This window comes from Protopterus annectens, chromosome 1.part2 (assembly GCF_019279795.1).
Source record: "Protopterus annectens isolate FY-2018-M chromosome 1.part2, PAN1.0, whole genome shotgun sequence".
NCBI classification, from domain to species: domain Eukaryota; kingdom Metazoa; phylum Chordata; order Ceratodontiformes; family Protopteridae; genus Protopterus; species Protopterus annectens.
Window position 1 is genome coordinate 218,598,362 of NC_056727.1, and position 72,089 is coordinate 218,670,450.

The window sequence follows — 72,089 nt, forward strand, 5'->3', positions numbered from 1 at the left end:
ATATATATATATATATATATATATATATATATATATATATATAGCTAGATAGATAAGGATATATATATATATATATATATATATATATATATGTATATATATATATATATATATATATATATATATATATATGGGTCTACCTTTTATCATCGAAATGACACTTCACTGAATTGCAGATAACCAAATCCACTTACCTGAAACCTTACTGTACTGAAACTACACCTCTCCAAATAACACATCTTCGAAATCGCAATAACGGAACATATCACAAAAAACACATAACCTCTAATATTTTTGCAGGGGAGCAAGCCCCCCTGCACCCCCTGCACATTATATATACCAATTCTGCGATCACTCTACAGTGGCAACACAGGTAGATTCCCCAATCTGTACTGTAATGTGATCTGCATTTGATACCTACAACCGCTGCAAATAGAAGCTACCATACACAGAAAAAGAAAAAGAAGATTGATTACACTACCCTGTATTCTGTCAGGCTTCACAATATTTATGGAATACAGGAAAAAAACAATCAGCAGCACACTAAGTAGGTCAGTGAAACAGACTTCAGAAAAGTGCAGTTTTACACAAGTGGGATTTCGGGTAAGTGGAATAGCTTATCTGCGATTTGAAAAGTGTAATTTCGATTAAAAACAGTAGACCCATATATATATATATATATATATATATATATATATATATATATATATATATATATATAAGCTCCTTGTATTGAGAAGATCCATATTAATGTGCTTCAATTTGGAATTTCCTTGAGTATGTGGACTCTACCTACAAAATGATACTGTAGGACAGCACATTCTTTAGCCAGAATGTGAAATCCTCGTAAGAGGGTTTCAGACCATCCTTGGCAAAGCAGTAGGGTCTGTCAGACCCTTGTCCCAGACAAACACATATAGGATCCTCTGAGAATTACACTAGCTGCTAAGCCAGTTATTGAAGCCAGATATCTTGTACTCAATTTTTTTGCATTATTCTATGCGATGGAAAGACATCACTCAAAACTGATGCCTTTTCTGCCTCTGCCACATGCATAGCATAGTCAGTCATATCCATTTCCTTTTGGCTGGAGTACCTTTAGTCATTCATTTCTGTGTTGGCCATCATCACAATATAGTTGTATTTCTCAGGATAGTGGAATCTAGCAGTTCATACAACATACTGGAACCCAGATCTGAAAAAAAAAAGCAACTAACACCACCCTGTTCTTGTCCAGTTTTGTGAGGTTAGGATGAATGTGTCTCACAACAAAATCACCAATCAACAAAATATTACCTATAATAGATGCAACTGTTATAATCACTGAGAGTTTATGGCATACTTTTGTGACTCTGAAGTATATGCAGTGTTTATATGTTGATAATGTAGAGATGTGGCCTGGTGGATGAGATTTCTTAGTCCTAATTCTTGGAAATAATTTATTAAACACCTTAGCTTAAGCAACTGTAATGGAAGTGGATTTTGCTTTGATGGTTCTGCGTGTGTGCGTGTGTGTGTGTGTGTGTGTGTGTGTGTGTGTGTGTGTGTGTGTGTGTGTGTGTACATGCTTGTATGAGTGTGTGTGTGTGTGTGTGTGTGTGTGTGTGTGTGTGTGTGTGTGTGTGTGTGTGTGTGTGTGTGTGTGTGTGTCTGTGTGCGTGTCTGTGTTTGTGCGTGTCTGTGTGTGTGTGTGTGTGTGTGTGTGTGTGTGTGTGTGTGTGTGTGTGTGTGTGTGTGTGTGTGTGTGTGTGTGCATGTGTTTGTGTATGCATGTGTGTCTGGTGCATACCAAATACAATATTTTGTAAGCCGTAGGCTGGTAATTCTCAACACTATTGCTACAATTTCTCTCTGATCCCACTCTAACTAAATATTTATTTTGTATTAATCCCTCCTGGCTACCATGCCAACACTGATATATGAAATTGTTTACAAGGATGAATCTCAAATTTCAAGTCAAACAATGCTAATTTTGTGTAACATCATGTTTGCCTAGACTGTCTTATATTATTGTAAGCATGAATTCTGTTTAATTTTTTTAGAATTACTGTACAGTGGACTAATGCTGTGTCATACAATTATATTGTACTGTTTTTTGGAGATTTTCTCCCTGGGCATCTGCTGAAAATGGGCTTCTGGCCCAGTCAGACTTTCCCGGTTAAGAAATGTAATAAATAAATAAATATAACCTGCTCATTTGTACTGACATAAAAATATTTGGCTTACCATGTGCAGGTGATTGTATGCTCCCTATGCTGGATGATCCTGGAAGAAGGTAAGCTAAAGATAAGGGCACCATCATCAGAATGAAAAGTAACAAATGGAGTTAAAACTTTTTGCCTTTGACATGTACATTAACAAGACTTTTAACAAGAACTTGGATGACACATACACCCTAAGTCCACATGTAATCAAACAGAATGTGTTGTTGACTGTATCAATCTGTAACTATCCCCCCATATGAATTTAATGTTAAACAGAACTTAAGTATTGCTATCAATATTTTACTATCCAAGAAGTATTTAACAATTGAGATAGGTAAGCCTACCTGGAAGCTCCTCCTGGGACACATTTACCCTCCCTGAAAAAGCAGCAGCATCAATGGCATGCTGTCATGCACTTTCCAGTGAGTTATCCAGATCCTTGACCGTGGACAGGAACTCTTTATTTAGTGTTAGTGGTGGCTCTGTAGCAGGACCCCTGGTAGCCATCAGTTCATGGGCCACTGCAGCTGCTCTCCTATGGGCCGATGAAATCATGTCAGTGGCCCTATGGGGCACCCGATTATATGTTCTGCTCTGGCCATGTACTGTGTTCACATCAGCAATTATCTGCTGCCAAGTTTGCATTCTGCCAAACAAATTCCCACATCCCCTCTCAAGCAGAAAGGCACCATGCTGCCTACATGCTTCAACAATGACTTCATTTTCAGGGTCACTGAAAGGGGGGTTTCAGAGATTGAGATTCCTGGGTATCATAGTCCTAGTTAACATAAAACACAAAAAAGGGTATTACACATAAGTATTACATAAATATAAGTCCTGCTTGGTGTAATACATAAAATGAAGTATTTCGCTGTTACCCACTGGAGAAACATAAAACAGTCAAGATATTCAAATGTAAAAAAAGACTTGTGTGGTTGTAATATATTATAATCATACACAAAGCAAGGCTGGATCCAAAACAAGGAGAGTAACAATAGTAAAATCTTGTCTGTGCCAAAACATAAATGCAACTTTTCTCCCCTACCCCCAAACAACAGGCAAATGACACATTTTTCTAACAAACCATCAGTGAAATGCTAAAAGTGCTATCAAATAAACTGTCCATGAAACATGTATACAGATTTACCACAGAACATTCCATTTTAAGCAATTGCCAGTCATGCCGACCTGTGGCTGGCACTTCCTTAGTATGGTCCATGCTAGACGGCTAACACTTCTGTGTCATTGCCAATATGGGACATTTACATTTCACGGAAATAACAATAGAAGAGTGTATGAGAAAAACAGTTGTAACATTAGCACTTGTGATGACAGTTAATAAGGCTGTGCATCTGAGAAAGTGAAATGCCCTGACAAGCATGCCCATGACATCAGCACATCTCTAAGAAATGCATTCAGATAAAAGAAGCATTTAATGCATAACATATATATATATATATATATATATATATATATATATATTATATATATAAAATATAATATATATATATATATATATATATAGTATATATATATATATGTGTGTGTGTGTATATATATATATATATATATATATATATATATATATAAATATATATATGTGTGTGTGTGTGTGTGTATATACATATATATATATATATATATATATATATATATATATATATATATATATAGTAACAGATTTTCTTACTGACATTTCAGCATATGCAGTATATAGTTGAAAAATGCAAGTATACCATATCAAGATCTGTAGTCTTCTGTGCAGATAAATCCCAAACTAATATCATCTGTGTTATCCACATAAAGAAGATTCCTCACCTTCAAGTTCCCTAGCTACATGGTTCCCTTTTAATAGTATAGATTCAGGGCTGTGAGCATGGTGAAGATGCAAATGAGGTGTGAACTCATTAGAATTACTGAATCCCAAATGCCTGGCTCCATGTAACAGATGTAAACATAGTGCAGGCACTCTCTCAGTGTTTGTTGCTAATGGACTGCAAATGTGAATGATTACTAGCAGGGAGAAGGAAAACACAACAGGAATTCAGATTTCCCTACCTCCAGTGGGTGTGTCAGTCAGTTTAGACTTACAAAGTATAGAAGTAATTGTACCAAGGTTTTAAATGTAAGTAAACAGCACACATTTCACAATTTCTGTTCAATAACATCCAACCTCCCCTTCATTTCCTGACAACTGCATATTATTGCCATTTAATATCCTCACACATTTTAGGGTCAATGATACAGAATGCCTTATGACTGCATATCTCATATTACTGGTCTGATAAGACAAAAATGGGAAACAAACACAGAGAGATAAGAAAGAGCTGCATTTATGCAAGCAATAGTCAGAAAGTGTTGTGTGATCACTCAGTTCACTACTTCTGCAATTAATACCTGTACAAACAACTGTCATAAGTTTTGTTAGTAATGATGTTGCAGTTGTTTGAATGTACAATGATTTTAGTTCTCTGCTGCAAAGCTGTTTGTGTGGCCAACACGGATAAGACACCCTTCTTGTGTTTTGAAGGTCCATTGGAGTGAGAATTCAAATCCAGACCTGTGTAAAAATATTTCATGTGTACCCACATAAATTTTGTAGCATTGTTTATTTAACAGATTTCTTTTCTTCATTTCACCTAATTTTCCTTTTTTGTGTTTTTCATTTTTAATGTCAGTGTTTGCCTGGTGCATGGCTTACCTCAAACAATGTAAACAGAAAAACACAATGAATGTCAGGTTTAGCTGTGCTTATCTTGTTTGATCTTGTTTGTGTGAAACTTAGTGTGCAAAATGGAGTTGTGGCCCACACAGGAAGCAGACAGAACATCTGCAGACAGGGAGTAGACAGTGTAAAGATCAAAAAGAAAACATTGTTGCAATGTTTCCTTTTCATCCCACAATGCTGCTAAGCAATGTTGCACAATGGTTAACAAGCTTCCCCAACACCTTCAGCCATCAAATACAAAGTAAAATGGATACATTCTATTAATTTTGTTGAGCACCATGCAAACATACTAAGTGGTATTGTACAGCAGTTAATACACAGAATTTAAGAATGGTAGGGAATTATGCAACTGTCATTTAACTATTCCTGTGGCAGCAAGTGTAAGTGTAGGGATTTAATACAGATAGCCCTGTGTTCTAATACAGGAAGTGCAGCATATTTTTACTACTGTGGCAGTCCAGTTTATAGACATGAACACAAAAATAATACAAGTGTTATTTCAACATTCTTGTGACAAAAAGTATAAGTGTAGGGCTACCATACACATGGTCCTAGGTTCTAATACAGGAAATTCCAGACATTTTTACTGTTGTTCCATTTCACATTACATTTAATCTCACTTATAACACTCTATACATAATCCTAAAGAGTGGAACTGATATGAATTATATGTATGAGGGGATAAGACACCCTTACTGTGTTTAAAGGTTGAGCTGTATGACTGAGGGTATACTGTCTATTATGTTTGTGTAAGTATAATTCTGCTATCTGGACTTGGATGGCCTTCACACTTAAAACACATACACAAATTAATCTATGTACAAGGACCTTGTTCGGTCACACACATGCATGGTTAACACCTCAAACTGTCATCTGTATTCATGAATGATTTATGACTATGTCTGAGAAGCACTTTATCTGCGGCAAAGTTGGAAAATCACCACTGTGGAAGAAAATGTTTTGTCCCTTATGCATAGTTTTGAATCCCACACTGTAAAAATCAATTTTATCAGTGTATAACACCAAACCAAAAATGTGCCAGGTCATGAAATTTATGCCCCCAGTTCATGTCAGCAAAGTTAAATCACCTAACAGTTAGAGCAGCAGACAATCCTCAAACTAATGTCAAGTGTCAGCTTAACCTTCCAATTTAAAAACTTAGTTTCCTCCATGCTTGGCACCGCTGTTTTCCACTTAACATTGCATAAAGGCAGTAGGCATCATTGTTCAGGTTTGCACACTACCAGTAAATGCGACAAAGGGATTGGCAGGAAATCATTATTTGCCTTTGCTCTACTTTTGGGATTAGACATGTCTGGCATTAGAGTGGAAGGTGCCCAATTTAGGACGCAGAGGTGGGGTGTTCAGGAGTCCAGAATACTTAATGGACTCCTGGTGAAATGCCACAGCCAAAGGCTTCTGCAGGTGGTCTATTCTGGCTCCCAGTACAACTCTGAGGCTTGGAATAGTTTGGTCAAGGCTGTATTTAGCGTGACTGGCATCCTACTCACTGGAGAACAGTGTAGGCACCACTTTGCGACCTAAAAAGGCACAAGAGGGATACACAAAACCAGTTGGATGAGTTTCAAATTTGTGACATCCCACAGTTGTGTAAGTATGCTAATAAAGAGAATTTATAATACAAAGAAAGCTAAATATAGGCAAGACTGTATGTATATATAATGTTCTTCTGTTCTTTTCACAGCTAATTTCAAAATTGACTTGACAAGGCAGGCTCAGCTGATTGTCTGTAGAGACTGAGGGAAGCAAGTGATGTGCATGCAGCACAAGAGAAGTATTATTGTAGCTTTAAAATTAAAGATAGATTTTTTTTTTTGGTTTCTATACAGTAGTAGCAAAGTGAACATGCATATCCTAGCTGTCAATGCAAGTATGCATGCATAAGTCTGTAGCACAAACCATCTTTAGGAGTCACGTGTAAGACAGTAGTCAGAGGTTGTGGGTTCAAATACCACAAGTAACTACTATACAATACTGCATTTCTTTAATAATATTACATAGATTAAACTCTATACAAGTGGCATAAATGCCCTATTGTTAACTGTAATCTGTATACTTGGACCAAGCATATGTGCAATATACACACACTGCAAGGATTACTTTCAACAATCCATAATCATAGTTCATAGTTGTTAGGATGTATAATTAAATATAATAGTTCTGATAAAATAGTTGTATAATTGTAATAATGCATTGTATGTCATATATTATGGTACTAATTGTATCTCTTTTTTCTCTCATACCATCCCTTATCTCTTTATTTTCTGTTATGCATCATCAAAATGTCTCCATGTAATCCATGTATTACAAATCACTAAATGCTTCACAGCACAGTAAGGTAGGCTAAGCCCAGTGGGTCTGCCTGACCCCACTCCAGCGGCTCCAGCACTGATGCCCAGCACATCGGGGACCTAACCTGGCAGTACTGCCTCTGCTGCCCCTGGTCTACCTGCACCCTCAGGTAGCACTACCCTGGCAGCTGGTGCTGTGGTGCCCTCCAGCAGTACTGGCAGCGGTGGGAATTTCATCACCTGGCAGAAGATGCCAGGGTTGGTTCATAGGGTCATACAGAGCACCACTGGTGTATGCCTATGCTGGATGGAGAGACTGATCTCCCTCATGGTCCATAGGAGGAGAAGATGTCAAGCATTCCAGCAGCCAGTGAAGTAAGGGTACAGTGATGAAACATGCTGCACCATGTCAACACACAGTAATACATGGTGAAGGTAGTGTAAAGTATAATTTCACTGCATTATCACTACTTATTTAAAAGTATTACATAAACCTGGATTTGAACCCTATATCATCTGTGCTCAAAAAGAAATGTGTCAATGGATTTATATCTGTTGCCACAGAGTCAGCTGGGTAGCAGATGCATTTCATACACTCAGTACTAACTCTCATAACTTTAGCAGTAAGCCTCATGTTTGCACACTACACACAAACAGGGAATAGAGTAGAAATGTGTATCTCACATGAGTAGACACTTTGCCAGCCATCATGCAAACCCACTACTCACTGTCGCACTATACAAAGTAAATAACAGCATGTATTACTTTTCTTTACTGTCCATTTGGTCTTCATGCCATGAAACTATGTGTGGAAACATAAAAAAATGATGGCCCCATATAAGAAAGTGTCACATATTTACAATGCCACCATGTCTTACCCCCCCCACCATGCACTGCAACCCTGCTCTCTCAGTACTTGTTCAAAAATATACCAACTACACTACATAAATTAATAACAAATGTGTTATATACCATGCACATGTTTAGAATGAGACTACACATTCATATTTTCAAACACTTGTAGTAATGTGGACACCTGTTTGTATATAGTTTGTAAAGCTGTCTGCTAAAATATACTTGCAGATTAGAACCCAACCACGACATACTTCACAATGCGCACTCATCGATCTGGTAACATGCAGAACTTGAAATATCTTGACAGTTGAAGATGCCTACACATTAATTTCATGCAGGCCTCCCAACATCTCTTCTCCAACATCCAATGCTGATGTGATCCACTATAGGTTGTCCTGCAATCTTGTAAAAGTCAGACTTGTGCAATGGAACTTGCATAAAGTACTGAGTTGTCTAGTTGGTGTACTTAGATATTTATGGTTTTGTTCTCACTGCAGTCAACTGAGAGGTGTGTGTATATGTATGTCTAGCCAGAGGAGTATAAGTGTGTATCTGACAGTTGCCACTCCAATTCCATGAACTGACAATATTTTGACTCTTGTACATGCCCGTGCATCAATTTCATGCAGACTTGCCAACATTTCCTCTCCAACATCCAGTGCTGATGTCATCCAGCATAAGTTGCCCTGCAGCTTTATAAAATGCAGACTTATGCTCTGGTGCTTGCCTTAAATACAGAGTTTTCTAGTTGGTGTACTTAAATAGGTATGGGTTCTGTTCTTTCTGCAGTTAACCGGGGGGGGGGGGGTATTTGTGCACTTGCTTCACAGTAGAGAGAACATTTTACACCAGCACGTGGGACACTGCTATTAGCATTTTCTCCTCACCAGACACTGCTGATATCATCAGCTATAGCAGTATTCCAATCAGGGCAGGATTAGAGACTGGCCTATATGCCAGGCACAAGTCACCTCATCCTATATGATACAGATTACAGTGACAGGGCTTTCAGGCTATCCACACATCATGGTATGGTTTGTAGGGCCTGTATTTTCTTGGTGAGAAGTCATGGACCTTTTCTGTATGGACACTAGTAATATCCCGGCTGTATGCAACAGACATGTGTGAGTTGTTATTGTTACATCCATGTCTTTTGCATCTGTTAGATATTTATAACATTCCTGATAGATGTCCTGTCAATTGTTCATGTCAGGATCCTTATCTCACAAAGACGTCTTCTCCATTGTTATGTCACCTTGCCGGACAGTTGCATAATATACATTTTTACTGTGAAGTCCATACTGTACCATTTTCATGTTGATATGTGATTAGTGTTCCTACAACTGTCTTCCATTTACATGTCCTTATCTGCTGTATATTATAATGTTTCACCTGCCCTTTTTTCCTGTCTTCATTCCCATAATTTTTCTGTGTGTCCCTGTTCAATACACACACTTTCCCTGACTGTTTATTTTAAATGGCAGTCCATACACCCTTACAGATTATTTACACAACTTTTGTACAGAATGTCTGGAATGGAATTTCACTATACTCTCCACTGTAAACACTATTGTGTACTGTGTCTGGCCATGCACATTACTGTGTAATAAACCCTGGTAATTATTATGACATTCCCCACAACCCTGCTAATCTAGTTTGCTCTACTGTAAACAGGTTTGCTATTCATGTTGTATACATGGTTTACTGACCAACAACACTATTGCCGGCCATGAAACTGCACTTGTTTGTGTTTAAACACAGTGCACGACATGAATATGTAATCACTGCCACTGCTCTCCATGCAAACAAGTGAACTCCATGTGGGCTTCGTGTGAAGCCTACATGAAGTTTATTGAATCCCACACAAGGACTTCTTATATATTTTAAGACATTCTTCAAAGACCCATTTAGATGGATAATGCTGGACTTTTAATCCTCCATGAGGTGTTGTGCTGTACTGACTGGTTTTAGGACTACTATAGTGGTTCTGGGCATTAATCATCATCCATTTAAATGTGTCATGCATTATTTACAGTCTATCTATCTACATATATATATATATATATATATATATATATATATATATATATATATATATGTAGAGAGAGGGAGAGAGAGAGAGAGAGATAATTGTAATCTGTAATATTTCTGTTATTATTTTATTTATTTATTTAGTATTTATTTGCATTTGTTTACCGGGATGGTCCACTGGGCCAAAAAGGTGCCCATTTTCAGTGGAGGCCCGGGGAGAAAAGCTCCACATACAAAATAAATTTAAATACAATCACATTTTCTATATACATAGAGAGATAGCAACTTAAAAAAAAAACAGACATACAATCTTATCATACATTTCTAGCTAGAATAACAAAGGCAGTATACATTATATACAAAATATACAACGTACAATATATCATCTGCTTTGGATACTGTAGAGTGAAGACAGCAAGAGATAGTTGCATAACTGTTAAGCAGAGGTCAGAAAAAAGTTAGTGAGATCAGGTGGGGGAAGATGCTCTGTAGTCGTAGCCACATGTACATTGCCATTGGGCTAAGAGATGCTATTTTAGTGACTTTTTGAAGGATATGTGATTGGAAATAGTTCTAATACAGCTGGGTAGGGAATTCCAAGTTTTAGCAATGGTACATGAGTAGAGAGATTGATTGTAAAAAATATTTAGTACAAGATCTAATTCTAATGAAAAAGGAACATGTGACTTGAAAATTAGGTCACAAGGTGAAAAAGTTATAAAAGATGTATGCTTCAAATACTGCGAGAGGCAATGTTGTTTGTAGTATGTGTGTGTGTGTGTGTGTGTGTGTGTGTGTGTGTGTGTGTGTGTGTGTGTGTGTGTGTGTGTGTGTGTGTGTGTGCATTTATCACATACTGTCAGTCTCTAAACTCAGTATATGCTATGTCTACATTTATATATACATATTATATGTGCAATGTGTGTGTGTGTGTGTGTGTGTGTGTGTGTGTGTGTGTGTGTGTGTGTGTGTGTGTGTGTGTGTGTGTGTGTGTGTGTGTGTTTAGCATATGCTGTCTGTATGTAAAATCACTATATGTTACATGCGCATGTATATATGCATATTACGTGTGCATTGTGTGTGTTGGAGGGGTGAATGCAGGAGTTGCAGGTGCTGATAAAACCAAGCACAGCTGACTTTTTCTTACTAATAAACTGCTGCACAGCATCTGCTGCTATTACTGTGGTGTAGATGAAAACTTATATATTTCACTAGCGATGGTGCATTACTTCATTAATTGGTGGAAAGTTCATCATGGTAGTATATAACTTAGAGATGAGCATGTTAAATTAGCAGTCTCACTTGCTGTATTGTTATGTGAAATTTACACTTCAGGGAGCTTCCGAATATGGCATAAGTAATGTGATTAATGCAACTGTCTTTGCTGCTCGTTTTACACTGTGCAGCTGCTGTTCATCTGTTATTACCTGTTATTAACCAGGTTAGTCACTAGATGGCAGTAACATTATACATGTGAAGAAAGCAGGATAGCTTGTCTGTTTATAATCATGGAGACTTATGTGCTCAGTTCATGCATTTTTGGGGTCTATGGCAGCCACGGTGGTGCAGTGGTTAGCATTGCCACCTCACAGCAAGAGGTTCTCTGGTTTGATCCTCGGCTGGGGTACCTTCTGTGCGGATTCTGCATGTCCTCCCTGTGGTGGCGTGGGTTTCCTCCGGGTGCTCTGGTTTCCTCCCACATCCCAAAGACATGCTGTAGGTAGATTGGACACTCTAAATTGGCCCTAGGTGTGAGTGTGTGCATGTGTGTGCCTTCTGTGGAAGGTTGGGTGCCAGGCTGGCAACTCAGCACTGTAAAACTCCACTGCCAATCATGACCGGACAGGTGATTTGCTGTGGTGACCCCTAACCGGGAAAAGCCGAAAGAAGAAGAAGATTAGATCACCGAATGCTTAGGTAAGTGAATGGTGATTAATTGACCCCATGTAAGTGAAACCTTACAAAACTGAACTGTCATAACAGCGATTTTTTTTTCAAGGGGAAAAAAATCGCTGTTCCAACAAAAAAAAAAGTAAGCACATTAAAACATGAGATTAAGGGGGGGCTTCATCCCCACACCCCCCTACTTAAATATACCAACTCTGAGACCGCACTACAGTGCCGAAAATGGCAAAGTACCGAAGCGGCCAAGCAAATTCTTTCCAATGGAAAGAGTTCTCTTACATGCCGCTTCGATATTTTGCAGTTTCAGTTTTGTCAGTTCGACCAAGACGCATTCAAAAACATGCATCTTCGGTCTGCTGATAGGAACCCCATTTTTGAAGTGTTTACCCATATGCATACTACAATTTGATAAAGAGATATTTTATTTAGACAACAGACTCAGAAGCTGCAAAGCAATGGGAATGGCAAGCCGTTATATACAGTACAGTAATACTGATCTTTTTAAAAATAATTTTATTGAGAAAATATTAACAGCAAACACTATACAGTAAACTCAGTTAACCGGAACTCAAGCAACCAAACAACCAAAACTCTCAAGCAATTGGAAAAAAAATATTGAAGAAACAGTACAATTTTCATGTGTTGCACTTTTGTTTTTCCCCCCGCAGAAGCATATCTTACATTTTTAGAGTTTTAGCATTTTAAAAAGGAAGATAGGAACAAATTCCCTCTCTCCCCAACCTGAGAAGAAGTCAACCAAACAAATAGTATAGGGTACAGTATTAGTCAGGCCTATTTTTAATAACAACTCTCAAGCAATCAGAAACTACAGTTATCCAGCATCTATGAATCACCATGGGTACCACTTAACTGAGAGTTTACTGTACAAAAAGCACAATGAACACCAAATAGCAAACACGCAATACATGTTTGCATCCTTTAAGGTTACAGCATGTAATAATAGTATACTATTCTCCCCCACTCCTGGACTAAAAAAAAAAAATAAAATATTAGAATTCCATCCATTATGAATGATGCCTTGAAAATATGGTATGACATCCAAAGTATAAACAGACAAATTTATAATTTTTTCTAGAGTTATATATTCCCTCATGATGTCACTAGATTCCAGTTAAAAATTGCAAAATAATTACTGCTAACCTAGCTAAATCCATTTATAAAATCTGTTTATTGAATCCCACACATGGACTTCTTATATATTTTAAGACATTCTTCAAATTAAGAAGAGTATCTTATATGAAATTATCTGAACCCCACCCAGAAATAAAAAGTATAGGAGTTTTAAACTACCTGATTCAATTATTTATTATCTTGTTACCGGAACACTTGTGTTGTTAAATGCTATATTCTCCTGACATAAGAGAACTTCATGCATGGGAGACCAAGCCCCCAATTTTATTCCGAGAGAAAATGGATGATGGTGGATCCAGAAAGGCACATGGGACAGCAGGAGATATGCAATCAGGTAAAAGGGATGTGAGTGTGTCTATTAAATACCCCAGTTAAAGACACTGTCTAGGTAAGTGACTTTGCTCAGGGTCAAACCCTGAACCTTTAGTTTTTAAGAGCAGGCAAGTGCCTTAAACCTCCATAACATCTGCAGGTCTCCTTTCATTTTCTTTCTTTTTTTTTTTTTAGGTCACTGAGGATTACAGTCTGTCAATGTCAGAGTTTCAGAGCTGTGTTGTTCAGTTGCAGTGGGGCAACAGGTGGCATGCTTACTTTTGGTACAGAAGGTTATGGGTTCTGTTCCCACACCAGGTAGATCAATTGCTGGCACTACTGTGCAGCATGGGGGGGTGAGGGGGTGGGACTGCTGCATGTCTAGTGTTCCCTCCTTTGGATGAGATGTCTAGTGTTCCCTCCTTTGGATGAGATGTCTAGTAACTTTGAACCTGTTCTCAGTGTGCCAGCCATTCCCTATTCCATATCACCAGCATACCTTTTTTTAAAGTAACATAGACATTCATTCTTCAAGGGCAACAGGTACTGAATTTGTAGATGAAACACTAACATGCAAAGTTGTTTGCCAGCAGCAACTTCTTCACTAGTTATTGTTCTCTCTAATGTGGAATTATTCAGATGATTTTTTTACTTCTGTGGAGACTGGGCATATTGGCAGATATTGGGTGATTTATAATGACAGCTGTCTGAGTGGCCTTTTATGGCTGAAATGTTCTGAAATGGGTAGTTTTGTCATTATTGGTTCATACGTATGTTTTGTTTCATTGCTTACTGGAAACAAAATGTTTAAAACTACAAATGTAAAAAACACTCTCTAACAAGTGTTGTTAATACTCTCAGGGAAGGTGAATCAAAGAACACATGCATTTTTGCATGGTCCTAAAAATGTATGTAGGGGGCCCATGGTTTAAAAGCAGCCCAAAGTATACTTAATCTGCCACTGGCCAGATGCATTTTCTATAAATGTCAGGAGCAGAGAAGTTTATTGTTGGTTATGCTAGTCTGTTTTCATTGTGAGACTGTATTGTTTTGTTTATCAAATGGCTATCAGTATTCTGCAATAAAATGTGAAATAAAAGTTTTGAATGGAATCTAAGTAACTGAAATCACTGCAGAAGTAAAGAAAAAAATAGTGTGCAAACTGACCGGTTTGAGCAGTGTTTATGGTAACTAGTGAGAGATGGCCAAGTGATGGGACACTGGAATGGCTGGGGGGTGGGGGTGCTGGCTGGGACAGCTTAGCTGCAGGGGGAGGTTCTGGCTGGGGGGTGCCTAGCTGCGGGGGATTCTGGCTAGGGGTCCTAATCCATTACTTTGCCTAGGGCTTAATTTGGCAATGATCTGACTCAGACCTTTCTTATATAAAAAGACCTTCTCTCAAGACTTACAGTAACACTGATTTGTAGAAACTTTGTAATGATTTTTGTGCATTTTTCTGTGTGTGTATGTGCGTGTGTATGTGAATATGTGTGCACATGTGAGAGTGCATGTGTTTGTGTGTCTGTATTCAACTACTATACTTTATATTATGACTTACATCAACAGTGCTAACACTGTAATATCCTTAGCAGTACTCACAATATTACTTGATTAAATCTATAATATACATTTCTGAACGCTAGGCTTAATGTGGTCTACCTATGAACCTAAAGACTTTGTGCACTGATTAGAGTCATAGGTTTATAAGCAAGCCATTTTAAACTTAACTCAGAACACCGAACATCAAGAATGATCTCCTTCTGCTTCAAGAGGAGACACATAAGATAGGTCCATTGAGAATCTGTGAGTGTCCATCCAACTGTGTAGTCAGGCTTGATTGTAGCTAGGGTACTGCTTTGCTTAATTTGAAAGGGTATTATCTGTTAGGTGGGCAATATGCTGGGATAAAAACCTGTACTTTGTTGATGGAGATTAAGATCTGTTGTATGTGAGTTTGTAGAATGATAATGGTTGTACAAAGATATAGTAGGAGTAAGAGGGTGGGGTTGTTTATGGCCCAAAAGGGGGAAACACTATACAGTAGGGAGCAGCCAATCAGTCTGCACAACTAAGAGTCTCCATATAGGTGACTTATTTGGTTAGAAACCTCCGGGATCTCTTTTGTGTATTGATATGTTTTGTTAGGTACATATCAAAGATAGCATTATATTCCAAAATGGGATGGATAATAGTTGAGTACATTGGGAGTAAGACTGGCCTTGGATGCAATGTCCTTGGTTATTAGCTGGGCCAGATAGAAGGATTTCCTGACTACAATGCATTGTGATGATCAAAGTATGGATGTCTAATGACAGTATCTGTCTGTCTGTCTGTCTGTCTGTCTTAAGTGGTATGTCATCTGTGTGATATGATGCAAGATCATTTTCATTCACCAAAGTGAAAAAATTAAACTAATCTAATCAAAGTAAAATTATTCCACATTTTTGGCATTTAGATTGGGTCCATTATTCTTCTGTCAGTTATTGCATAGCTTAGCACATCCTGGAGTATCTTCTGTTTGGTGGGTACTTGAATAGCACCCTTGGCTTACAGCCATCAGTAAATTGTGTTAACAACAGATCCATGATATTTTCTTGTAAGTCAATGATATAAATGCCAAATAGTGGAAGACCCAGAAGTGAGCACTGGGAAACCCCACATTTAGCATTTTTGCTTTTCAATTTGATGCCAGCAAGTCTAATGACCTTTGTTCTCTCTGACAACCAATTTGCTATCCACTTAACTTCATTTGGCTTGATGTTTAGGTTTGCCTGTTTGTCAGTGATGTCCACATGGAAAACGCTACTGAATGCCTTGGGTAAATCTGAATATGCCATGTACACTATATGACTGATAACTGCTTCAGTTAACTTCTTAAATAAGTTTACAAGACTAAGAGGGCAGTACATACCTTTGAGAAAGCCAAAGTGATGTGTTTCTAGGGTTAAGAGATTATCAATGGCTACATGTATGAGGTCATAAATGACATTATTCCATGGCTTTATAAAAAAGGCTGGTAAGACTGAAGAGTCTGTAGTTATCATGGCAGGACCTCCATTATAATGGGGCATCACAATGGTCACCCTCCAAGTTTTAGAGACATAACCAATTGTAAGATTCATGATAAGCAGGTTTAAAAGACTTTCCAACAGGCCACACTTGGTGCTAATTATGAAGTTTCCTAGTATATACTCAGAGTCATTGAATTTGGTGTTGTTTTTGATAGGGCTGCAAGGATTTACTCTATAATGATCACGGGAAGTCATGGACTAGAAGTCATGGATTCAGTTATAGTGATGATTGAGGTGAAGTTCACACAATTTGTCATCTATAGTAGCTATTTGTTCAGGATCATACTATATGCTATTATTGCACATCACTTCTGAACATTGTTAGGTGGTGTTTATTAACTTTCTAATGCAGCCAAAAAAGTATTTAAAATTACTTTTGTACCAGTGGCCATGTTGTACTCGTAATCAGCTCTATGTCTTCTGACTACTGCCTTAATATGGGAGTATGGCATCTCCTATAAGGACTTAGCAATTGTTTCCTTCTGTTATACAGTTTATTTAGATGAGTATTCAACTACAGGTGTATATATTTAAATCCCCCCCCCCCAAGTAATTGGTACAGGGAGGTACTGCCTTCTCCATGCAACTACATAGGAGAGAGTAAAATTCATAGTTAAAAGCCTTAGCTGTACTAATAGGGTCAGTATAGATAGGGATACAATAGAAATTATTTAGGTCACTAAGCAGCAGCAAGAGGTTTGCTTTTGAGTAGTTGTTGAATGCCAATGCATTTGCTGGGGAGTATCCACAGCCTTTTATGTGACAATCACCAATTTGTGGTCTGATTTAAAAATGGAGGATGCCACCTGTGTAGTTACAAACCCAATCCAGAATATTGTGTCCCCTGGTTATCAGGTTTATCCTCTTTTCTAAGAAGTTCATATGTACATAGTCAAAGAAGCAGTGAGCATGCATTTGATTTGTAGTGTAGGTAAGACTGTCTATTTTAAGGTAGTTGAAGTCACCTGGAATAAATATATTTGGGCTTATAAGGCTGTCAGTTATGTAGCTGCTATAATAAGTATGGGATGTCAGATTCTTGTAGGCCTGAATGTATGATAGCTGCTATTTGAAGAATAGAGAGGGCACGTCATTGCATTGACCATGTACTTGTTACTATAAAAACACACACACATTTTACACACACACACACACACACACACACACACACACACACACACACACACACACACACACACACACACACACACATATATGTATATATGGTTGCAGTTCATGTAGTTAAATATTCAAAAGGTAAAAGGGATTGAATTCTATTAATGCTGGCTCATGTGTTTGAAATCATGGTACAGAAGGAACTGGGAATTTGCCCTTTCTCTGTTGTTATGTGATATCAGCGCTGGTATATTTAGTTAGCAGGAGGTATGGGGACTGAAGGGGGCTTGCCCCCTGCATAAAATATTTCATTCATTACTTTGTGTTTTGATTTTTTTACTCAATTTTTTTATTCAGAAATTTGACTGTTTGATATTTCATTAGGTAATCACACACACACACACACACATACATACATCTCTCTTTTTTAATTTCTCCAAGACTTTTGGGTTTCTAATACCATGACAGGAATGAACCCCATTCCTAAGTCAAAGTATGAATAAAGTTCATGAAATCAGTATTGTTTCAATCTTTGAAGTCAGCCAAAAGTGCTCTTAGCAGCACCTGTAGTGTTCCCAGTAATGACTCCTTCTGCAATTCTTATAGAGTTACATGTATTGGTAACATATCTAAATACGATTGCAGATTCTTTTTTATAAGACCCGTTGCTCCTACTACTATTGGAACCTTCTGGATATGTATCTTTCTTCCACATTGCTCTCATTTCTGCCTGCAAATCCTAATATTCTATGAATTTGTGTCACTTTGTATGCAAGACACTGTAGTCACTGGGTGTAGTGATTTCAATGATCAATGCTACTTTTGTCTTCTTTTCATGGACCACTATATCTGGTTTTCTTCCATCTTTTGAACTGTTGGTAAGGAGTGATCGCATATGATGTAGACTTCATCATTTTCTATGATGCTTTGTGGCTCATGTTTCCAGTGATTTTCAGCTACTTCAATACCATAATGTTTACACAATCCTTAGTGCAACAGTCTTGCCACATTACTATGCCTTTCAATATACAGTCCTTCTGCCATTAGTATGTCACAACCAGCAACAAGGTGTGTGACTGCTTCCAATTCTGTTTTACAAAACCTACATTTGTTTCTCCAACATGTTCAATGGACTTTGTAAACCAATGGGCATGTAGCCCATTATCTTGGGCTGCCAATATCAACCTTTCATCTTTTAGTTTGAATTCACTCTCCTTAACCATTCCTGCATTTGATCTTGATGAATGTGAGGTTCTTCCAGAAGTTTTTTATACTTACAACTATATTTATGCATTTTCCACATTTCTTCCCTTCTGATCCTTCACCTTATATTCTTTCTTTTGTTTTTTGGGGGTTTTTTTGGCACATTCAGTTGCTGCCTGATTTTTAGCTACTTCTGGTTTGATTTCCATTCCTGCTTGATGCTGCTATGCCTCTGCTAGACTAAGCAGGGAAGCCATCTTAGATTTATTCTCCTCATGCTTCAAAACATTCACTACATTTGGGTCTTGTGAGGTCAGCAGATATGTGTGCAGTCCCACGATTGTAGATATATACATGTAATCAGTTTCAAGGAGGTCCATACCTCCTTCAGAACGGGGAATATCTAATCTTGGTATGCACTGATTTTTATAAATCATTTGATGAGCATGAAGCATCCTTCTTGTTTTTCTATCTAATCTATCCAACATGTTTTGGTGCCAGTCAATCATTCCAAAACTGTAAGGACAGGAAGAACAAATTGGTTTATAGCTTGAATTTTGTTACTAGATGTCAATTCTGTTTTCAGGATTAATTTAAGTCTTCTAAAAGATTCCTTACTAAGTTTTAATCACATTTGTTCATGTTTTACTGTTGATCCTTCATCAATTCCCAAATATTTATACAGTCCCTCTTGCTCAAATTCCTTTATATCACATTCTTGTCCCAAACTGATGTTTTCTTGGTGCTGCAGTTTTCTTGCTTTAAAGGTTGCTTTTGCACACTTATCAAGACCAAATTACATTATTATATCATCTGAAAAGGTTTTGACTTCTTGCAGTTGTGCTTTCAGTTCCTCGTTTGATGAGCTGTATAGTTTTAAATCATCGATAAAGAGAAGATAAGTCTTTACAATTTGTTGTTTTCTAGGAGCCAAATTATAGCCATGACCTTAAGTAGACAGCTTAATGGGTTAAGGGCAAGACAGAACAGCAGCTGAGACAGGGAGTCACCCTGGAATATCCCCTTTGAATTTTTATCCCTGGAATAATAATTTGCCTTTTATTATGGCTTAATTGAAAAGTTGTCTGCCACTGTTTCATGGTCACAGTAATGTAGTTGATCAATGTAAGGTGTATTTTATACAGTTTTAAGCACTCTTTTATCTATAAATGTGGGATACTATCAAATTCTTCTTTGTAGTCAATCCATGTCATGCTTAGATTCTTCCCCTTTTTACAGTTCTCTACTATGACTTTAACAACAAATGATCCTTTGTTCCATATGACTCTTTTATTGCCCTTTTGTTCTATTGCCATGATTGAGTTTTCTTCTAAATGACTATAAACTTTGTCAGCATCAAGTCTCCCCTTCCTTTCCCTTACTACCCTGTGTTCTTATGGTAGAATTTTATCTGTTATTAATTTAGCTGCTCGGTAATATATCCTGTTTACTTCTGTTATATCACATGGATCTCTATAAACAGTCCTAATTACTATGCTCATTTGTTTTATCAGACTTTGGGCTTTTTGGTTTTATTGACCTTCTTCAGTCTATTTCCTTCATTGATTTTAATATGTCTATCTATCTCAATTAAATCAAACAACTCTTCTCTTAGCTCATTTTCTTCTAAATTGCGGGCACATTTTTTGTTCTTCATTTTCTGCAGGCTGTAGAAAGTTCTTTAGCATCTTCTTGTGGCACATTCTCTTCAGTTTCATCCTGTGTCATCCATCCCTCTGTCATATGGGGACTCACTGGCCTATCACTCCTCAACATTGCCTTCTCCAGAGTTGCCACAGTTTTCTGTTCCTTCCCTTGCTGTCCAGCTTCAAGTGAACATTTATACTGGTTTTCTGTGGAAAACTCGAAAATATCTTGATATGGCAACTGACCGGTTGCTTCCCATTCCACTGTTTTTTCCTTAATTTGGATGTCTATTGCTCTATCCTGCTGTGGTACTTTCTGAGTTGGATTTTCTACACTAAATCCTTCACTTTGCAGGTACTGCATAAACTCAGTTTCTACTTCTTTAACTTCTACATTACTAATCTTCTTTGTCTTCTTATTTTTTGTATTGTAAAGGAATTCCGTGTCCAGATTCTTTTGCCTGTATTGATCTTCAAATATCTTAGGTGCTGCTCTTTTTGTATTGATTAGTTTTGCTTTCTCATTTACATAAATATTACACTATACCAAATCTCTTTTTACTTCCCATGTCCATATTTCTTCTTCAGATTTCTCCTGATCTTCCTGTTTCGCCTTCCTTTGGGGACTCATTCTATCATGCTGTCATGTAACCTGTGTTAGACCCACACCAAATCCTTCACTTTGCAGGCATTCCATAACTTCAGCTTCTATTTTTATTTACTTCTACTTTATTAATCTTTTCTACATTCCCTCTTTGTGTGATATTATTTTCTTTATTGTGTAATTTTCCATATCTCGATGCCTTTGCCTATATTTCTCTTTGAATACCAAACTCGTGAAGAAGAAAAAAGATTGCAAAAACTGAAAAAAGTCCACAAGCGGCAGGTAGAATCCAAACAAATAACCAGGTTTATTATTTAATGAAAAATAAAATAATAAAATATTAAAAATGGTGTAGGGTATGTTGTGGAAATATTTTGAAAAGGTTGTAAAAATATTACAAAAGTATTGGTGAAAAGTTAATTGAGCCAGACTGCATTATTTAAATTAAATACATTAGTGAAATTAATTACTAAGATTGGTAAAGATGTTAGGTTACGCCCCTGCTTGCTTTATCATTGCAAGCTCCTTAATTTCAGAACACAAGCTAAAGTTTGGAAGACCCCCCCCTTTAAGGCCAATTCTTAATGGGAGGGGTTCAATTATGTATCCACTAGCTAAAGAGGTGTTGTCTACCTGGCAAGTTGCAGATTATGCCCATGTTTTTATATCAGCAAGACCAATCATCTCTTTAGGGACAGAGTCTATGAACACTTATACAGCATTAGGAAAACCAAACTAGAAAATGCACTAGCCAAGCATATTCATGAAAACTCCCAACATGGCTTCACTTTCACAGTTATTGACCAAATAGAACGTGATCTCAGACGTGGTCCCCTGTGTTTGAAGCTTGAATTGTGAGAGCTAGTATGGCAAATAAAAGTAAATGCCTATAATATGCCCGGTTTAAATTATCTTTGCTCTTTAGTTTGTGTTCTGAAATTAAGGAGCTTGCAAAGATAAAGCAAGCAGGGGCATAGCCCAACATCTTTACCAACCTTAGTAATTCATGTCACTAATGTACTTGTTTAATTTAAATAATGTATTCTGGCTCAATGAACTTTTAACCAACACTTTTGTAATATGTTTACGATCCATTCAAAATGTTTCCACAATATACCCTTCACCATTTTTAATATTTTGTTATTTTATTTTTCATTAAATAATGTTACTTTTTACTATTTTAAGGCATTTTGCCATTTAAGGTAATTTATTTATGCATTATTATATTTATAAGCTAACTTTGTACAGTTTTCAAGATTTTTGATAAATTTTGAATTCTTGTAATAAATTTTATTAGTATAATCTGTTTTAGTTTGTTGAGAAGTTAACTTCTGTTAGGGGTGAGCTGCACCTTTTAGTCCTTTAAGTTATGATGTCATGTGATCTCTTTTAATATCTTTGAGGCTGCCTTTTTTGTATTGATTAATTTGGCTTTCGACTTTGCATAAATACTGCACCATATCAAATCTCTTTCTTTCCCATGTCCATATTTCTTTTTTATGCATTTCAAAAATCTCTAGGTTTTGTTGTTTATATTTTCGCACTTCCTCAGATGCTTCTTTTTCCAAAGAGATCAAAGTTTATTGGTCTGTATAATGTTTTTCACAAATCTATTGTATTAATGAACACAACATTTTATTTGAGGGTTCTGAAAGTTTTTTTTGTGGAAGTATTTTTCTTTCCTCTAATTTCTCGCTTAATCTTGGTGTATATCTTGTATCTGGAAATTCTGGGCTTTTTGCATAATAGTAACAGTACATAATTTCTTTCTTATCCTCAATAGTCCACTCTATCATCTTTATGGCTTTTTTTGGCCTATCAGTTTTTGTGATTTTTGTGAACTGCTACTTCCGTCTACAATGGGGATGGCATCCTCCCCCTGAGCCTGGCCTAGCCCCATTTTAGGAATGTTTCCTTATTTTGAGTATTCTACACTGTCATTTTTTTCTGGTCCAAGCACTAGTGCGCCTACCAGGTTTGGGCACTTTTTTATCCTGTGTCTTGTGCACCCAGCTATCTTTTTTGATTTTTTACCTACTTCTGTCCATGATATATGCTATATAAAATACAGTCTGTATATCAGTGTCATCTTGATGAGATTTTGTGAAAAACAGGGTCCACCTTGTGAAGGTACTCAGGAAGACTTAAGACTGCATTCATTTTCAGCAATAAACTCTCCTTTGGTTGCTGACTTATACCATTTCTCCATTTAGATGAGAGATATCTCCCATGTCTAGATAGATAGATAGACAGATAGATAGATAGATAGATAGATAGATAGATAGATAGATAGATAGATAGATAGATAGATAGATGGTTGCAGTTTGAAAGATCAAACATTCATATGAGTGAACACTTTTTTGTGGTATAAAAAAGGGAAGATGCATATGAGTGAACAGTCTTTTAAATGGAGGTTTTGCCAACAGCCCTTTGTATCTGATCTCCTTGCTGTTGTACAATTTTGGAAATCTTATATTTAATTAGCAGGGGGTGTGCGGATGCAGGAGAGCTTACCCCTGGAAAAAAAAAATGTTTTTATATTTTTGATCACTTTAAATTTACTGTAAAGTGATTACTGCTTTAAAGTTCACTCTCATGAACATTCAATAATTCAGGAGATGTGTGTATATACATATATATATATATACATGTCCATATATACACACACACACACACACACACACACACACACACACACACACATATTTTATACATCTATGTATATATAAATATATATATATATATATATATATATATATATATATAGTCATATATCTATCTATCTATACATATATATATATATATATATATATATATATATAAATATATTTATATATATATAAAATATATATAGGGTCTACTATGAAACATCTAAAACCAATAACATCGAATTTCATAACAGTGACACCAGAACATTTAAAACCTATAACACTGAATTTCATAACATCTAATATCGCAAGAAAATAACATCCCCTCCACATATAATGACACCAAACTACCAAACACACTTTTTACTACGTTTCTGCAGGGGGGCAAGGCCCCCTGCAACCCCATATGGGGCTTCACCCACCCGTAAATTAAATATACCAACTCCAAAATCACACTACAGTGGGAAAAAGTTAATTTCCTAACCCCACTGTATCAAGTCCCCCCTGCAGAAATGTAACAAAAAGTGTGTTTGGTAGTTTGGTGTCATTATATGTCATTATATGTGGAGGGGGTGTTATTTTCATGTGATTTGTACTGTTAGATGTTATGAAATTCAATGTTATATGTTTTAGATGTGTTGGGTTTTAGATGTTCTGGTCTCAATGTTATGAAATTAGATGTTATGGGTTTTAGATGTTTTGAAGGGGACCTATATATCTATATCTATATGTACATACATACATATATATATATATATATATATATATATATATATATTTATACACGTATGGGTCTACTTTTTATCATCAAAATGACACTCCACCGAATTCCAGATAACCACCTCCACTTACCTGAAACCTTACTGTACCGAAATTACACCTCTCCAAATAACACATCTTCGAAACCACAATAACAGACCATAACACAGTAAACAACACATCCCTTCTGCAATATTTTTGCAGGGGGAGCAAGCCCTCCTGCACCCCTGCACATTATATAAACCAACTCTGAGATCACACTACAGTGGCAACACAGGTGGATTCCCCAATCTGTACTGTAATGTGATCTCCATTTGACACTTACAACCGCTGCAAATAGAAGCTACTATACACAGAAAAAGAAAAAGAAGATTGATTACACTGCCCTGTATTCTGTCAGGCTTCACAATATCTATGGCATACACGAAAAAAACAATCAGCAGCACACTAATTAGGTCGGTGAAACAGACTTCAGGAAAGTGTGGTTTCGCACAAGTGGAATTTTGGGTAGGTGGAATAGCTTATCTGTGATTTGAAGAACTGTAATTTTGATTAAAAACAGTAGACCTGTATATATATATATATATATATATATATATATATATATATATATATGTATATATATATATATATATATATATATATATAAAAATATTTACCGAATGCCCATAACACTGAAACCAAAACCACCAAACACACTTTAGCGAAAGTGCTTTTCACCAAAAAAGCACCTTTGCTAAGGTGTGCAAAAAAAAAATAAAATTAAAAAAAAAAAACACAGAACTCACATTCACGCAGGGGGGCAAGCCCCCCACCCCCCTACTTTTATATTCTCACTACGAGGTCGCACTACAGTGGGAAAAAGGGAATATTCCCTTATCCCAACTGTGCTATGGTCTCAGCAACATCCATTTCCCCATGTTTTTCTCTTTTTTAGCACACTGTCACAAAAGTGTTTTTTTGGTGAAAAGCACTTTTGTGAAAGTGTGCTCGGCCATTTCACTTTCGGTGAAACAGTCGTTCGGTACACAGACAGTATGGATTTTATATATCTATATATATATATATATATATATATATATATATATATATATATATATATATATATATATATATATATATATATATATATTATATAAATTTCTTTGAGTAGGTGGACCCTGCCTAGAAAATGATATTGTACGACAGTACATGCTTTAGCCAGAATGCAAAATCCTCATAAAAGGGGTTCAGACCATCCTTGGCAAAGCAGTAGGGTCTGTCAGACCCTTGTCCCAGACAAACACATATAGGATCCTCTGAGAATTACACTAGCTGCTAAGCCAGTTATTAAAGCCAAATATCTTGTACTCAGTTTTTTTTGGCATTATTCTAAGTGATGGAAAGACATCACTCAAAAGTGATGCCTTTTCTGCCTCTGCCACATGCATAGCATAGTCAGTCATATCCATTTCCTTTTGGCTGGAGCACCTTTAGTCATTCATTTCTATGTTGGCCATCATCACATTATAGTTGTATTTCTCAGGATGGAGGAATCTAGGAGTCCATACAACATACTGGAACCCAGATCTGAAAAAAAAAACCTACCACCACCCTGTTCTTGTCCAGTTTTGTGAGGCTAGGATCAGTGTGTCTCACAACAAAATCACCGATTTCCAAAATATTACCTATAATAGATGCAACTGTTATAAGCATTGAGAGTTTATGGCATACTTTTGTGACTCTGAAGTATATGCAGGGTTTATATGTTGATAATGTAGAGATGTGGCCTGGTGGATGAGATTTCTTAGTCCTAATTCCTGGAGGCCTGGGAAATAATGTTTTAAACATCTTAGCTTAAGTAACTGCAGTGGAAGTGGCTTTTGCTTTGATGGTTGTGAATACATGCAATTGTGCATGCATGAGTGTGTGTGTGTGTGTGTGTGTGTGTGTGTGTGTGTGTGTGTGTGTGTGTGTGTGTGCATGTCTGTGTGTGCGTGTGCATGTGTGTGTTTGTGGGCATGTGCGTGTGTGTGTGTGTGTGTGTGTGTGTGTGTGTGTGTGTGTGTGTGTGTGTGTGTGTGTGTGTGTGTGTGTGTAGGCATGTGTGTGCGGATGTGTGTGAGTATGTGTATGTACGCGCGTGAGTGCGTGTGTGTGTGTGGGCATGTGCGTCTTTGTGTGCGGGCATGTGTGTGTGTGTGTGTGTGTGTGTGTGTGTGTGTGTGTGTCGGGAGGGGCATTTGCATGTGTGTGTGCATGTGTTTGTGTATGCACATGTGTGTCCGGTGCATACCAAATACATTATGTTGTAAGCCGTAGGCCTCCAGACTTATGTACTTAATACCACTCATATATTGAGTCATGTTATGGCAGCAATAATGTATTTCCAAAAAGAGTGGGTCAGTTGCTTCAAAATACCAAATGCTATCAGAATTTCTACAGAAGGGGTTAAAGCTGACTATGATTCCACAGTAGACAAAAGTGTGAATATGTTTGGTGACATACTGATGTAATAATAGTTTACAGCAGTCAGAGAAGTCGTCTTTATTTGCATTTCAGTAGTACAGCAGTATGGAACTCAGCCAATGATTGCACTGGGTTGTACAATGGGGTCTATATTAGAACATTTAAGTTTCAAAACTTCAAATGTTCTAATATCGAACCCTATTCACTGAACGCTTACAACATCGAACATGCAGAACAGCGAATTTTTTCCTAGGGAGAAAGTGTGCTGTTCCAAAACACATACACACAACACAAGCACACCAAACAGCAATCCACATACATACACCTAAAATCTTACATATAACCCTACACTAAACTGTACATACACCACTAACTATCCACTTAACATAACCCAAACCCTAACCCTAAAGTCCATCACTATCACACACTCACCTCACCCGCGCCCTAACCCTAACTCACCTACCCCCCCTAACCCTCACATCCACATAATCGCACACTTACCTGACCCAAGCCCTAACCCTAACTCACCTAACCTGCACTAACTCTCACTTCCACACAATTGCACACATACCTAACCCCGCGCCCTAACCCTAACTCACGTAACCCGTGCCCAATCGCACACTTACCTGAACCCAACCTGTAACTTTCCACCACAGTGCTGAAAATAGCAAAGTGACAGAAAGGACAACCACATTTTTTCCCTAGGAAAAAATTTGTTTTTCTGTAGCTTCGCTATTTTCATCATTCGCTGAATAGGGCTGGATATTAGAACATTCAAAGTTTTGAAACTTCGATGTTCTAATATAGACCTGTACAATGGACCTCCCTAATGACCAGTAAAGGTAAACCAGTTTGCAGAACTCACTAGATCTCATCTATCAGCAAGAATTTTCACAGAAATGAGTGCAGTATGACGTGTACAGTAAACAGGGTACTACATTAGTATTATGTCTCTGCAGTGGAGGCATGGATCTTGCACTTAATTTAGCACTGCAGTAGCTGAGCAGTGGAGGCACAACATTTCCCTAATTAATTTAATAGGACTACAGTTGAGCTGTGGAAGCATGGATTCCACAATTAGTTTGGTACTGTAGTAGGAGAAAATCAGTGTAGCAAGACCCCTACATGTGGAGTCCCTTCATGTAATGACAAACACAATTCTCTTCGGAGGCTTCAGCTATCCCACCATCAAACCATGACCATGTTTGCAGATGACTGCAAATTTGGTGCCATCAAAGACTCCCCAGAGGACACCACTATCCTAAGTAAGGGTCTGTTCCTACCAAGTAGTTGACACCATAACCAAGGACAGAAACTAAATAACAAAAAATGTTTAATTGTATTTTTTGGCAAGCAAGACTCTGGTATTATTACACTGACAACACCTCTCTGAAAACTAACACTCCCCCTGAAAAGTGATCTCATAGATAGAGATCTGGGAACCTATACTGAAGGGTAAGGAATCCAACCCAGGGATATAATTATTCCTTTGTACTCTGCAATTATTAGGCTGATCATTGAGTATAATGTACCTTTCTGTATGTAACTGTCAAAACACTTGTCACAACTGGGAAGACTGCAATGCTTATTCACTAAAAATAAATGAAGGGGCTGAAACATAAAAATGATGCAGAGTACAATAAGCCTTGACTCTATTCTTGGTACCATACAGGCTTCAGAAAGGTGACCTCTGCCTCTCATATAGAGCATCAACAGACCCTGCTCAGACTTATTACACATTTAGAAGTCCAACAGTATCAGAAACACCTGTTCAAAGGCCTCAATCTTTTTTAGAAGCTTAACAGAACATGCTGAAGGGATAGGTGTGAGTCAGACAGAATGCCATGTTTATGTAACTGCCTTCCCCTCTTCATGAAGCAGGTTACCTCTCTTACTTTATGTAGCTATAACTTAGATGCATATACTGATGTAGCAAATCTTTGGTGATTCAGACTTTTGCAACCTGTCTTTGGAGATTCAGACTGCAAAATATAAGGGCTAATAATTACCATGGGAATGCAGACTAGAATTCTTAAGATCCTCACATATCAATAGCCTACTAAGTAATTTCTTCTTCTTCTTTTTCTTTTGGCTCTTCCCATTAGGGGTCACCACAGCGGATCATCTGTTTCCATTTCTTCCTGTCCTCTGCATCTTGCTGTGTCACACCAACTCCCTGCATGTCATCTCTCATCACATCCATAACCTTTATCTTAGGCCTTCCTCTTTTCCTCTTACCTGGCAACTCCATCCTTAGCATCCTTTTCCCAATATACCCAGCATCCCTCCTCAGCACATATCCAAACCAACGCAATCTGACCTCTATGGCTTTGTCTTCAAACTGTCCAACCTGAGCTGACCCTCTAATGTACAGATTCCTAACCCTGTCCATCCTTGTTACACCCAGTGCAAATCTTAACATCTTTAACTCTGCCACTTCCAGCTCTGACTCCAGCCTTTTTGTCAGTGCCACTGTCTCCAACCCATACAACATAGCTGGTCTCACTACCCTCTTGTAGACCTTCCCTTTCACTCTTACTGGTACCTGTCTGTCACAAATCACTCCAGACACTTTTCTCCTCCCACTCCACCCTGCCTGTACTCTCTTCTTCACCTCTCTTCCACACTCACCATTAGTCTGAACTGTTGATCCCAAGTACTTAAACTCATCCACCTTTGCCACCTCTACTCCTGCATCCTCACCATTCCTATATCCTCCCTCTCATTCACACACATATATTATGTCTTAGTCCTGCTGACCTTCATCCCTCTCCTCTCTAGAGCATATCTCCACCTCTCCAGGGTCTCCTAAACCTGTTCTCTACTCACACTACAGATCACAATGACATCTGCAAGCATCATAGTCCATGAAGACTCCTGTCTGATCTCATCTATCAACCTGTCCATCACCACTGCAAATAAGAAAGGGCTCAGAGCTGATCCTTGATGTAATCCCACCTCCATCTTAAATGCATCCATCACTCCCACCGTTGAGCTCACCGCTGTCTCACTGCCCTCGTACATATCCTGTACCACTCTTACATACTTGTCTGCCACTCCTGACTTCTTCATACAATACCGCAATTCTTTTCTATGCACTCTGTCATATGCTTTCTCTAAGTCCACAAAGACACAGTGTAACTCTTTCTGACCTTTTCTACACTTCTCCATCAACACTCTCAGAGCAAACATTGCATCTGTAGTGCTCTTTCCTGGCATGAAACCATACTGCTGATCATCAATCATCACCAATCATCACCTCCCTTCTTAACCTAGCTTCCACTACTCTTTCCCATAACTTCAAGCTGTGACTGATCATTTCTATTCCTCTGTAGTTACTACAGCACTGCACATCACCCTTATATTAAAAATCGATACAAGAACACTTTCTCCACTCCTCAGGCATCCTGTCACTTTCCAAGATTTCACTAAACAATCTGGTTAAAAACTTCACTGCCATTTCTCCTAAACACCTCCATGTAGTATGTCATCTGGACCAACAGCCTTTCCATTCTTCATCCTCTTCATAGCTATCCTTACTTCCTCCTTAATAATCCACTGCACTTCATGATTCACTATCCGCTCATCATCCAACCTTCTCTCCCTCTCATTCTCTTCATTCATCAGCCCCTCAAAGTACTCTTTCCATCTGCTCAACACACTCTCTTTGCTTGTGAGTACATTTCCCTCATTATTCTTTATCACACTTACCTGCTGCACATCATTCCCAGCTCGGTCCCTCTGTCTAGCCAATTGGTACAGGTCCATTTCTCCCTCCTTAGTGTCCAACCTTTCATACAACTCTCCATATGCCTTATCCTTTGCCACCTCTCTCGTCACCATACACCTCATCTCCTTATACTCGTGTCGACTTTCTTCATCTCTCTGACAATCCCACTTCTTCTTCACCAACCTCTTTCTCTGTATACTCTTCTCATTCCACCACCAGGTGTCCTTGTCCTCCTTCCTCTGTCCAGATGTCACACCAAGCACCTTTCTAGCTGTCTCCCTTACCAGCTCTGCTGGAAATTGCCCAGCAATTCAGTAACTTCACTGTCACCCAGTGTCTGTCTTAACTCTTCCCTGAACTCCACCTCACAAGCGCCCTTTTTCAGCTTCCACCATTTGATCCTTGGCACTACCCTCACTCTCCTCCACTTCTTCTTGATCACCAGTGTCATCCTACAAATCACCATTCTATGCTGCCTAACTATACTTTCCATGCCACCACTTTAGAGTCTCCAATTTCCTTCAGATTGGCCCTCCAGCATAGGATATATTCCACCTGTGTGCATCTTCATCCACTCTTGTACTTCACCTTATGCTACTCCCTCTTCTTAAAATATGTATTCACCATAGCCATGTCCATCCTTTTTGCAAAATCCACTACCATCTGACCTTCTGCATTCCTCTCCTTAACACCATACCTACTTATCACTTTCTCATCCCCTCTGTTCCCTTCAACAACATGCTCATTGAAATCAACTCCAATCACCACTCTCATCCTTGGGTACACTCTCTACCACTTCATCCAGTTCACTCCAAAAGTTTTCTTTCTCATCCATCACACAACCAACTTGTGGAGCATATGCACTAACAATATTCATCATTACACCATCAATTTCCAGCTTCATAAACATCACTCTATCCGACACTCTTTTCACCTCCAAAACACTCTTGACATACTGTCCGTTCAGGATAACCACTACCCCATTTCTCTTCCCATCCACACCATGATAGAACAATTTGAACCTGCCTCCAATACACCTGGCCTTACTCCCCCTTCCAGCTGGTCTCTTGCATGCACAATATGTGAACCATCCTTCTCTCTATCATATCAGCTAGCTCTCTCCCTATACCAGTCATACCGCCAGCATTCAATGTTCCTACCCTCACTACCACACTCCAAACCTTCCTCCTCTCTGCCTGCCTTTGGGCATGCCTTCTCCCTCTCCTCCTCCTTCTCCTTTGGCCAACAGTAGCCCAATTTCTGCCAGCACCCAGTTGGCTAACAGTACTGGTGGCAGTTGTTGTTAACCCGGGCCTTGACCGATCTGATATGGAAATCTGTATTGTTAACATAATTACTTAATGCAATAGGTGTAGCATGTAAGAATGTAGGCAAGTATATTGCAATTACTCAAAAAGTGCAATAGGTGCAGTTTGTAACGTGTAGGTGATTATACAATAAAATGTCATTGATATTCAAAAACGAGCATGCTAATTGGACAGTGTGCCCACTGTAAATTGAGCATATACCAAGAGAAAGAAGATTTATTATTGGCATATGCTGGATAACACCATTGCAAACCTATTTTACTAGGGGCAGACTACAATATGACAAAATCAGGGATGTTCTGCAAAACTGCAGAAAGCTAATGGTCACCTGCATTAAGATTGATGGTTCGTTTGATAACCAACCTTTCTATATATTTTTAGAAAATATCTCTGATTTTCCAAATATTTTTGTGCTGTCTGTCATAATTTTTTTTAGTAAATTAGTCAAGTTTTTTGACAGTTAATAATGCCATACCTTAAAGTTTCAACTAAAAAAAAAAAACAAAGAGCTGCAGGAATGCTCTTTACCACCCTACACTTGCACCGCACTGATGTACTGTTCCAGTGTGAGAACAGAATTCCCATAGATATGGGCAGTATGTCAGCATACAGATGACAACAGAAAAGAAGACTGAAGTGCTATAACACAAAGACATTTGTTAAAAAAGTAAGCGATTTCTTTCCTAAATTATGTCATTTGATGAGAGATTTCCCACTCCTGGATTTTGGTATCACAGCATTTACCCACAACTGGTTTTAAACTGTTTAATCACTCTGGCTTCACCCTCATGATCAAGCCACACCAACTGTGTGACACCCACACCCTGTTATGGGTTATTTCTAAAGTATATCGCAGTTACTCAAGCTTTGCAACAGATGCAACAGGTAAGATTAAGTGCATCAAGAAGAAACAATACTATAACTCAACCTGAGTTTCTATTACCAGATACAGCAAAGCAGTGTAGATATGGGTGGACAATTTCCCGCACAGTGCAATAGGAGAAAAATCAGTGTGACAAGATAAAATGAATGCAATATTGTAATACCATTTCAGTTTGCATAGGCAGACATATCAGAACAAAGCTGACTTGAGTGGTGCATTTTTGAACACTACTGTTGCAAGGAAAACACAATTATTTGAACAGTGCCATAATGAAGGAAAAATATAGTGTAACAGATGCAGCTAGGATAACACAGTAAATAAGTGTAAGTCACCTGGACTGGAAATTTCAGAAATCATAACACCTGACTACTATATAAAATGGACTATTGCAATGCAGCTCAGCACAAACAAGGGCAAAGCTATACAATGAAGCAGAAGTTATAGTAAGATAAAAGCAAGCAATACCCAACAGAAACTCAAACTGCTAGTTAACTTCTTCTTCTTTCGGCTTTTCCCGGTTACGGGTCGCCACAGTGGATCACCTGTCTGCTCATGATTGGCAGTGGAGTTTTACAGTGTTGAGTTGCCAGCCTGGCGCCCAACCTTCCACAGAAGGCACACACATGCCTAAGGCCAATTTAGAGTCTCCAATCCACCTACAGCATGTCTTTGGGATGTGGGAGGAAACTAAAACTGCTAGTTAACTACTGGCAAATAAATGCACAGATTGCTGCAAATTCACTTTCTCTCACATGAGACAAAGTGCTAAAACAGTTCCAGATGTAAACTACTGGCAGACCACACAAGTCTCAATCCATCCATCTATCCACAACCCCTTTTCCCATTTTTGCATGGCTTAAAAATGTACCTTGCATGTGTTGCAGGGATCTGATCAGTGGTTACTTTTAAGATTCTTTTTAAATTTAGATTATTAAGATATCCTAGCTACTGTAATTTTCTTTAATATTTCTTAATGTGTTGCCTGTTGTCAGTAATATTTACATTTGCTTATGACAATTTCTTCCATCTGTGGAATTTTTCTATGCCAGCTGGATTTATTTGCACTACGTGTGCAAGTTTTCACTCCTTATTATGGTTTCATTTGTCTGACGTTTGCATTTGCTTATGCCTTATCTTCTATGTGTGTGTTTTTGACTGCTTTGAGGCTTGGAGGTTATGACTGAAAAGAGTCTTCAGACCAGTCCACCAACCAGGTTAACAGATGTGAATAAAATACTGTCAGGAACAGAGTAACATGTTTCCTGTTAGCACAGATCCATACCTACAATGTAAAATACTTTCAGTGGATGGATTTCGTACAAAGCATAGCTGTCTGCAAACTATGTGGTTACTGTCACTCATGCAATGTGGCTCATTTGTTTAGATACCAAGCGTTATCTGCCCCTCTTTTTGCAATGTGACATATTGATTATGCAACTGTGCTATGCAGTTTTCTCTGAAATGTACTTTGGCTTTTCCTCACGTTGATTGCATGCAGTAAACTATGACTTTCAACTGAATATTGCCCATAGGTACTACGTAGATAAATAGTTAATAAAGTAACAAGTGTATGGGGTAAATAACATGCTTCATCATTTTCAGTCTTTCCATTAAAAACAGGAGTATTTAAATGAATCTGTGGTATACACATAACATAGTTACTAGACATGTGGTCCAGGAGACCACTGAATAGCCTATCACATTTTTTTTCCAATTTCATTAGAGCATTGCCAGGCAAAATAACTTGTTTAAATTGACGCAGTGTGCAAATGGAGGCAGAGAGAGTCAAACCTACAACTTAAGGAATAATAATAAGAACAAAAATAATAAGAATAATAATAACAGATCATAGCCTTAATATTCTGCTCTGTCAGAATAAAACTACCATGCTCTATCATCTGACTATCATCCCAGTGGTATGACATCAATCACATGACTTCATCATGTTCTGTCTGATGTAATTGGCATATGTACTTCTCAATGGCTATGCTAGATGTACAGAAGCAACTGTTATTTATGTGCAACAGTTTCTGTTCAGCAAGAAGTGGTGTGTAGTCTTATGCATTTTAAAATGCTAATCATACTGTGGCTATGCATTTGCTCATATTATATAGAAGAGTTCAACCGTAGGGGAAACAAAAGGTTATCTTACAGAAGGTAAAGAATGAGCCATCAGCATGATCCAGATCAGGTAACCCACTGCTCTTTGGCTTTACAAATAATTTGATAGATTCTTTTCATACTATAAATACAGATTCCATTCATGATGACAGAAGTTCACAGTTTAAAAGTTGACAAAAATTCAGTTAAATGCATAGTGAAGATTTTGGAAATCTCTGGTGCTGTGTGAAGGCTTTCTGAATTTCATGAATTGAGCATTTTAGTACTTAAGATTTCCATGTTTTATGTTGCAGAAATTTGTTAACACATTTCACTTCAGTCTTTGGCATGTACTTACTGTATTCTAGTTTTTAGAGTTTCACAATGTATCCTAGTATGTGCAGATATCTGTCACACTACTGTATGGAGACCTACATGCTAGAAATTTAACATTTTATTAGACTGCATGTTTAAGGTCTTTGCTGTTATCTTTTTTCGCATCACCTAGCAGGTATTTGTATAATTAATTAATAATACTGATATTGTAATATTCCAAAAGTTTTGTATTTCCCTTGGGTGCAGTTTTAATCAGCTAGCATTTCTTACTGCATCATATGCAAAGGGAATACTTACAAATGGGATTTTAGGGACATTTCTAGGGCATGAAATGTACATTTTACATTATTTTAGACTAAAGAAAATCAAAGACATCACACTTATTTATTTATTTATTTATTTATTTATTTATTTACTGGCATTTGTTTACCAGGATAGTCCACTGGGCCAGAAAGAGGCCATTTTCAATGGAGAAAGGTGAAAACATTTCAACAAAAAACATGAACATGTAACAAATTAACATAACACAGGATATTATCATATGTACAGTTCAACAGAAACATGTACATGGACAAGTAATTCACAGTTCCTAAAAGTATAGGAAAAAAACTGGATTGGTCAATTATTTAACAAATAATGCAATTTTTTTTAAATACACTGAGACAAGTCATCTATAAAAAGCTTGCAATTTTGGTATTTCTGCCATAAATGTAGTTAGGTCTCTTAAAACATTATATAGGTAGCTGTTATTTAAATTAGTTAATGAAATTTTTACAGTACAAAGGAATAAACATCAGAATATGTTGAGGTATAAGCAGTCAGGCTTTAAAAGGTGGGGACTGGTACAAGTTCAGATCCAGAGAGAAAAAGATTGTCTTGTAAGGAATTTATAAGATGCAAGATTTTGATTTGATCTGATTGTCAAAGGTAAGCTGTTCCAGGCTTTGGCTACAGAGCAGGTATGTAGAAGCTGGCCAGCAGATAGGTTAGGCTTATATACCTGTAAAATGTGTTGATTTTCAGATCTGAGAGATCTTTTGGGTTGATAGTTGCTAAATAAAAGGTAAGGCAGGACAGAGTAAAGGTTTTTAAATTAATGTATGTGAAGCAGTTAATTGAATGGAGGAGAGACAGTGTGGGAGTTCAAATCAGTTAAGGGAGTGCAAGGCTGTGCAGTGATGGGTAGAATGTATCACATTTCTTGAAAACTTAACGACTTTGTTATAACACATTTGTAGTTTGGTTTTTCAGGGGGATTGTAGGTTAATAAGTAATGGGGCACCATAGAGAGAGGGAAGTAGGTAAGTGGTAGCAAGGGTTTGTTTAGTGGGTGGGTGGGGGGGGGTCTAAGAAAGTGTTTGTGCCTATAGAGAATGCCTAGCTTTTGGTGTGTTTTGTTAACATTGTGCTGTATATGCATGTCAGATTTTAAATGTTCATCTATTATTACTCTGAGTAATTCAGTGTTAGAAAAAATTTCAATTATTGTTTTACTTTGAGAGAGAATGGTGAACTGGCCATTGTTTATGGGCAATCTTTTCTTGGGGTGGTAAACAGTATTAGCTTGGTTTTGTTTGGATTGAGTGACAGATGATTGCTACTGAGCCAAGTCTCTGTGAAAGTAAAGGCCAGTTGAGTGATTTGTTGAAGGCCGGACAAGGAATTAGCAGAGCAGATAATAGTAGAGTCATCTACTTATTGTATTAGGGAGCCCTGACTAAAAACAGATAGGAGATTATTAATAAAGATGCTAAAAAGGAGGGCTCCTAATATGGAACCTTGGGGGACACCGGTGGAGTTGTTAAGATGAGAAGAGTAAAAATTCTTCCATTTAACTGCCTGTTGTCTGTCTGATACATAACTGGAGAATCAGTTAAGAGATGGGGGAGACACCAATTTTTGAGAGTTGATATACAAGTAATGGGTGGGAGACTGTATCGAAAGCCTTTGATAACTCTAAAAATAGGGAAGAAACAATATTGCCTGAGTCTCAGGCCTTATTAACTAAGTCCATGAAGGAAATCAAATAAGTCATTATACTAAAACTTGTTCTAAAACCATACTGTATGGGAGATAGAAGCTGGTTATTAAGGAGAAAGTTTAGAAGTACATGCATGCATTTCCCGATGAGCTTTGAGATGGGGAGAGAATGGCTATACGACAGAAGTTAGAGATGTCAGTGGAGTTGCCACCTTTGTGGAGGGGTAGAATAAATGTTTTTTTCCAAATTTTTGGGATGTAGGATTCCAGGATGGATCTGTTGATTAGTATGCTGACAGGGCAGGCAGTAGTATCAGCAGCTAGTTCAAGATATTCTGTTGGCAGGTTATCAGCTGCACTTGAGCTGGATTTGAGTTTAAGGAGAAGTCTTTTTATAATACTAGTTGTTACAGCTTTTAGGGTGAATGTGGGTGTCACATGGGTTGCTGGTTCACAGGATTTGACTGAGGGCAAAAAGCAAGAAGTGTAAGTGGGAGAAATATTTAAGCGTGTGTCACAGTGAGGTTGGGGAAAGTTGGTGGTAATGTTTGTTTATAGAGTTAATAAAGTGAGAGTTAAAGAGATTGGCTATTTGTGGTGGAGTTTTCTCTGGGTGTAGACATGGATTGTTATTAGTGCCTGGGTGTAGGAGAGATGCAATGGACATCCAGAATTTTTGGGGGTTCTGCTTATGATTAGTTTGACCTGTTAGATAATAGTCTTTTTTATCTCTGGTTACTTCTTATTTTACTAGGTTGTGAGATTGTTTAAATTTTATGAGGACTATAAGATTTTTATTTTTTTGCCATTGTTTCCGAGATTTATCTCTATTTAGCATTACTTCTTTTGTCGGTTTTGTTAGCTATGAGGTGTGGTTAGTTTTGAGGTTTGAAGTTGGTCGTATTTCGTATTTTGTTGATAATGGTGTTCCTTTTGGAAGGATGGGGCTGTTCTAAAAGCAAAGACAGGAAGATGGTCACTAAGTGCATTTGGGAGAGTACCAGCTGAGGACATTTTACCTGGACCAGTGGCCAGTATCCAGTCTAGAATGGAGCCATCACTCTTACCTCTATTGTATCTAGTTGGAGTGGAGATGAGTTGGGTGAATTTAAGTAAGTTAATGTTTGCAGTAGGGAATTCAGACCAGATGTTTTGCCAATTTATATTGACATCACCCAGAATGATAGTTTCATTTTTAACTGTATGGGTGACCCACACAATGATTTCTTCCAGAATGACTATATTATTACTAGGGGTTATATAAAGAACTGTGATACACAGTCTTTTGTATTTATTTGTTTTTAGGAAAGAGATGACAATTTCAGTGTTGGAGAACTGAGGAAAATATTTGAGTATGGGACTATATTGTAAGCATTAGGGAAAAGGAGAGCTATACCACCTCCTTTCTTGTGAAGTCTATCTAACCTAATAGTGTAGAAGCCTGGGGCAAGGAATTCAGAGTATTTTATATTAGGTTTGAGCCCGGTCTCAGATGCAGCGACAAAGTCAGGTTGGTTTTATGTAATCCAGGCATGGAAGTCAGTAATTTTGTTGCAAATACTTTGGCAGTTTACTGTGACAATGTTTACATTTTTGGGAGTTATAGTTATTGTATAGAGAAAATAGATTGGTGGAAGAGGGTCCTGGATTAGGGTGGGTATCACCGCATAGAGGTAAGTTAGAAGATTTGGGAGTGTGAAAGTATGGCAGCTGGTGTCTTTTTGATCTGTTAAGGTAATACTGATGGGACAGTATGTTGCATCTTACTGGAAGAATTTTAAATCTGAGGAAAAGTAGAGGGTTTATCTGAAAGAGGCTATGACATATAAATGGATATGGATAATTCTCTGATGGATACGGTAAGGACGATGTAACCGATATACATTTAGAGGGAAGGAAGTCAGAGTTGAGTGCTATTAAATTTAGTAATAAAAAAAAATGGGAAGAAGTGAGAAAGAATCAATAAACGTGTGCTGGCTAGAGGCATTATATAAACAAGATAAGAATGAACTCTAGTGAGGAGCTAACTTCCAAATAATGTTTTAAAACCAGATTTTTAAGGCAAGGCCAAAATGAAATGCTGCTTGGCTACCAAAGAGGCCAACGGAGCAGTTGCAATAGTCCAGAAAAAGGCATCAGATGTACTCTACCAGCTTCTGGAAAGTGATGCAGTAGATGGCACAAAGAAATTCAATCAGCTTGCAAGTCAAAGACCGAAAGATAAAGAAGTTAGTTATAGGGCACCATTCTGTAAGGGATGTCAGCAATAACCTGCTCGCTAACCCATTTCCAGCAGCTTTTGAATTAAAAAAAACCTTCAGAAGTTGTACTGCCCCATGCATATACTACAACAAAAGAAGAAGAAAAGCCCACCCTAAAAGAAGTAAGAACAGCACTAAGGAAAATAAAGTCAGGAAAGGCAGCAGGCTCAGATGAGGTCACAGCAGATATGATCAAGATGCTAAATGAATCAAAGAGAAATGGCTCCTGAGGATAGTTATAGCAGTGTGGAGAGAGAGGTGTATCCCAGATGACTGGAGAATCTGTATACTCGTGCCAGTGTACAAGAACATAGGGGACATTTGCAACTGTAGGCAGTACAGAGGTATTAAACTCCTGTCACATTGCAGGAAACCGCTGGAGAGAGTGACTGAAAAATAATTACATGGAGTAATAGAAAGTAAGATGGGAGATGAACATTTCAGATTCAAATCAATATGCAGAACAACCAACCCAATGTTTGCAGTGAGACAGTGGAAAAGAAGCTAGAGATGAGGAAAGAGTTCAACTAGGCAGTCCTAGACTTGGAGAAGGCATATGACAATGTCCCAATAAATATGAGTTAGGGAATCCTGCTATGATTCAAATTCCCAGAAACATTGGTAGAATTAGTACAGGCTATTGTATACAGATCCAATGTCACAATGTACAAACGGTGTCTGGACTCACAGAAGGGTTCCCAGTAGGAGTGCATGTGCATTAGGGTTCATCTATGAGACCACTGCTCTATGACGTTGAAGTACATTAGCAAACAGGTTGGAGTGGACAGATCAACAAAGATGTATGCTGGAGGGCTGATGCCAAATAGCACAGAGTGTCCGGGTAGTGTGTGGAAGATGGATGCCAATGAAGCTGAACAGCAAGGTGTGTAAATCAGTGGTGTGGCCAGTACTGGTGTATGGTACAGAAACCTGGGCAGTAAAGGCAGAGGAGTTGAGCAAGTTAGATGTAATGGAGATGAAGTACCTGAGATGGGTGGTAGAATGCATACTGTGGGACAGATGAAGAAATGAGGACATCAGAGCAGAATACAAAGTAACTGCAAATGCAGAGAAAGTTAAACAACAACAGAATATGGAGGCTCAGACATGCATAAAAGTGGAAGATGATATGGTAAAGAAGATTTGAGGGAGGCTGTAAGAATACAAGAGGACATGAGGATGGATGAGTTGCATGAGAGAAGATATGCAACAGGCATGACTGTTGAAGAAGATAGGAGAGTGGCATTGAATCAAGAGGGATGGCAACTGCTGATATGACCTGAACTGTGATGAACAGTTTATAGCAAATATCCCAGAATGATTCCAAGTCTAAACAAAAACAACAACAACAGAAAAAAAACAGTATCATAGAAAGTACATCAACAAATAGTATTATGAAGGTCACTAGCTCCCAGAATGCAATACATAATACCATGGCATGTACCTTTGTGAGCTACAAAGTGCAGCAGAGTTGTTCTGTTTCTCTGTTTACTCTGTTGCTATAACAGCCTGTGATTTTCACGGACTGTTCCACCAGATTGTGATTTGTTGAAAGATTTGCTGCTGTGATATGCAGATGAGATGTGATGGAACATCCCAGACACCAAAAACTCTCATAAAATCACTTTATGCTGAGGTGCAGGGTAAAGTCTCCTATAAAGACTCTCTTGTAAATCTGCTAATATAATGTTCAGAGATTATTTGAATTAATAAGGAGTTGTATTTAAAGTTCAGCTCTTCACAAATGTGCAAGACGAATGTGCAAAATGCACTACTGTGTTTATGTGTGCAACTAGCTTGCAGCTTATAGCAACTTTCTAGCAGCCTTTCCCTCCTTGTTGGCTTTGATGAGCACCATTTTATGGCTTTTAGAAGTATGGGAGGGAGAAGAAAGGAGAAAAACAGGGAGACAGACAGAGAGGGTGGACACATAGATGATGGGGATGAAGGACACGAGACCAACAGCTCTGTCACCCCAGCCTGGAAAACCTCACAAGGAACCCTGCCCTCAGGATCCTGGATGGGGAGACCCCACTGGTGTAGTGGTTGAGGCTAGCAGTGGTTTGGTGGTCAGAGCTGGCTAGGACAGTGAGTCTTGCCATCACTGAAGGAGGCAGTGATATGTACCCCCCATCTCTCCCCAGTCTTCTCCACTACAGCCCTCAACAGAGACTGAAGCTCAGGATTCTACTACTGCCCCCACCAAGGACTGAAGCTCAGGATGCCACTGCAGCCCCCACCAGGGACTGAAGCTCAGGATTCTACTGCAGCCCCACCAGGGACTGAAGCTCAGGATTCTGGTTTTCCAGGCTGCTCAGCTGTGAGATGCCAGTGGGGGGGGGCACCACTCCCATCCAGTGAATCATATCCCACACAGGCAGAGGGTGATAACATCTCCATCTCCTGAGCTGGTTTCAGCTGAAATGATCCAGCTGGATATGTAGAAGGAAGCAAAGAAAGGAGAAAAAGAAAGCAGTCATGAGTAATGGAGAAAAATAGTTATCTAGTAAATGATTTATTTGCCATTTGTTAACTGGGTTGGTCTGCCTGGGCAGGTGCCCTTTTTCAGCAGAGACCCGAGGAGAAAAGCTCCAATTACAGTAAAGCATTTTTTCAATCAATATGGCATTTACATATACAATCAAATACAGCATTTAAAATATGCAACCAAGAGAATGTGGCATACTGCATAGATAGATAACTGCAGAGATCTGGGAAGAAAAAGCTCCTATTACATTAAAGGATTTTTACAGTCAATAAAGTATTTACACATACAATCAAATGCAGCATTTAAAATATACAAGCAAGAGAAGGTAGCATACTGCATAGATAGATAACCTTTTTTTTCTTACAATGTATGGCAAGGAAAAACAAACAAAAAAAATTAAACATAGAAATAAATAATCGTGTTTCTTACAAGCACAGGAAGCACATTGAGAAATCAATAGTTTGAGATGGGAAAAATGTTGACTTATTTTCTAGTATAGAAGAGCACTCAGGTGTCAGAGAGAGTGATCCATGCACAGAGTGGAGTGAAGAGGTGGGTTATAGAATGAAAGAGGAGGGAAAGATTGGAGGTAGAAGTATAGAGTGAATATTGGGGTATAGAGGGAGGGTAGGGTCACAGAGTGGGAGAGTCTATATATACAGATACGAATAGGTAATAGTGAGAAAAAGTGGCAGTGGGTGGGGGAGAAGATTTCAGAGTAGTTAGTGAGAAAAAGTGGCAACAGGTGGGGGGAGAAGAGGCAGACTAGTCAGGGAAGTTGGGACAAGGGGGAGAGGCAGTTTAGGCAGGGTTCACCTAGGGTCTTTACAGGGGCAGTTCCAGGAGTTGAGCAGATATTTCTTTATGGTGAGTTTGAAATTAGATGGGTTTTGGATAGTTCTGATTTGGAGAGGGAGTTGGTTCCAAGAAGTGCTAACTGAGTGACTATAAAGCATTTTTCCTATAGCTTTATTAGGTTTGGTGATTTAAAAGAGATGCTGGTCAGAGCTATGAAGATGATGTAAGTTTTAGTAATGAATAGTAAAAGTATACCAAATTATGATCAAATATGTTAATCTATATAATATGGGAATACACATATATTCATATAGCACTTTACCAGGGCAGTCTATGATTTTCAGATTTTAGGTGTTGCTATGCAGAACTCATCAGTGCAGAATTAATGTATAATTTATTTTGCATACTGTCTTATTACTTTTATAAATTAATTTTTTTATAACTACTTTTAGGGTCAAGGACCAGCATCCCGTCACCTTTGAAAGTAGAGGCAGTTCAATTCTATTTCATCCTGTGCTGCAAAAGTAAAAAAGCAGATTTATGAAAATCTTTGTGTTTCTATTTATAGTAAGCATTGTTACCTAAAGAGTTATAGCAATTTCTTTTTTTATTTTTTTATTTTTCTATAACTGGTGGTATACCATGATTATGTTGGACCCCTCCCTCATTTGCCTTACATTGTTTGACTGTAGTTTTCAAACATTTTCAAACATTTAACCCTGTACCATCACTGGGAATGCACATATAACAATGAAAACAGCTACATGATTTTTACTTAGCTTCTACCCAGCTAACAAAGAAATTAACTGCATGTGTTATTCATTTTACTGAGCATTTAATGCATTCATTATGAGAAAACATTATATAGAAATTACAATAAATGTATTTTGTGTGGATGTTTTCTTTCCCTCTCTTCCTTATGAACATGAAATGTTATTTGCACGAGGCTTTCATCTGGCATGCTTGTGCAATATACCTTCATGCAGAATATGAAGGTGTGCTTCTTTTATTGCAATATCTCCCTGTGCATGTCCCACTGCATGTCTTGGTACTGTGATTAATGCAGTGCTGTTATTCTGATATTATTTAAAACATTAAAATGAAATAAAAACACAACATCTGCAGTAGATTCTAACAAGAACACCAAGTACTTCAGGAGGGATGGGCCAGGGAAATGCTGAACTATTCATTGATCAAGAATGTTGATGCTAATGGAAATTTGCAGTTTGTCCATGTCAGCACAGACAGAAAGTAACAAAATTAAAAATCTAAAGTAATAGTATCACATGTGCATATCTATATCTATATCTATATATGTATAAAAATGTTGGTATGAAAAACTATATATAAAAATATATTATGACACCATCATCTCTAAAACAGATGCACCACATATAAAATACATGGAGTCGTCTGGACAAAAAAAATGCATGTAATACATTGCTCAAATGATAATGTGATAATTACCACAATGGAACAATTTAAGATAAACTAACATTTATATTAAAAATAAATCATACTTATAAAAAATTGTATACAGCCAATGTAAAATGAAAATGTAGAAAAATTATACACACTGTTAATAAAAATGTGCTCATTTTGGCCCAGTGGGTCAGCTGCATTTAACCAGCATTGCCACAGCAGCTCCTTGAACTCTATTCTAGTTTCCCATGGTCTTATTCCGGGATTTTATTAATGTTGTTAATAATCACAAACTTAAAATTGGCAGAGCCAGCACACTCAATTGTGTGTTTGAATAAATCATTGTTGGTGTTTTCCTTCATAATGTCATAATAGTGCTCATAAATTATTTTCCTTATGGATGTTCTGCTTTTTCCTACATAGAAAGAATGGCAGTTTTAACAAATCATAGGATCATATGAGGTTAGTGGGCTATTGACCCTGAGGCACTTATACCCCATGTTTAGACAAATCAGCACCCGATACCCCTGTCCAGCAGGAACACGGGTGGAATCCCAGGGGTATATTTTCTGTTTCCCATCCAGTTATCCAGGTTGCACTTAAAAAGGGGTAAAAAGGTACTCTGCTTGATGTGGAGAGGGAGTCTATTCCATAGACGGGGAGTCTCTGGGACACAAATCTGTCCTGCCATCAAGTCTTGTTAATGTCACAGACCAGGTTGACGCCATGCATGTGGGTTACTAGAGTGGAGCTTGACTTGTGGCTATGGAGCAGTCCCATCAAGGTAGGGTCCCTGATCACCTTGTATGCGAGACAGAGGTCACCTCTGAGGAGTCTGTATGAAACTGAGTAGAGGGATAGGGCTTTTAGCCTATCTGTGTATGGTAGATGGTTGAGTCCCTGCATTCTCCTGGTGAGGAACCTCTGTGATCTCTCCAGCTGCTGCATGTGCTTTGTGAGGTACATACCGAAAGGGGCCTTGTACTCAATAATCAGCCTTATAAGGAAAAAGAATACAGGGATGTTATGGCCTCGTTGTCCCTGGATGAGATACCCTTACTTATGAGGTAAGCCATGTAGAAGGCTTTCTGTACAGTGGAAGCAACAAGGTAGTCAAAAGTCAGGTTGCTATCAACCTGGGTGCCCAAATCCCTCATGACTGATTGGGTGCTTAAGACGTTGTTATTAATTTGATAATTTGTGGGGACTTCACTCCCACAAAGAGAACGATGATCCATTGTTTTGGTATTCGGCTTGAGGCCATGTTTCTGGCACCAGTCATTTGTCTGAGTGAGACCCTCTTGGAGGCTGTCCATATCCCTAGGGGAACTGATGACAGCACCCAGCTTGCAGTCATCCGAAAAGTTAGTCAGCCATAGCCCACTGGTTTTGGCCTGCACCTCAGAAAAATATATCCCAAATAACAGAGGCCCCAAGACAGAACCCTGGGTTGTTTTTTTTTTTAATTTATTTTATAAAGTAAAATGGAAGAGAGCAGAAACAGAAGATAATTCAAGGTTAAGGGACTAAGGAGTTTGGCCTTCCCAAATTATCCTGTGTTGGGTAGAATGAGCTAAAGAGATGGGACTGGGAGGAGTGTCCCAGATCAAATTTACAGTAGGGGCAAGCACCTGCAAAAGCCACCATCTTTAAGAACACAACAGCAATAAGGTGAGGGTGGGGGGGGGTGAGTTTCAGCACAGATCAGAAAACAAAATTCGGCCATCAAATATATAAATAATTCAGTCAAGCAAAAATAAAGACAGTGCAGAACTCTGAACAGTTAAAGTGCCAAAAATATACTTATTAGCTCTATATTTCCAGATTGTTTGAGAAGCACTCTGTCAGAACACAAGACGATTCTAGTAATAATATGCAGATTTTACAAAAAGGTAATATTTTTATACCAGCAAGACAAAAGCCAAGCCTTGAGACAATCAGATAGCACAAAAGCTGTTAGACCAGTTTTACCAACTTTAAGATAACAAATAGCAATATAAATCACCCCACAAGTATCACAGTGGGTTTTGCCATTTCATTTTAATGAAGCCCCCATATAATAGACTGGGACAGTGTTTTTCTCTAACACATAACCATATTGCTGCAACCTCCCAAATTTATAAGTATTGATGGGGGGAGTATACTTAATGTGATTAACATGCTTGTCACTAACAATTTCAAATCTATTTTTAAGATTTTTACCTTTCTTATGTACAAACAGTGGCTTTTGCCCTAATGTTAAAGACAAATTTTCATTAGATTTAATAAATGTCCAATTTCTCCTGAGAATGTCCTTCACCTGGGCTGACTTTGTTCTGAATTGCAAAACTATAGCTCTTTCAAGCAACCTGGATTTTAATCTTTAAAATTGTCCATACCGCACCCTAACAGGGGTTTGAACTTTGTCTCCCTATTTTTGGTTACCTCCACTGCTAACTCTCTAACAAAATCTTATGGGTAGCCCTATCTAAGAACATCCTGATCAGAGTGTCCCTGTTTATAGCAAAATAATTTTGTGAGACTATCCTAGATGATAAAACAAACTGCCCTTTCACTAAGTTTCTTTTTGGAAATAGGGGTGACAACTAGTTATATGTAAAAAGGAATTGGAGTAAGTGGGTTTTTTTGTATACGTTTGAATAAAAAATGTGGTAGTTCTTTTAATAGTAACATCCAAAAAGTTGACTTCATTGTAAGTGTGGGTATGAGAAAACCTCAGAAAGCTAGTTTAGCTATTAATATAATATATACATTCCATCCCTCATGTGCTCATTGTCATTCTAAAAGACAGATATATTATCCAGGTATCTGACATACCAAATCCAACAGGAGATATGACTGGATAAAAATATGAAATGCTTTCATTTCCATATAACAATGTTGGTATAAATGAGGGCACAAGCTGCCCCTATGGCCACCTCTAACTTACTGGTAAAATTCACCCTCAAAATATAAAAAAGTTTTTTTTTAACACTGTCTCCATAAGGACTACCAGAGGATCCACACATCTTGTTTCCAAAAGAATTACATGTAACCAGGCCCTCTCTGAAAATATGAAGTCCTTCATCATCATGTGAATAAATCATTCACAACCACAGTTTAAAAAAAAGACTATTTCCTCATAAACCATTATTGGTCTTCTTTAAATAATTCAAGCATGTCTAAAGATACAGGGATATCAATTGTTGCATGTTTCAGTGTTGTATTGATATAAATAGCCAAAAATTATGTTTTGGACCCTTGTGCTGCCATAGTGGATGTAAGGGGGTGGCTCAGCTCTACCTTAATGGACCTTAGGTATTCCAAAATAGTTGAAATAAAAGTATCCTTCAGAAACAAAAAATGTATTCATAGAAATCAGTCATCCCCTGTATCAAGCAATCATGTAAAAATCAATCAAGCTTTCTCTACACCAGGTCCTTTATGTTATGGGAAATTGGTAGATAATTGGTATCATCCTGCAACATATCAAACATCTTGCCTGAATAATCAATTGAATCTATAATAATACTAGCACACCCTTATCAGGTTTTTATCAGTCACGTGGCGGGGTTTTGTGAAAGGAGAAACAGCAGTTTATTTTGCTCTAAAGTCAAATTGGACACATAATTATCATGCCTAGTAGAATACATCATTTAAACTCCCTTTCATATAATCTTTCTAATGCCTGAACCATGTTGGTTAGTGTTGGATTGTAGGTACATTTTTGATAAAACCTGTTTTATGAGAATCATTAAACATAATATTATCTTTGTTTTGATTCAAGTAAACTAAATGAAGCTTCCTAATGAAAAGCTTAAATTCCACCAGTGTATCCACCACACTAGTCCTCTCCCTAACAACAAATGTAAAATATTTTTCAAATAACTCCAAGTGAGTCACTAAGACCTATAAGTGACTGTAGTTAAAAATATTTTATTCATTTCTATTGCAAATACTGCCATCTTCTTGGAGTTGAATAGAATCAGGGAAGGTGGGTAATATCACATACCCCTTCTTCCCCTTCATCTCCTCCTGTTTCCTCTTCTTCGACCTCCTATGCCCCTCAGCTTCTGTGGATAATTGTTCTCCTGAGGGCAAAATTTTGTGTAATTGAATGGTTCCATTTGTGCTATCCTGTTAGATCTCCAGGGGGACATATAAGGGGTTATGCAGTTGAAACCCAACCTCCCCACCTCATTGCTCTATTGCGTGGGCATCATTATAGATAACTTAATCCAAATCTATCTATGTGTTGTGAACCTGAAACTCATTGGTATTTTGAAATCCATTAATAGTAACATGATTGTTGTGATTTGTATTGTCATTGTTGATGATAGTGGCAATAGCAAGGGGGTAAGCTATATTGTTTTCATAATCATAGGCAAAGTTAGCCAATTTCTTTATTTTTTCAATTAAGAATCACCTTGTTCTGCCCACTTTACTAGAAATACTGGCATATCTGTTCTCAAAGCATTCAAAATAAATGAAATACACATTTCTGTTAAAAGTATGCTGAAGTTGGGGTCTATCAAGATATAAATTTCAGTACATTTTTATTTTACATTATATACAGGTTTTTATATGTATGATGTACTTTTAATATAAGAAAAGGCTACAAGCTTAATGACCCTTGCCTCATCTTGGACAAGACTGTGGATCATCAAACAGGTTGTGGTCTGATTCTCATCTTGGGATTGGTGCTAACATTTTGCTTCTGGTGAGAGAAGAAGCAAAGGAGTGTTGTATCCCAGCAGAGTGAATCCATGTTGAAACCAGCATTAGTAGTAACCAGGCAGTAGTCATTCATGCAAATCCCCTCTTTTCATTATTCTTGACACACTAATTCTTTGTTTTCAGTAAGTATTGCATGATTTGTTTCTAACTTCAGAATATCTGCCTAAATACTTCGATCTTAAATTTTCAAGGTCTATGTACTAGTTTCCCATCAAGTGTTGTCCTCATAGTTGCAAACCAAATATTCCTGATGGTGACTGATATTCTCACTTCAACTGTCTAACCAATAAAAAGGGTTTGTTGCCATGGATATGAGCTTTCCTACTGTCTTCGTTACCAGCTCGGTGGATATGGGCATCCTGAGGCAATGTAGAAATTGCCTCATATTTACTGGCAACCAGTTAATTCTTAAACAAACTGATATGGTATATGACAGATGTGTTTACACAATATCACTGGAAGTAAAGTTCTCACATAAAAGTACTCCTAATGTCAATAAGGTTGTCAGTAGTACACAAGGTGCACCCATCATGCACAATTCAAAGCAGACATATTGACCCACATATGCTGAGGAGATTAAATGTAACCTTCCTAAACCACAAAGACCTCCTAGATGAAGTACATGTAACAAATGCCCTCAGCAGCCCCAAATGCACTCTTTCAAAACAATACCCTCATAAACACATAGAGCTACATCTCTTGGAGCCTCCACCTCTAAGCCCATAAGCCAAGCCACCACACAATCCAACATTCTGGTCATTGGAGACTCCATCATGAGACAAACTGATGCCCCTCTCACCAGGCTGAGTAAGGAGAAAGTCATGGTTATTTGCTTAACAGAGGCTAGGATCTGCCACATTATGCATGCACTCAGGTCAATGGACCACAATTACCAATATGACTCAGTCATAGTCTGTGTTGGACTAAATGACCTGAGACATACCTCGACTATATGAAGAGAGACATCATAGACCTCTTGCAATATGTGTCTCGGGCTGGTATGAACCTAGCATTGAGCAGCATTTTGCCTTCTCTAAGGATAATGCCACAGTATGAACAAAATATGATTGACTTTAATAATTGGCTTAGTTTCTGGTGTCATTCTAAGGGAGTGCAATATTTACCAGCATGGAGGGAAATGGTCAACAGACCACGCTGCTTTGCCAGGGATGGTCTGCACCTCTCTCCTCTAGGCTTTCAGATATTACCTAAAACATTGTCTTCCTCCATAGTGCCTTTTTTAGGCAATGCCAAACTGAAAGTACTTCTGACATAGCAAATCAAAACCAAGAAAACCTAAAGGTATTACCGCTCAATGCTAGGCGCCTAAACAAAAAACTCCACTGCCTAGAAGCTCTCTTTAACCTAGAGAATGCTGACATATGTGCAGTCACTGAGACATGGTTTAAAGCCGTGGAGAGCATTCCAACAGTGCAAGGTTATAATGCTTTCCACACATTTAGGCCAGCTACTTCAGAGGCAGGGACTACCACCCAACACTACAACCTGTGAGAGATGCACTTATATAGCCAAACTGGAAGCAAAGCTCTCTTCACCCAAGACTGGACTAGACAGTCAAGAGGAGAAGGTAAACACTTGCAACACACAACACTCATCACATAATCCCTCAAAACCTACACCACCAAAACATACACATATCAACATAAAACCCACACCTAGATTCATGGAGGCTCTCAATAAAAATCTGCTCAAGCAACAGAGACCTCCAAAGCAGAAACGCATGCAACCTCCACCCCCCAACACAACCCAAATGACACATAGCCTACAAACTCAGTATGCCACTCAACCACAGCCCACAAAGCATAACAACGTACCTATCACTCTAGTCATAGGTAATTCTATAGTCAGGCACACTGGTTTTCCACTCACCAGGCTAAACAAGGAGAAAGTTACTGTCAGCTGCCAGGATCTGCCACATAACACATGCACTCAGGTCACTCCACAACAAGTACAAATATGACTCTGTCATTGTCCATGTTGGTGTGAATGACCTGAGACATACCTCCCTGGACTACATGAAAAGAGAAATGCGGAGCTCTCTGATCTTGTAGCCCAGACCGGTATGACCCTAGCCCTGAGTAGCATCCTGCCATCACCCAGAATGATACCACAGTACAAGGACAAAATGATTGACTTCAACAATTGGCTAAGCTTCTGGTGTCATTCTAAGGGGATCCAGTGTTTGTCTGCCTGGGATGACATGATCGATAGACCACAATGCTATGCCAGAGATGGCCTGCATCTGTCGCCCTTGGGATTATGGATACTTGCTAAGGCTCTTGCCACCCCTATAGTGCTTTTTTTAGGCAAGGTTCAAATGACAAATTCACCACCATAACAGGTACAAGCAAGCAAAATCTGAGGGTGATGCTACTCAATGCTAGAAGTCTAAACCTCAAAATGCATTCACTCGAGCCACTCCTTAAAATGGAGAACATTGACAGCTGTGCAGTGACAAAGACCTGGTTCAAGGCTCCAGAGAGCACCCCTGCATTAACAGGCTATAATTCATACCACACCTTTCGGCCACCTAACCTGGATCGAAACACTAAAGGTGGAGGCGTGTCCATATTCATTAAGGATATCCACACCCCCAGGCTAGTTGCTCAGCATAATGTATCCGAGAATTTCCAAGTGCAACTAACTCTGGGCAAGACCGCAATCCAAATTGTAACTTGCTACAGATCCCCCACCATGCCCCAGGATTCCCACTCCTCATTTCTTGATACACTGGAAAATATTAGGGTACAACCCAACACCCTAATAATGGGCAATTTCAACTACCCTACCGATAACTGGGAAAACTACTCATGTACCAACTCTTTTGCTCAACATTTTCTGGAATTCATAAATTCCAATGCCTTAGATCAACTTATCCACACCCCCTCCAGGGGCAGCAATATCCTAGACCTGGTCATTACCAACATGGGCAACCGGTGTTCCACACCAGAGGTCAATTTCTTGTTGGTCAGATCCGACCACAAGCTAATCAGCCTTGACATCCACATCCCACCCCCACCCCCACCCCCATTAGGGAAATCACCGTAAAAAATTTCTCCAAAGCCAACTTCACGCTTCTTAAGACAGACGTGGCAAACTTCACGACACCCATGCAGATGGACAATAGAGGTACAACTGCTGAATCCTACACAAATGCACTTTATAAGCACTTACATGAGTGCATGGATCATGCTATCAGCCAAGATGCTATCCTCCAAAAAAAAAGAAGCCAACCTGGTGGTCCCCTGCCATAAACAAACTACAACAGAAGAAAGAAACTGTTGCAGAAAAGAGTAAAATCCCATGACTGGAAGAACTCCCTGGTCAGCCTTAGTAAGAAACTGAGATCCTCATAAAATTCCCCAAAGCTAGTTATGAAAACAAAATTGCCACTGATTTTAAAGACAACCACAAAGCATTTTATAGCTATGACAAGAATCTCAATGACAACACTCAGATCTGCTCTGAGTTACAGCACAATGGCACTAAATATACAGAACCAACTGATATTGCCAACATCCTGGCAGATAGGTTCAGTGCTAACTTTACCCCCCTCTCACCCCCTAAAGGGCCCCTCTCTATAGCGGAAGAATGCAAAGTTCCTGTAATCATGGCTGCACAGGTAAAAACCACAATTTCCAAAGCCAAGAACACAGCATCAATGGGAACTGACAACATCCCAGGCTGCGTTCTACATGAACTACAGAATGAACTGGTACCCCACCTAAGCACCATGTTCAGTCATAGCTTCACCTTAGGCTTTGTGCCCACTGAATGGCACACAGTGACAGTTATCCCACTCCACAAAGGAGGAGCCACCACGGACCCCGGGAACTACTGCCCCATTAGCCTAACGAGACTGGTCTGCAAGGCCATGGAACGTATCATCATGGAACTTATAAACAAAGACATTGGTAATCTCCAAACCTGGACCCCACTCAGTTTGGGTTTGTAAAAGGCAGATCATGTCTCCTAAACCTGATTGACTTCTTTGAAGCAGTCGCCAAAGCCGTAGATGAGGGTAAGGTGGTTCACACAGCCTATCTACATCTCGCCAAAGCTTTTGACACCATCCCCCACTCTGGAATTATAGATAAACTCACTAAACTAGGTATAAATTCCTATGTCACAAGACGGATTGCAAACTGGCTCACTGACAGAACCCACACTGTGAAAGTAGCAGACTCCAAATCCGACTTCAGACCAGTGACAAGTGGAGTACCAAAGGGTTCAGTCCTCTCCTGTTTGGTATCTACTTTTCTGAAGTACAGGCTAACACAGAAGGTCTTTGGCTAATGATGTTCGCAGATTACTGCAAACTGGGAGCCATAATTGAAACTCCTAATGATGTGGACATCCTACAAAAGGGCCTCACTGAGACAACTGCCTTGTGTCAAAGCCATGGCCTCAAGCTCAATGCCAAAAAGTACATTATCATCCCCTTTGGTAAAAACTCTGTACCCATGAGCTACCACATAGGTGGTAGTCTACTTAACACTGAAAGTGTGATAAGAGACCTTGGGACACAGGTGGACAGTAGTCTCTCCTTTGATAATCACATCACCACAGTAGTCAGGAAATCCTTCTACATGGCACACCTCATCACAAAAGGTTTCTCATCCAGGAAAAAAGTGGTCATTGCTCCCCTTTACTCATCACTCATTAGACCCATTATAGAGTACAGCACCCCTTTTGGTATGTACCTCACAAGACATCTACAACAACTGGAAAGGCCACAGAAATATCTCACAAAGAGGTTTATCGGACTCAAACAGATGCCCTACGCAGACAGTCTAAAAAAACTACAGCTTTGCTCCATCACATATCGTTTACTCAGAGGCAATCTCTGCCTAACAGACAAAGCTATGTCAAACCCAGAGCTGTTGGACATGCTCCACTTAAAGAAATCCCAATCCCTCAGAGCTACATGCTCTAGGGACCTAAACCTTGTCACCACAATAAACAGAACATGCTGGAGGGATAGATTCCTGCCCCAGAGACTTCCCATACTCTGGAACAAACTACCTATCTATATCAAACAAAGCTCCTCATTAGCACTCTTCAAGAAAAATCTTGATGATTGGATGGGAAATAGGAAATTCACCCGGGTATTACCTCTGTGGCTCTGCTCAACAGGGGCACAGGAAAATAATTTTCTTGGGTGGTGAAAGCCCGGGTATCTTTTTGGCTAGGCTTGTATAGGCCCTAGGGCCTATAGCCTAGTACCTACCTATGAACCTATGAACCTAAAGGTGGAGATGTCTCTATCTACATCAAAAATAAATATTATTCAAGGCTGGTCAAACAGGACAGTGCACTTAAACTGCTGCATGTTCAAATCACCATAGGCAGAATCCAATACCACTTCCTTGCAAACAGTAGGCCCCCCTCTATGAGATAGGAAACCCATACCATGTATTTAAACTTATTAGAAACACTAACCATCCAACCCAATACCATATTCATGGGTGACTTTAATTACAACACTATTAACTGGGAATCGTAAATGACACCAAACGTACATGCAGAGAGATTCCTGAATTTTGTAAACAAAAACTCCCTGGACCAGATAGTCAATGCACCAACCAGGGGTGCAACCATACTGGATCTGGTCCTCACTAATATGGGAGGGTGCTGCACACTCCCTACTGTAATGCATTCTCTGGTAAGGTCAGACCAAAAAATGGTCTCTTTTGAACTAAAAATAAAACCTGGACCCCAAATAAACCTGGAATATTCAGGAACTATTCAAAGGCTAACCTCCTGCTATTAAGTGAGAACCTGGCAAAATTTCAAATCCCCATAAACCCTGAGAACACTGCTGCCTATGGAGAACTGTTCACAGAAACCCTGTACAAGCATGGTAATAGCTGCATAGAGGCAGCTGTATTGACCAGGTAGAAATACAGAACTAACTCAAAAAACAAGCCATCCTGGTGGAATCACAAAATCAATCGGATGTACAACAGGAGGAAGAAAATCATGGGAAAAAGTAGAAGGTGCAGCACCCAGCATGATAAAAGCACTCTCATCAAACTAAACAAACAACCCAGAGGACAAATAAAGTCTACCAAAGCCAAATTTGATGTATGTTTGGCCTCCAAGGCCAAGAACAACCACAAAGCATTCTTTAGCTATGTCAGCAACCTCAAAGGCAATACACAATTGTGTGCAGAGCTAATTGTAAATGGAGCCACCTATACTAAGCAAGAAGATATAGAAAACCTCCTGGCTGATAAATTCAGCTCCAACTTTACCCCTTTCTCCCCCTCAACCTTCCCTCAGGAAATATCATCAAATATAACTCTCCCTACTATCATTAAGGAACAGGTCCTTAATGCTCTCTCTAAGACCAAGAACAGTGCATCAGTGGGCCCAGATAATATCCCAGGATGCCTTCTAAATAGCATGAAACATGATCTATCAATCTGGAATTACTGTTTAACTGTAGCCTCCAAACAGGCTTCATGTCTCATGAATGGAGAAAAGCAACAGTCATCCCACTGCACAAAGGTGGGTCATCTACATACCTTGGAAACTACAGACCTATAAGTCTCACCAGTCATATATGTAAATCCATAGAAAGAATTATCATGGAGATGATCAACACAGATATTGTAAACCTCCAGACAATGGACCCAACCCAGTTTGGTTTTGTTAAGGTCAGATCATGCCTACTCAACCTGTTGGACTTCTTTGAGAATGTCACCAAAGCAATGGATGAGGGCAAAATCATTCACACTGCCTACCTTGACCTAGCCAAGGTATTTGACACAATACCCCACTCAGGCATTGTTGACAAACTGAAGAGGTTAGGTACAAACCCGTATGTCACCCAGTGGATAGCCAACTGGCTCACAGATAGGACCCAGGAAGTTAGAATTGGGGAGTCTACCTCTATAAAGAGGCCAGTCACAAGTGGAGTCACTGAGGGATCAGTCCTTGGACCGCTCCTTTTTGGAATTTACTTCTCAGAAATCAAGGCCAATGTCAATGGTCTCTGGCTGATTACATTTGCAGATGATTGCAAATTAGGAGCTGTCATTGAATCCTACACTGACACAAATGTTCTCCAGGAGGAGCTAAGAAAGACAAATAACTGGTGTGAAAGCCATGGACTAAAACTAAATGCCAAGAAATGCATAATAGTATCCCTTGGGAAGTCATCCATCCCTGGTAACTATCATACTGACAACACACCCCTTAGAGTTGACCCAGTAGTCAGGGACCTAGGGACACACATAGGTAGTAATGTAGCTTTTGACAATCATGTGTCTATAGTTTAGAAGAAATCATTCTATGTTGCACAACTTATAAAGAAAGGTATGGCGTCTAAGTCCAAGGAAGTCATTGTTCCACTGTATTCGGCATTCATCAGACCTGTCATTGAGTACAATGCCCCCTTTGGTATGCACCTAACTAGGCATATCCAACAATTAGAACATCCACAGAGGTTCCTCACTAAAAGAATGCAGGGCATAAGTAGAATATCCTATGCAGACCACCTCAAAGCCCTAGCCATGTATTCTGTCTCCTACAGGCTTTTGAGAGGAGATCTATGCCTGGCATACAGGGCATTGCCAGACCCCACTCAGATGGACCTCCTGCATATCCAGAAAATAAACAGCATCAGAATTAACCATTCTAAAGACTTAAACCTTGCCTGTGACATAAATAGGACCTGCTAGAGAAATAGGTATGTATCTCACAAACTACCCCATCTATGGAACAGGCTCCCCATCTATGTGAAGCAAAGTTCCTTCCTGACTTAATTTAAGTGCAACTTGGGCAATTGGATGGGAAACTGGAAATTCATCCACGATTTGGCACCTTTGTCTCTGATGGACACAGGTAACCTGTAAATGGTTCATGTCCCAGGCCCATGCTTACACTTATCAAAGGTATCAGAACTTGTCAAAGATTTGGGATGCACTGCTAGGCTTAAAATGGCCCTTGTGATCATTAATCTAGTAAACACCTATGAACCTATATTATTTCATATTAAATTGTATCATTCTGGCCAGTATCAAGTAATCATTTAAGCAATTCTTTACATGTATTTTTTACATCCAACCCACTCCCATGTTTTTCTATATGTGACATATCTGTTTTAGAGATGATGTTGTTATAATATAAAGACACGTGTCTGGAGCATTTCTCCCCAATCCTCCACTGAAAATTTGTTTTGTTCCAAGTCGGACTTTCCCGGTAAACAAATGTTAAATAAATAATATATTTTTTCCTATTTACATTTTATACATTTTTTTTGTGTGTGTGTGTGTGTGTGTGTGTGTGTGTGTGTGTGTGTGTGTGTGTGTGTGTGTGTGTGTGTGTGTACATATATATATATATATATATATATATATATATATATAAATGTGTGTGTGTGTGTGTGTGTGTGTGTGTGTGTGTGTGTGTGTGTGTGTGTGTGTATGTGTGATACTGTTACTTTAGGTTCTTAATTGTATGACTTTCAGACAGGTTGTTGCCATTTTTATGCAATATTTTCAGGTTAATTATGTCATTTGATTGGCAAGGATTTGTGAGATATGAGTCTGTGTTTCTTTAAATGGTGTCATTCAAGTATTTGTAGGTGTGGTAAAAGTATTTGTACATTAGTTGTCATGTAGTCCTAATTTGAAAGACAAAAATGGTTAACTAAAGATAAAGTGTTTAGCCCTATCATTTTATTGGGTGCTCCTGGTTGGTATTTTTAAATCAGCTAATCAATCATTCAGTCAAATCAATCAATAAATAAAAAATAAGGATAGTGACGCCTATTGTATAAGGAAAAAAAATCTGACTGCAAAAGCAGCAAGATTTTCATTACCGAGTGAAACTAATTTAATAACCACAATACAATTCTTTACTATATAACATCAGAAAAAAGGCAACTGTCTGAATATAATACTTCACATCTCTGGCCACTTTCGAAACACCCCATACCCTGATGGTATCATTGACACTTGTGCACTGACCACTGTGCAAATGATTTTGACTGCAACCATATTAACTCTACTTTTGTGTATAGTATGTGGACAAATGTCTGATGCACAGGTTGTGTTGACTATGCACTACTCAGCATAGACCACAGGTAACATTGCCTGCACAAAGTATTATTAGTATATTAGAGAAGGGAACGTAAGTAATGAAACAAAACTCTATGAATTATGCTGGATTTTAGACTTCAGGGCAAATGTTATCCCTGGTCTTAATAATTATGTTTCTCTTAAACCTGGTTTGAAGAGTAGAAGTCTACATCACTGAGTTAATTGATTTAATACTGTCATGTGATTTGCTCTCAAATTTTATTGGTTGGAGGATTATTTAAATACCTGTATATATTGCTGTTTGAGTACTATGGTCTGAAGAAGAGGAACATCCACGAAATAGCTCAACTTTTTATACTTTGTTATTTTATTGTTTTATTAAAGCTACTCAGCCTTTGTGGACTACTGTTTTATTTAAGTGCTTTCTTAGTTAGGTGCCATGCTTGAACAGATCCCCAGGGCCTTAATGCTGTATTAATAACATTTTTCACTGTATTTCTACCTTAGCAATTATAGCTACGGTTTTCAGCCTGTTTCTTAATATTATGATATGCTTTTTATACACAAACCTGATGAAGTATTTATGAGGTACAAAAGCAGTTTTTGTAAAAAGTATTTCAGTTTATAAGTTATTAGTATTTAATCTGATACATGTCTAGTGGTAGATCTTTTTGTAAGTTAATTAGATAATCATTTTGTTAGTGAGTAGGTTTCTTAATTAATAAAGTTTGTGTAGATCAGTATGTATGTATATATACCTTTAAGAAGCTTTCCATGGGCTTGCACAAGTGTATAAATACTGAGCACGTGCAAGACAGACTGCCATTTTTTAGAGAGCTGTTGAGATGTAAGCATACATGTGTGTGATAGTCTGTTGGTTAATCAGTTCATTTATATTTTATGTTGCTGCTATCTGTCCTGATGTGTTTCTATATAATAAAGCATATAAAGAAACTACCACATCTGTAGTTGAGCCTGTATTTGACACATGTGGGTTCACTTTGAGTTTTATTACAACATTTAATACTAATTCTCAGGCCATTTGTTCTATCATTCGTAAGAATTGGCAGTTTATTACCAGTAATCCGGACCTTGAGGAGAAATTGGGTCCATTTCCTAACATAGTGTTTAGGAGGGGTAACAATTTAAAGGAGCTGTTACAGAGGAAAGCGACCACAGAACCTTTTAACAGACAGAAGGGTACTTTTAAGTGTGGCCTCTGTAATTATTGTAGGTATATAAAAAACGGTTATTCATTTGACATTAGGAGTAGAAAATACCAGGTTTTTCATAAATTTAATTGTCAAACTTCTTCTGTTGTCTATGGAGCTTTTTGCCATTGCTGCCCAGCCTTTTATATAGGCAAAACGGACCGGAGGCTCCGTGAGCGCATTTATGAACACCTTTATGCAATAAGGAAAAATAAGGCTGAGAACGCTTTGGCAAAGCAAATTGACAAGAATCCCGGTCATTCTTTCAGTTTTATGGGCATTGACCATGTCCCGGTTAACATTAGAGGTGGTCCTTCATCTTTATTGTTGGAGACCCGTGAGCTCAAATGGCAGCTTATGTTAGACGCATTCAGAGCTCCGGGGTTAAATGATAACTGCAACATAGCAGCTGTTTTAAAACTAAGAAGTTACTTGAGATAGTAAGTAGTGTAGATACAATTTGTATGGGTAATAAGGTTTTTAACCTTTTTTAACTTTTATAATTGTGTAGTATTTTTATTAGGAAATATATTTTTAATGTTTATATCTTATTAGAGATGAATGGTCAATTATATTGTACTGTTTTGTTTAAATATTTTCTTTAAAATCTTTGTATTTTAATTAAGTTTTGGGACAAGATGTGTTTTCAGGTCTGATGCACTCTCTGACGTTTCTTAGGTCATTTCCTGTATGTTATTTAAACTAGAGAGTTGTTACTTATTGTTTTACTTCGGATGAAGCTGCGTCTGAACTGTAGCAAAAACGCTTATTTCTTTTAATTAAAAATAGCGTTCAAGAAATCTAACGAATTTGAGTGGCTGATGTGACTTTTTGGGCTTCCCTTTCGTTTTGGATTCAGGTTTCTTAATTAACAAAGTTTGTGTAGATCAGTATGTATGTATACCTTTAAGAAGCTTTCCATGGGCTTGCACAAGTGTATAAATACTGAGCACGTGCAAGCTACACTGCCATTTTGTAGAGAGCTGTTGAGATGTAAGCATACATGTGTGTGATGGTCTGTCGGTAAATCAGTTCATTTATATTTTATGTTACTGCTATCTGTCCTGATGTGTTTCTATATAATAAATATAAAAGCATATAAAGAAACTACCACATCTGTTCATCTTAATCATAATATAGGATGAGCAACATGGTCTTAGAATGGGATCCAGAATAAAGACCAAGAGGCACTCAGTTAATGTTGGAGGAAAATAGAGGAATGGATAATCCCTACGTATGACTTACAAAACAGGTCAGAAATACAAGGTACTAAAACTTGCTTAAATGATTTCTTACTCAAATAATATAAAATGAAGCACTCAGAATACTCAAAATTAATTTCTAATTAAATAAAATGTCTGATGCTGTGACATATTGATAAAAATATTTAAAATAGTTATGAAAATGTTTGAAATAATGTCCAAATCACATAAAATGTATAAAGCAAGGAAAATGACCACATTTTTTGACCACATTTTTTGCAATGCGCTACCTTTTCACATTAATTAAAGCTATTCAAAATATCCAAAGTGTACAAAGCATTCCCAAGTTTGTATAGTATTACAGTACAGTACAGTTATTTTGCAAAATGCAGCCATTTCAAAGCATATTTCACAAAGTACAGAATTTCAAATAGTTTATTGTGCATTTGAATGTTATTACAAGTACCTGGCATGCATGCATGTTTGTACATAATTACAAGGGCCATATTTGCAGTGTGTTTAGGTATACTTTGTTGACATGGCTGAAGGCTTTTGACCAGATCCACTTGTATTTGATAATAATATTGCAGAGAATTGGAGAGTGAGCAAGCATATGATATTTTCATACAAGTAGAAATTTCTGACAAAGATGCTTGATAAAGGCATGTATTTATTCTGCTTACTTTACCTGGTTCAGAGACCACTGAAAGAGAGCATTCATTTGTGTATGCACCTCCTGCATTTGGAGGAGAGGGGGAAACCTCCATATAATGGTACCAACTAAATCAAGGGAAGACCCGAGTGCTTAAAACATAAATTCAGAGACATGTGTGATACCCAAATTAATATTATGATGGAAAGGCACTTATTTTAAACAAAGGATCAAAAGCCTTGGAAAACCTTTGGAGTATATATAACTGACATGAGAAACAAAGCTAAAACATGGTGATTTATGGGATGAGTTGTTAAAAGACAGACTTGTGTGTGGTATTAAAGATGATGCTGTGAGAAAGATTTTACTTTGAGACAGTGTTTTAACTTTGAATAAGGCCATAGAGATTTGTCAAATATATGAGCTCACAGAAATTCACACAGATGTGCTTACAAATGAGAAATGCATGCTTCCAGTATCTTCTAGTGCTAATGCTGATAGTATGCAGCATGTGGTTAAAAGAAACCGGTCCAAGCACATGGGGGCTTTCTAGCAAATTCCAGAGAATGCACAGTCTCAGTGAAGCACAAGGGTGAGTCAGCAACCTCAAAGCATGTGCCCTCACCTAGCCTTATAGTCAACTGTCAACTGTCATAACTGAGGTGGCAATCGTGTCTAAGAGAGGAAAGTGCTTAGCTTTTGGTCAGCAATGTCACAGATGTAAAAGTTGGAATCATTTCCAAAGATTTTGCAAATCAAATGTTGCTCAGTCTTTTATTAAAAGAGAACATTCAAAGAGGCAAGTTGATCAATTAGAAAGCTGTGACCCTACATTTTATGTTGATGGTGTGTCCATGTTTAGTGGAACAGTCAATGCAGTAGATTTGTGGGCAAAGAATGAAGTATTTTGTATTCTTTGGATAAATGGAAGACCCACAGAGCTCAAAGTTGACACAGGTTCAAAGTGCAATGTTATGTCAGCAGAAACATTTGCTAGAGTATGTGCTGGTGAGAAGCTTGATTTGGCAAAGTGTGCGAAGCTTGTTGCTTATGGTGGTGAAGAAATTCAGACCGAAGGCTCAGTAGTGCTTTCATGTTACTCTGCTGGGAACAGCTATGATTTGCCATTTTACATGGTCAAAAGACAAGTGCAGTCATTATTACGCCTCAGAGAGTTTGATAATGGGACTACTTTCATTTAATAAGGAAGTCCACCATGTAAACTTGAAAGACAACTGTTCTAATTTCCCCAGTCTATTTTCTCTACCTGTGCTGATCTTTTCAAAGACAGACTAGGCAAACTCCCAGTTGTGTACTCCATGTAGTTAGACCCTGAAGTCAGCCCAGTTGTCAGACCAGCCTGGAAAGTTCCAGTAGCTATACAGAACAGAGTCAAAGCCAAGCTAAAGACAATGGTGCAGCAAGGTGTAATTTGACCAGTAGGTTCTTCTACCCCTACTGAATGGGTATCTTCCATGGTGGTAGCTTACAAAAAAAGCTCAGATGACATCAGAATATGTATTGATCCATGATATTTGAACAAAGCACTAAAAAGACCTCATCATCCAATGCGTACAGTTGAAGAAGTCACTGCTCTTATGCCAAATGCCACTGTTTTTGATGTCTTGGATGCAACGAGTTCATTCTGGCAAATTTTGCTTGACCAAAAATCTTCCTTGCTAACCACTTTTAGTACTCCTTTTTGCAGGTACAGATTTTTGAGAATGCCATTTGGGATAAATTCTGCCAGTGAAGTCTTCCAGCGTGCCATGGAACAATTTTTTTCTGGTTATCCATGTGCTATTATAGTAGATATTCTAGTAGGAGGTAGTGGTGAAGTCAAGCATGACAGAAACCTCAAAAAAGTTCTGGAAAGAGCACGTGAAGTGAATCTTAAACTGATTCCACAGAAGTGCAAATTCAGGCTATGAGAAGTTAGTTATGATGGTCATTTGTTTACCAGTTCAGGCTTACGACCAGATCCTTCCAAGCAAACAGCTATTCTTGAGATGCCAGCTCCAGACAATGTTCAAACCCTTTTCTTGGCATTGTTAACTATCTATGCAAGTTCATTCCAGACTTGAGCCAACTTTCAGCACTGCTCAGAGAGTTGACATGCAAAGATGTATCCTGGTCCTTGCCAGTACTGCACCAAAGAGTATTTGATGTCCTGAAACAGAGAATTGCCAGTCCACCAACTCTCAGATACTATGATGTTCCCAAACCTGTAACTTCTTATGAGGCTTCAAAATATGGTCTTGCACAGTCATTCTTCAAGAGGATAGATCAGTAGCCTATGCATCCAGAACTCTTACCCAAAGTGCGATGCAGTATGCACAGATTGATAAAGAGCTCTTGGCAATTGTGTTTGCATGTTTGAAATTCCATGATTATATTTATGGCCACCCTATCCAAATTGAAAGTGATCACCAACCTCTAGTCACTATTTTGAGAAAGTCTATGCACAAAGCTCCTGTCAGATTGCAATGCATGATGTTGAAATTGCAAAAGTATAATTTCAATCTTGTCTACACAAAAGGCAAACCTCTTTATCTTGCTGATACTTGATCCAAATTGCCCAGAAATACCACTGAACAGCATGAAAATGAGAAAGTTGATTTTGAAGTCATGGAAGTGAGAATTTTTTCTTACACACATCCTGATTAACGTAGAAGTCACACAGCCTCAGCTCCAATTCTTCAGAAGCTCAACCACTTTATCAGTTGAGGATAGCTGTCAAAGCAATCTTGTTTATCACAAGACCTGCAACCATATTTTCTTTACAGAGATGAGATTTTGTTTGACAATGGTATCATCATGAGAGGTCCAAAAGTGATTGTTCCAAAATCTTTGCAACTAGACTATATTACCATCTTGCATTGTGGCCACCCAGGAACTGATTCTACCAAAAGAAGGGTGAGGGGACTAGTATTTTGGCTTTCTATGTCAGAGGATATTGAGAGAGTCCTTTCTTTTTGTTCTGTTTGTAATAGTACTAAGCCACATTAATAGAAAGAACCACTTCAGCTAAACTTGATTCCTGAACTACCTTGGTTGACAGTAGCTACAGACATTTTCGAATGGAATGGTCAACATTACTTTGTGTTAGTAGACTCTTTTTCAAATTGGTTTGAGATTGACTTACTTCCTAATCTAGCTTTCAGTACTGCCATTACTAAGTTAAAGCATAATTTTGCAGTCCATGTAGTCTGTACAAAGTTATTTATGATAATGGTACACAGTTTACAAGCCAGCAGTTCAAGAGATTTGCTGAAGAGTGGGACTTTATTCATGTTGCGAATAGCCCCAATTACCCACAGTCAAATGGTTTGCAGAACATGCAGTTCAAAGTGTGAAACAGTTGTTAGAGAAGTCAAAACAAGACAATAGCACTGTTTTTCTGAATCTCCTCAATGTCAGAAATGTTCCTCATAATAAACATCTTGGTTCACATACACAAAGGCTTTTGTCGACCCAAACTAGAACCACACTACCAATTAGTAGCAGTTTATTGCTTCCCTGTGCTAAGATTCTTAGATGCTTAGCCTAAGAACAACAAAGCAATGAGAGCTCCTCTCATGAAAAGGCATTTATCCCAGAAGTCCTTTTATGACAAGTCCAGCAAACCACTCAATCCATTACGAGAAGGGAAGATAGTGAGGATGCAGTTTTGATCAGACTGGAGTTATGAAAAGTGTATGTCCAGAGCTGAGATCATACATTGTGGTATCACATGTAGTTGAATTTAGGCAGAATTGGAAACATTTGGCACTGGTGTCCAAGCCCGTATTGTAGCATCTTGCCTGTGAAAAAGACTCTAGATCGCAGAATGAGTTATCAAGTGTTCCAGTTCCAGAGGACATTCCAGCAAACATCCCTGTTCCTAAGAAGATTCCCGAAACTCCTGAAACAGACTGTTCACCAATGACTGTCCCTGTTGCTAACCCAGTTCTAATTGCTATATCACTTGATCAGGTTGCATTTCCAGACCATATACCAGATACACGGCAACTTGGACATTAACGTTGTGTTTATTTCTTAGTGTTTGTATAATTGTATGTCATTTTCAAATGTCATTTTATTGTGGGCAATTCACTAAAGAGGGAGGATGTAGATCAGTATATATGTATACCTTTAAAAAGCTTTCCTTGGGCTGGCACGTGTATAAATACTGAGCACGTGCGAGCCAAACTGTCATTTTTAGAGAGCTGTTGAGATGTAAGCATGCATGTAAGTAATGGTCTGTCAGTTAGTCAGATAGTTTATATTTTATGTTGCTGCTATCCATCCTGATGTTTTCATATAATAAAGCATATAAATTAACTACCCTGTCTGCTCGTCTTGAAGCATAACATAGGATGAGCAACAGTTTGAATTAGTAAGTCAGCCTTAATAAGCTGTTCTTATATTATATATTTTAATTTGTCTCTAGCTTTTTAGTTTCAGTTCTAAGGTAGCACAGTCTCAGTTTACACTATGGTGTTAAGGGGGAAGGGGGACTTAAGGAATGAGTTTAATGCTTTTATTGCTCTTAATAGAACCACCCTCTGTAACCACTCCCTTGCTCCAAATAACCTGGTTATATATAAATAAACAATGTCTTTAATGCTTTTCATTATACTCAACCAGGATCGCTTGTTTGTGTGTTTCAGTAAAGGATATTCCATTTATAACTCAACTGTGGACTATGTACTATTTTCTATTTTATTATTTTGCAGTACATATTTTACAGTTCAGTTTTATTAGTGAGCTAGGTGCATAGCATACTTCAAGGGGTGAACTTCACACCCTCCACACTGTGAAGTTTCATCTTGGTTTATTTTGACCCAGTATAAGCTGCACACAGGATTTTCATAGACGTTTGAGGGATACCACAGATTTTTTTTTAAGACTGAATCTATCACACTATGTGCCCATAAAGAAATGAAACAACTTCTCAGTTAAATTCTATTGCAGACCTAGAGATACAACAAGTTAGGTGAAGAGTTTTAGTCATGATTTCCAGAAGAAATTAAAAACAAATATAAATGGTGGTTTCTGATATACCGTGTTACTAATAAAACTATGTAATAGCTCTGTTTTGGAAATCCTGACTTAATTTTCCTTTAAACTGAATCACACAGGTAGCATTTATATTACTAACACTTGACAGGTGTGAGGTGTGGTAATAAGATACATTAGGAAATCTGTGGGTAAAATACAAAGTGAAACTATGTATTCAGTCACTCTAGGTGTGGCCATGTGGTATAATAATATAACAATGTAGCAATAACCATTTGACTGAGAGCAGAAAATCTTCAGCTTATTTGCTATTTCATCAAATTAATGTATCTCTCTCTCTCTCTCTTTCTCTCTCTCTGTATATATGTATATATATATATATATATATATATATATATATATATATATATATATATATACATGTGTGTGTGCATGTATGTACATATATAAATGCATAATATGGCAAAATGCATTATTATCAGAACAAGAAATTACTTCTGCATTGTGACATCAGGGAAATTTACTAAATAATTGAAATGAGCATATGCATCTTTAAGAAATTCGCAATATACTGACTAAATCAAAGACACTTTACAAATGATTTACATATCACTGGGATAAGACTCATTTCTGATAGCACCACAATAACTGTCCTGATATTTTACAAGTTCAGAATCCAAAAAAACACTATACCTATGGCTAACATATATACCATCCTAAACCTGCACCATTCCTTCAGGTGGTCTTAAGCTCAGAATCCCTTTAATATCATCACCTAGCAGGATGACAATTTATGTCAGCACATCACTGCACCAGTCATATGAAGGTGGGGGATTATGCATGAAGCTGAGATGTATTGTCTTACAGGAGTACTGAATATTCACCATAGCAGGAGTGTTCTGACCTACTGTAAGAAATCCTGCTGCATGTGAGAAGAAGGAAACAAATCCATTTTTCTGGATAATGTATTTTTTTCACAATTTCCTCTATCTATAATGCACAGAATGAGGTGTGCATAAACAAATTAACCTAAATTGTGTTTCATCTCTCTATTTATGCAGGTGCTGCAAATGTTTCTTATTGTCACAATGTTAAGTTTGGGAAGGTGGCTTGAATACTGAAATCTGAAGTTTTCACGGCTGCACTATTACTGCTGCCCATGTTTAGCATTCTTCAATTCTGCCAGTTATACTTCTGCATGAAAAGCTCAGCATATAAAATGTTATGCAGACTGACAGTGTCAAAGAAGACGTCAAGCCTCAGTTATGACAATAAACCAACAGAACTCAGGAGCAACGTAATACCTTTCATTGACTTTCTACTTATTGTGCAAAGTGAAAAAACAGTTTCCTCATTTTGATCATTCTATATCAGATATGTAAGTTATGGTTCTTCAAGGGCATTTCTCTGTACCTCTGAAATTAAAGACAGCGTTGATGTTGTTGTTCTTTCGGCTTTTCACGGTTAGGGGTCACCACAGTAGAACTCTGGTCTGCTAATGATTGGCAGTAGATTTTTTTATGGGTGCTGAGGTGCCAGCTCAATGCCCAACCTTCAACGAAGGCACGCTCATTCTACGCATGTCTTTTGAACATCACTCGACCATGAGGAGGACATGCAGACTCCACAACAGAAGGCACTCCAGCCGAGAATCGACCGGTCGAACCTCATGCTGTGAGGCAACAACACTACCCCTGCACCACTGCGGCTCTCTAAAGACAGCCTTGATAAAGCTTACTTATTTGTTTAGCATGAGTACATGAAATGTGAATATTGATATGGGTGTCATGTGGCATTAACATGTAGGATGATTTATCTCTGTAGTAACTAACAGTACTAGGTATACTGCAAGGCAACAAGTATATGATATTCTAAAAATGCACAATTTTATTACAATTTCTGGATGGTCCCTAAGTGTGAATCTTCTTAGAAGGTTTATGATACATAAAAGATTTCTGGGTAATGTATAGCACTGGTACCTTTTTATTCATCTAAATAGAGTGACTAATATTAAATTAAATTTCTAATTTTAATGCTACTAACCACAAGCTTGATAGTCAAAAGGGCCCTAATACTCAACATTTTAATATTATGACAGAGTTATGTGCATAGTACTGCTACCAGGCCCAGCCTTAAGCCAGCTTAGGTGAAATAGCGCCCCATGTGAAGGGCCCCATAGTGTTTCTCATTGCTTTACCTCAGTGAGCAGCCTCTAGTGTCCCTTGTCTCCATCCCCACCCCCAATCCAACCTCCCAATGCCATTCAGATTGTTTTTTTTTTCCCTACATTTTCTCACATTTTGTCTTACTCTTTGTTTTTTCCTGTATCATTTCAACACAGTCTGACTGACCAAGACTGCAGAGCAATAGCTGTGGAAGAAATCACTGAATTAAACTAGGAGTCTGGGAGCTCTAACAACTCGCAGGTACAATTTATAATTGCTTTTCTTTTTATTTTGTTTAACAACCTTTTCATCCATTGATGGCTTGAATAAAAATCATGGCCAAAGTAAGAAATACCATGCTGCACTTCAACTTTGCTTTCTCCTGAATCCTTTCAACATGGCCTACATTGCCAAGGATGCACTGTAGTAAGTGTGGAATAAACAATCAAGTTAAGTTGACAGTTTCTAGAGCTATTTCCAACTTTTTGATCTAATGTTGGCCTGAATAAAAACATGACCATGAAAAAAAATTTAGTCCTACATCTTTCTTTCAAGGAAGAAATGTGTCTGACAAAATAGCAGTTCATAATAAACTGAGAAGACAAAGGCTTGAGAAGATAAATCATATCAAGAAATATTGCCTGCCTCCTCAGCCACCCCAAAAAGATAGTGACAAGAAGTCTCTGGGTATAGACTGAAATGAAGGCACAAATGGCTACAGCAATATATTTAAAGTGGTTGCTGTCAAAAATGCATACTACATGCCTCCTCATCCTGGACATCAAAGACAGCCACTATCTGTGCAGCACTGTGATGTTTGACTGGAATGAGACAAAGAAGAAATAGAACACAATGACATATTTCAGCCTGTTGCTTTCATATGTATAGAAACAGCATGCTTCCTTATTCCTACAATAATAAATAACTACCCTTATGTACATCTGATATTTGGTTGTAAGGAAAGTGAAAAAAATAATGATCAAAGTTATATATTCCAATTTAGCAGTACACTGCCCCAAGATGAACTATAGTAATCTAATATAGAGATATCTGAGGTTTCTAGGGAAAGTTAAACAAATAATAACCAGCCCCCAGAGAAGCTATACTGAAAATCTGTACACACCTCAGAGGTTTGATTGTAAGGAAACTAGAAAAGTTAATGAGCACATCATCTGCTGCTTCCTACAGAAGCTACAGTAAGCTTCTGTGCACAACTCTGAGAAGGGCAGGTTTTAGACTAGGTGTGGTTCAGCAAAAAGGCCACTTTTGTGTTGGTGTCAAAATCCACTTTTACAGCCTGTAGTGATGTGGCCACAAGAGCCCAAGAAGCTCCGAGATTCCGGCTCTTCTGTGATGCATTACCTATCTTATTTTTGAAAGATAATGACTTGCTACTATTTTTACTGCTACCTAGAAGGCCTATATATCTGCCCAAATCGTATGTATGCCTGCAGATAAAAATGAATATTACGTTTGTGCAAACACATATTGGAATTTCACTCAAAAGTCCCCCAAAAACACACATGCACACATTGTCACATAAATACTTTCCTTTCCCAGAAAGCTAGCTCTTTAACAAGATACACTAATTCTTCACATAAATACACTTATAAAGGCATTGGCCTTAAGAAGCCATGTCTATTACAAAATGCACAGACTTTTCAAACATGCATATACATATTGGTACTACCCTGAAAAAGCCAGGTCTATCACAAAATGCATGCACACTTACAAACACACACACATACACACACACACACACACACACACAAACACACACACACACACACACACACAAACACACACACACACACACACTTAGAAAATCTTTCTTTCGGCATGTTTACTTTCAAGCAAACTGGAGGATGGTCAGTTCATATAACTCATGTCTTTGAAGCATGGGAAGAAATCAAAGCACATGCATAAATCCACAGACATGGAGGAAAGGCAAGCAGATCACACAGAGGAAGAAACAGCCAAGACGTCTACCAGTGCTATGTGTTGTGAGATGACAGTGCTACTCACTGTGCCTCTGTGCCAAAGATCAGCAACTTTCACATACATTCTGCTCATGTAAGACCACCAAAGATAGTCAAGTATCTTGTGAAATACTGAAGTTTGTGATGAAATCAAAAAGGAATTATGATCAACCTGCTATTTCTTAAATATCCTGCACCCCCTACACACACACATACACAAGTGTAAGTCATAGCAATATTAGCTTTACAATAATTTCAGCAAATACAATAAATTGCTTGGCACAACTCCTTCCATGTTAGGTCAGTGACTGCTGTTTAACACTGATTAAACAACAGCAAGGGTCAGTTATTTGTATCCATACATTACCTTTGTACCCATTAATTGCAGCAACTTTTCCCTGTATATTTCAGACATCTGATTGTGGTAAAAAATAACCGTCAAAAGAATAAAATATTCCATCTTGCTTCACACATGTGCACATTAGTCTTGTTAAAGCCAGCTTAGTAACTGTTTAAGCTAGGCAAACACAAGAGGATAACTTACTTTCATTCCCAGTCAGATCCTGCCCCATCCAGGAGTTTATGTGCACTGCAGTGATCTGATTGTGACCAAAATTATGCCTCTACAATGAATTTCAAATTTATTCCAGGCAACAGTTGCCACATTTAAGTATTTCAAGATACTTCACACAAATCCCACAAAGCCAGAATAATAAGCAAACAGCAGCACTGAATCATTTTCCTGTATAGGCAGCCCCAGATAATTTATCTGTGAACATCCGAGATGTTCAACTCTTAAAAAATAAAAAAACAAATCTCTCTCAGCTTCTTAGTACAAAAATCTTATACAAAGAAAAATATTGGGAAAATAAAGCCCTAAAAATCATGGACATGGTTTAAATATTGCTCTTACATAGACAGATGATGGAATAAGTTTACATAGCATGTATTTTCTGAAGGCTATGAAGTCTGAACCTCAACTGGCTGTCATTATTTTGTGACTGCAACCCTCAATGATTAACCAGAAATGTTATGATAAACAAACTAAAAATATAAGACAAACACAGGGACATTTTGCAAAATCAGGGATAATACTTAAGTAAGTATGTACTCTGTTTGCCCTGCAAATATGTCAGCTGTCCATATCAAGTTGCCTGTCAGGATTTCCTAGTTAACAAATGTTAAATAAATAATAAATAAATAAAAAAAAACTAATGCCATGCTATTAACACTTGCTGCTTTTCTTGTCTGCACTGTCCACTTCTATTTACCCTCAAATACTCAGTGCCTTTCTACTCCCGTCATTCAATGAATCAGGTCAATTATGTGACAGCAAGGAGCAGAAAGCTCTACAAGTTGATTGGTCATGTGCACAGAACCTTTCCATAATGTGCTCTTCAGCTAGGGATACCTTTCTTTCTTTTAGCCATGTGATCTTTATTTATTTATCTTATTTATTTATTTGACATTTGTTAACCGGGTTAGTCCAACTGAGCCAGAGGCCCATTTTCAGTGGAGACCCAAGAAGAAAAGCTCCAGAGATTTTACAGATACAAAGAAAATTTTGACATAGTTAATAGTTAATCAAACACAGTACAAAGGAAGTACTAGTACAATTAAGAGGTAATTACATGTATAGAAGCATGAGAAATAAGATAAAATAAAAAAACATAATAAGGTAATTGTAATGTTCACAGTTTTTTTTTTTTTATAGCAATCAGGTGAATAATAAAGAAACATACCCCATACCTCTATGTCATGTAATCTCCTAG